At 44.6% G+C, this 63,679-nt stretch overlaps 1 protein-coding gene across 1 annotated transcript; it reads right to left on the bottom strand.

Moving 5' to 3' along the window:
• Positions 1–21,987: 21,987 nt before the first annotated feature.
• fnbp1a (formin binding protein 1a) lies at positions 21,988–62,644 on the bottom strand. Its single transcript, XM_085295799.1, has 18 exons — positions 62,379–62,644; positions 58,963–59,078; positions 58,615–58,665; positions 57,837–57,984; positions 48,240–48,302; positions 48,023–48,118; positions 47,811–47,825; positions 47,599–47,727; positions 47,375–47,521; positions 43,266–43,442; positions 42,979–43,176; positions 42,159–42,173; positions 41,966–42,075; positions 29,512–29,644; positions 26,999–27,144; positions 26,755–26,891; positions 26,061–26,219; positions 21,988–22,967 (listed from the first exon to the last, which is right to left on the bottom strand). Exons 1-18 carry the CDS (start codon positions 62,406–62,408, stop codon positions 22,939–22,941), a joined length of 1,899 nt encoding a protein of 632 aa, XP_085151925.1. The 5' UTR covers positions 62,409–62,644; the 3' UTR covers positions 21,988–22,938.
• Positions 62,645–63,679: the final 1,035 nt, after the last annotated feature.

Raw genomic sequence — 63,679 nt, 5'->3', positions numbered from 1 at the left:
GGACACTGTCTCAGCTGAACTATGGACACGCACACACATACAGTACATATACTGATACTGATAAGCACTCACTGACGCATCACCCTCCCTACCCCGGATCCAACGCCACCTGCAACGCTTACCTCCCCTCTGATGTGGACATCGGGTCAGCTGGAGGCGCAGTCGAAGATGGCAGCGGTTCCAGATCAGATGTACACACTGGAACACTTTCCCATGTTGCTTGTCTGTGTTTATGGTGTGTTGATATCTGTGCATCCATCCATCCATTCGCTTCCGCTTATCCTTTTCAGGGTCACGGGAGCTGGAGCTGGAGCCAATCCCAGCTGTCATAGGGCGAGAGGCGGGGTACACCCCGGACAGGTTGCCAGTCTGTCGCAGGGCTAACACACAACGAGAGACAACCATTCACACTCACATTCACTCGCACATTTACAACAGGCAGCGTTTATCACAGCCGGAGACTTTAATAAGGGAAACCTGAAGAAAGTCTCACCCAAACTCCACCAACACATCCATTTTAACACTCGTGGAGACCGGCTACTCGACCACTGCTACACCTCTTTCTGGGATGCGTACAAAGCCCTCCCCCACGCCCCATTCGGCCAATCAGATCACCGCTCCATCCTGCTCCTGCCCGCCTATAGGCAGAAGCTGAAACAGGAAGCTCCAACCTGGAGGGCGGTGCACTGTTGGACGGACCAATCGGAGTCTACGCTGTGGGACTGTTTTGATCACGCGGACTGGGAAATGTTTCACGTGGCTGCTAGGGACATTGATGAGTACACAGACTCAGTCTGCGGATTTATCAGGAAATGCGTGGAAGATGTCGTCCCATCCAGAACAGTTAAATCCTTCCCAAATCAAAAACCCTGGATTAACGGAGATGTTAATGTTATTCTGTTCCCTTCCAGAGCGTGCAATATTACCCAACAGTACCTTATTGAATATTTGTTTCATCCCCCCATCATACGCTGCTACTCCCTTTATTCTATTGCACAATACTATGTCACTTTCTAGAATCGCCTGCACTGATAGTTAAGTTATCTATTCACCAGGATATAGTTATATATATATATTACTTCGTTAGAGTTATCCGATACTATCTCTTGCACTATCCTACTGTATATTACTGTACACTACTATTCTTATTGTATACATTTTATATCTTATATCTTATTCATCTGTTCCTCTGTCTCTCCTCCTGCTTTGAGCATGTACATGACAAAAGAATTTCCCTCGGGATAAATAAAGTTATTCTTATTCTTATATTACATTTGTAAACAATAAACAAAAATATTCTGCCATTGCTCACAAACAGTTTACAATCGTCCACAAGCAGTATACATCAGACTAAATTCAAATTCAAATTCAAATTTTATTTGTCACACACACACAACCATACACAGTATGACATGGGGGTGAAATGCTTGTAGCTGTACAATGCCCGACCATTAAATGACAGAAGAAAAGTTTTACAATATTTACAGTTTACTACAAAAATTTACAAATTAACTTAGGAATTTACAGTAAAGAATGTGCAAATAGCAGAAGAGATTATAAAGATAAGGATTATAAATTACAGGAATTATAGGATTATAGGAAATGTGTGGTGGTGCATGTGGTGACGTGTGTGAGAGTCCAGTCTTATAGTGACGTGTTTGGGAGAGTCCAGTCCTACACCTGGTTCAGGCCCCAAATAGCCTGGGGGAAGAAGCTCCTCCTCATTCTCTCTGTTTTGGCCTTAAGGGAGCGGAAGCACTTCCCAGACCTCAACAGTGAGAAGAGTCCATTGTTGGGATGGGAGAGATCCATCATAATCTTCCTAGCTTTGGACTTGCACCGCTTGGTGTAGATGGACAGCAGGTCAGGGAGCTCTGATTGAATGATGCGTTCTGCCGAGCACACCACCCTTTGCAGATCTCGTCTGTCCTGCTTGGTGCTGTTCCCAAACCAGGTGCAGATGTTTGACGTCAGGACGCTCTCGATGGTGCAGGAGTAGAAGTTCTTGAGCACCTTCAGTGGCAGATGGAAGTCTCTAAGTCTTCTGAGGAAGAAGAGACGCTGACGGGCTTTCTTAACCAGGGTGTTGATGTGACAGGACCATGACAGGTCCTGAGTGATGTGGACACCCAGGTATCGGAAACTGTCCACTCTCTCCACTGGCGTGCCACTGATGATGAGGGGTTTGTAATTCCTCGCCTGCTTTGTAGTGAAGTCCACGATCAGCTCCTTAGTCTTGCTGATGTTTAGGAGGAAGTTATTCTCCTGGCACCAGGTCTCCAGGTTCCTAATCGCCGTCTCGATGTTGTCGGAGATCAGGCCCACAACAGCAGTGTCGTCAGCAAACTTGACAATGGAGGTGGTGTCGGATGTGGCTACACAGTCATAAGTGTACAGTGAGTACAGCAGGGGGCTTAAAACACAGCCCTGAGGCACTCCAGTGCTGAGTGAGATGGAGGGGGAGACTTGTTTTCCCACCCTCACTGATTGGGGTCTGTCTGTGAGGAAGTTGAGGATCCACTGACACAGTGATGAGCTGAGTCCTAGATCCGTCAACTTGGTGAAAAGCTTAGAGGGAATTATTGTGTTGAATGCTGAACTGTAGTCCACGAACAGCATCCTAACATAATTCCCTCTGCCAGTGTCCAGGTGACTCAGGGATGTGTGGAGCAGGTGAGATATGGCATCGTCTGTGGAACGATTAGTCCGGTAAGCAAACTGAAGTGAGTCGATGGTGGCAGGAAGTGAAGAAGTGATGTGATCTCTCATCAGTCTTTCAAAACACTTCATCACAATTGAAGTCAGTGCTACTGGACAGTAGTCATTGTGGCAAGCGGGCTGTTGTTTCTTTGGAACAGGGACAGTAATGGACTGTTTGAAGCATGTGGGAACCACAGCTTGGGCCAGGGAGAGGTTGAAGATCTCCGTGAACACCGGTGCTAGTTGATCAGCGCAGGCTCTAAGGACCCGGCCAGGGATTGCATCTGGTCCTGCTGCCTTCCTGGTGTTCACCCTCCTGAAGGTGTTCCTCACGGCATGCTCTGTGATGACGAATGCATTTTCTTCACTGGTGCACTCCGAGCGCGCGCAGCCGTTTGTTGTTTTAATTGCTGTGGCGTCGAAGCGAGCATAAAACGTGTTCAGCTCATCAGCCAGTGAAGCTTCTGCATTCATCATTGAAGAAGCTGGTCGTTTATAGTCCGTTATAGTCCGCAGTCCTTTCCACAGGCTCCTAGAGTCGCACTGTCGTAGCTGTGACTCTAGTTTTTCCCCGTAGCTCCGCTTTGCCTTTCGGACCGCGCTGCGCACGTTGTAGGACGCAGCCTTGTATAGGTCCATATTACCGGAGACAAGCCCTTCATTGTAGGCAGCGGTGCGTGATCTCAGAGCGTCGCGGATGTTTTTATCCACCCACGGCTACTATTTACATTTGACACACAAGAACTGGGTAGGTCCTCATCAACTGTAACTTTCAATAATGTCAGAATAAAAGAAGTGTCTAAGAGCTGCATTTGTCACAAAATAAAACAGGTAATAAGACCAGCTACCTATTTAAGCTAACAGTGGAATCGCGGCTTCCATTACAAATGGCGGTATAGTTAGCTTTCTCTCAATCTGTGAAAACACACTCTCTCACAACATTCGTGATCTTTAAACTAAGACAGAAAAAGGTTTCTTGCCTTTATATGTGCATTGCAGTTAGCAACTTGAACTACTAACCTAACACAATCAGTTGTGTTGGGTCTGCAGGCTCTTCCTCGTCTGAGGCAGAGAAACGTTGCACGGCCTATCACACTCACCACTATCTCCCCCTTGTGACAATGCCACGCAATTACATTCTCCATAACTCTAAATGACAGTGCAATACAACCATAAAATCAGGTCTTTTACATCAATATACGTTTTGTTTTTTTTAATTACAATTGTGGGTGTCACATCAACGTAAATGACATTTCTGGGGAAAGAGTGATTTTAACAGAAACATGTTTTATTTCAACATCTATTGGTGAACTAAGTAAGAGCAATCCAGGTGTTTTTTTACATACACAAGTACTGTATTCCTCCTCCTCTTGTTCCAATTCTATCCCTTCTGAATACTGTGTACTCTGGAAAGACAACCACAGACTCAGGAGAAGAACTTCTGAGCCAAGATTCAGAGATATCCAAAATAGAAATATTGGAATTGCTTAGAATATGTTCCAGTTGCTCATGCTTTGGTAACATACTGCGAATGTTAATGTGTCCACATAGAAGCCCCTTTGGTTTATTTTTAGTGTCCCTGATTACTTTAGCCTGATTAAATGTCTTGCAGATCTTTGTTCCTCTGTAACTTTTAATAGCAGGATATCTTGTCCTTTTGTTGACAATGCTATGAGCATTTAATGATGAGAAACCTTTTACCGGAGACTGTAGTTGGGGTACAGCAGGTGGGGGCCCAGGCAGCTGAGATGGAGGCCCAGGCAGCTGAGATGGAGGCCCAGGCAGCCAAGGTGGAGACCCAGGCAGCCGAGGTGGAAGCCCAGGCAGCCGAGATGGAGGCCCAAGCAGCTGAGGTGGTAAGCCAAACAGCAGAAGCGGAGGCCCGGACAACAGGGGCGTAAACACTATTAGTTGCATATGTAGCCTTACTAACTGGGACGGTGGTTGGAGCACAGTTAGTTGAGGTGGAAAGCAATGCAGAGATAGCTGTGCCCATAGGCTAACTAGGCTAATTAGTTGTAGCCAGTCCAAATCACTGATGTTTGAATTAGGTCCAGGATTTAGTTCTATATCACCAGCCAAAAGTAGCATCAGTATAAGTTTCAGAATCTCCAGGGACAATTGTAGTGTATTTAATTGTTCATGTTTACCTGGGGGTGGTCTAGCATGACCAAAATCCAAGAATCTTGTGAACAAAAGATGTTGACTCCATTTGGCTGGAAAAATGGTATAATTATCCAGCTTTCTTGGACATGTCGAACTCCACAGAAGATAAAAATGTATAAAAACAAAAAGACAAGTTGATGTCAAGATCCAGGGGTTTTTAGATGTTTTTTTAGGTGTGTTTTTTGGCAAAAGTACAGGACCTGCCAAGCTGTGTGTCTGCACCCTAGCAGCCATCTTGAATCATTTTTGCCCTCCGATTGGAGTTGAAATCTGCTCGATATTGATTTCTCTTGTTCTGTTTTGCTATATCCATTATTGGGTCTTGTTAAGCACTTTGTGATTTTACAGCTTGAAAGGTGCCATATAAATAAAGTTTTAACTTACTTACTTACAAACAGGGTGAATATCTGGTCCAGTGGTCCACAGCCAGGACATGAGTCCACGTGAATCGAGAGTGCATTAAGGAGTGACTGTGTCTGTTTTTTGTTCCTGCGTTTGTACCGAGGAGTGTTTGGACTGTGACATTCAAGAGCTGGTGTTCTCTCTTGGTGAGGTGAACAACATCTTCAGATTAAATTATAAACTACATCCAAAAGGAAACATTTTCAACCTACCATAGCAGAGTTAGAATTAACCTGTGTTTAGTGTTTGGTTAAACTGTATTGGGGTTTGTTAAGGCTTTGGTTGACATTTGGTAAAAGTGAAAAAGCTAAGTGAGACCGTTCCTTTAAAATAAACACGATGTGTGAAACGCATAAGCTGCTTCACAGGACACATTCACACTTACAGTTACATAAAAATGATTAATTCAGCTGCAGAAAAATGTTTCTTATCAGATTTTAATCCTTAAAATATGTATGAGAACTGCACGAGTTACAGACGGACGGGTTAAGGCACAAACACTATTTCATGATCTTCAGACTGAGGGAAAACCATCAGCAGGAGAAGAACAGATGGAGGAGGAGGAGGAGGAGGAAATGTATTTAAATTAATAATCATCTTCCTCATTGGGTTGTCATGGAAACAACATATCTATCTGCGGGCTCCTGTGTGTTGAAACCTGCTGAGTACCATCTGACACACACGCACGTTGGACAAAGACCAACATTTCTGTGAGAGGGGAGGAAACGAGGCGTTTTTGTGAAACCAGAATCAGAATTTTCATCATATCATTATATCAGCAGTCTTAAGCAGCAGTAATTAATTTGGGAATACCTTGAGATTAAAATCTCTTTTTCAATCTGACCATTAGAGCACACGGTTACAAAATGAAAATTCAATTTGAATTCAATCGAGGATGAAAATTTCTAATGTGAACAGACAAAAAAATAAAACCAATCATAACGAGCAAAGAATCCAAAAATATTTCACTTTTTCTTTTTCAGAACTTACTGAATGATCTTGGAGGAAAGGAGAAAAACATAGCAGATATTTCCCCGACAGGGATGACACAGGTCGACCACCATCACACTGCCCGCTGCATCGGCGTGTCTGAACTGGCTGACTGTCACTTGCTGTTTGATCGAGGTGATGACCTTTGGTTCATTTTCAGAGCAGACGGTTTTCACCCAGCAGTCTCGACTCTCTTAGAGATATTTTCACTCACTGTTTGAAGGCATTAGGACTCTTTCTTGGAGAAGACTGGCGGTGAGTCGTTTAGTTTACTAAAGAAATATCACACATTGGAAGTCATCTGTGGAGAAAATTTCCCCTTCGTTATCCCGTTTTTTGTTTTTTGTTTTTTCACCAGGAAAGCACAAACATCACTCCACTTCCTTCACTTTTCCCTGAATTAAAACCAAACACTCCATAGCCTGTGACATGTAAACTCTGGGCTAGAAATACAGATGGCACCTCTGAAAGCCTGCCAGTTTACAGCACTGACCCATAATGCACTGCACACATCATGATGGCACTCTGCTAGTGGACTTTCGCAGGCATAAACATCCTCCACCTACACCTGAACATGGTGGTTTCTTAGCAGCTGTCTGACCGTAAAGGCCTGATTCACACAGTCTCCTCTGAACATGTAGAGATGTGTCTGCTACTGGAGCTCTGTGTGGCATCTATCTGGGCTCTGATCTGAGCTGCTGTTAACTTGTGATTTCTGAGGCTGGTGATGAATGTATCCTCAGCAGCAGAGGGGACTCTTGGTCTTCCTTTCCTGGGGCATCCGCATGTGAGACAGTTTCATTGTAGAGCTTGATGGTTTCTGCGACTGCACTTCGGGACACATTCGGAGTTTTAGCAGTTTTCCAGACTGGCTGACCTTCAGTTCTTAAAGTAATGATGGGCTGTTGTTTCTCTTTACTTAGCTGATTGGTTCTTGCCATAATATGAATTCTAACAGTTGTCAAATAGGGCTGTCAGCTGTGCACCAACCTGACTTCTGCACAACACAACAGATGGACCCATTAAGAAGGCAAGAAACTCCACCAATGGACCCCGACAGGCACACCTGTGAGGTGAAACCATCTCAGGTGACTATCATGAAGCTCATTGAGAGAAGGCCGAGGATTTGCAGCACTGTCAACAAAGAAAAAGGTGTAATCTAAAATGTAAGACATGTTTAGAGTTATCAATGCTTTCTTTGCTACATAGTTCCATATATCTTGCTTCATATATTTGATGTCTTCAATTTGTATCTACAATGTAGAAAGTAGCAAAAATAAAGAAAAGAAATCAAATGAGAAGGTGTGTCCAAAACTTTGACTTGTAGTGTATACATATACATACTCACATATATTTATATCTAAGCTATCTAAATAATATTTCTTCTACCTTGTGTATGTTTTGTGTATGTGTATGTTAATCACAACAACAGTTGCTCCAAGGTGCTTTATATTGTAAGGTAGACCCTACCTTGGCTGTAGCTCAGGTGGCAGAGCAGATCGGCTACTAATCAGAAGGTCGGTGGTTCGATCCCAGGCTGCCTCCTGGCTGCATGCCAAATAACCTTGGGCAAGATACTAACCCCGTGTTTGCCTACTGGTGGTGGTCAGAGGGCCCGGTGGCGCCAGTGTCCGGCAGCCTCGCCTCTGTCAGTGCGCCCCAGGGCAGCTGTGGCTACAATGTAGCTTGCCATTGCCAGTGTGTGAATGTGAATGGGTGAATGACTGAATGTAGTGTGAAGTGCTTTGGGGTCCTTAGGGACTGAGTAAAGTGCTATACAAATACAGGCCATTTACAATAATACATACAGAGAAAAACCCAACAACACTGATGTAAGAGCCAATTAAAGGTTAATTTTATTGGTACTGGTAAAATGATTAGAGGACAAATATATATGTTTGATGTTAAGAGTATAATTCTAGTTGATTTTAAAATACTGTTTGTTAAATGTATAGAATAGAGAAGTGCAACATTCTAAAGCGCTTTTTAGTATTTTGGGCTTCCGGCGCACTGTAGTTACGTAGTTGAGGAGTTGGATAAGCTGGAAGCGACACAGTTTTTTGACCGAGTCTTGCCATGTAAACTAAAAGTGTCAATAAACATATTGTTTGCAAGAAGGATACTTGGACTTGCTCGCGTTTCAATGCATGTTGCCGGACTGACTCCTAACGGCGGTACAGAAGAGTGAAATAGAGACGGAGTGCCGCCGCTACATAAGTCAAAAAACTAGCTTCACTGACATGTGGAGGATCGGCTGCACGGCGCTCGGACGGAAGGGAGCAGCCTAACGGAAAGTAAGAGGCACTGCTTAAGGATGCTGGCACCAAACCGGATAATTCTTTGGATTATTCTGTAGAAGAAGGTAACAAACTCTCTTATTACTTCGTGCAGTAAGAAGAAAAATACGTTTTTCGGAGGCTTGTTAAGTCTGGTGGAAAACGAAAGTGAAACTTAACTGCGTGCTATCGTCAAACCCGATCTCTTTTTTCTTTCTTTGTCTGTGGGACTGCATGTTGTAAAACAAGATTTGATGCAGTCTATGCGGAGTTTTTGGCATGTTATGAAGATGGTTTACACTATGTCTATTAAAGATTCTAAGCAGAAGACAAATAGTGCATGCTACTTGAGCCAATAAACCCCTGCAACTTATAAGATGGCGGAGGAAAGAGAGGTGGGAAGAACATGCAAGTTAACAGAGAAAGCTTTGGAAGAAAAAGTACACAGATGGATTGCCTTAAGAAGACGAACATTAGGAACAATCACAGGCAAAATAAAGGAGATAAAGATAATGATGAGTGATGCTCAGAACCTTCAAAATGTGAATGAAGTAATGGAAAGTGACTTTGCATTGGCTCTGAATGAGTTTCACGGTCACAATAACCAGGTTAAGAGCCTTTTGTCTGAAGAAGAAAAAATATTTGACCAGGACAATTGGTTTGAGCCCAAAATGACATCTATAAGAGAGTTTATGCAAACAACAAAGAAATGGATCGCAGAGGATCATAAGCATATGATTCCAAATGAAGCTGAGCAGCAGGAGCACATTACAGATGACTTGGAAGAAGCTGTTAACCCAGATGACAGCGCATCACAGGTTGGAGCTAGAAAGGATGCACTTCACAGCTCGCGTGGGTCTCAAGTCAGCCGAGCATCTACAACATCTAGAGTTTCCTCCACTCGTGCTAAACAGGAGGCAGAACACGCAGCCTTGCTGGAACGAGCCGCAGCATTGAAGAAAAGGCAAGAACTTGAGTTGGAGTTGGCCAGGATTAGGCAACATCTTGAGCTGGAAACAGCAAGAGTCAAAGCGGAAAAGGAAGAGTTAGAGTTGGAGACTGCATTAGCGGAAAGTCAAGCAAAATTAAAGGTGCTCAAAGAATATGAAAGATCTGAAGATGGTCTGAGCAGTTATGTGTCAATACAAAGATCGCAAGGTCGAGGAGTTAAAAAGGAAAGAGTTGGCATAATGCTCCCACAACAAGCTGATGTGAGTAGTCACGCTAATTCACAAGTGCAAAACTCACAGGTACCACTACTGTCTCATTCAGTCTCCACTCATGGGCTTAATGCTCACGTTGACAGAAGTGATGATCTATTGTCAGTCATGCAGAAACAGAATGTAATCACTGAGTTACTTGTGAAACAGCAGCAGTTGGCTCAGTTGCCATCAAAGGACATTCCTGTTTTTAAAGGTGATGCACTACAGTATAAGGCCTTCATAAGAGCCTTCGAACATGCAATAGAGCAAAAGACTGATAACGATCAAGATAAGCTGTATTTTTTGGAACAGTTCACTGCTGGCGAACCACAGGAGCTAATTCGCAGTTGTGTACACATGACTCCTAGCAAAGGTTACCGTGAGGCCAGATGGTTGCTACATAAGCACTATGGAGATGAGCTAAGGATCGCAAGCGCATTCATTGAGAAAGCACTCAAATGGCCACAAGTGAAAAATGACGATGCAAAGGCATTAAATGCCTATGCTATGTTCCTGACTGGCTGTCGCAACACCATGGAGGATGTTGAATTTTTGGAAGAGATGGATAATCCAACCAATCTACGCACAGTGATATCCAAGCTGCCCTACAAAACCAGAGAACGTTGGCGCGTAGAAGCATTTGAACTCCAAGAAAAGAGGGGCAAAAGAGCAAGATTTGCAGATTTGGTGAACTTTATAGACCGCCAGGCTAAAATAGCTATGGATCCACTCTTTGGTAATATCCCAGACAACCGTGCAGCGACAAGTGGAAAGACTGACCAAAAGGAAAAATATCCAGCAAAGAAGGAGTTTCGAGGAAGCAGTTTTGCCACCAACATTTCCGCCGAGAACAAAAGACTGCAAAAAACAAACGTTAAAACTGAGAATTCAATCAAGACAGTGAGTGCCTTTGAGAAGCCATGTTTGTATTGTCAGCAGCCTCACACTCTTGCTTCTTGTGGCAAGATTAAGAATCAACCACACAAAGAACGTGTGGATTTCTTAAAGTCAAAGGGACTCTGTTTTGGATGTTTGGTTTATGGGCATCTCAGCAAGTTCTGCAAGCGCAGAATGGAATGTAAAGAGTGTTCACTAAAGCACCCAGACATTCTGCACATGGGGAAAAAAGAAAGTTCTGTGGAAGCAGAAAGGAAGGATGTTACTGATGGTAATGAGGCACCTTGTGCTCAAGTTCCTGTCAGTCAAGAGACTTGTGGGCTTACAGGGGCCGGAGAAGAGGAGTGTGTGCTCTCTATAGTACCAGTCAAGATTAAATCTAAAATGAGTGATAAATATATAGAGACATATGCCTTTTTGGACCCGGGAAGCACGGCAACATTCTGCACGGAAGATCTACAAAGGAAACTGAATGTTAAAGGAAAGCCTACACGGATACTTCTAAGTACCATGAGTCAAGAAAAACCAGGAGAACAGAAACTCATGAGCAGTTTTGTTATATCAGACCTGGAAGTGTGTGGGTTGGAAGATTCCAAGTTCGTTGACTTACCCAAGGTGTTCACTCACACTAGTATACCTGTGAGTAGTGGAAACATACCCAAGCAGTCAGACATCCAGAAGTGGCCTTATCTACATGAAGTGAGGCTACCAGAGATAGAGGCTAATGTAGACCTGCTTATAGGAGCCAACTGTGCAAAAGCAATGGAGCCATGGCGTGTCATTAATGGACAAAATGGAGGTCCTTATGCAGTGAAGACCACCACTGGTTGGGTTGTGAATGGACCCATAAGAAAAGAACTAAATGACTCAGAAAACAAAGAACCACATTTCTCAGTGAGCCGAATCTCCTTAGTAGAAGTTGAGAAGCTACTGGTCCAACAGTATAACATCGATTTTTCAGAACGTAATTATGATGACAAAGAGGAAATGTCACAAGAAGACAAACAGTTTCTACGAGCAGTAGAAAAGACAACGACCTTCGAAAATGGACACTATAACATTGGATTGCCACTTAAGAATGAGAATCTTCAAATGCCAAACAACCATTGTGTTGCGGAGCAGCGGATAGCATGTTTGTTCAGGAAGTTTAAGAAGAATCCTCAGTTTTTTGAAGATTATAAGTGCTTCATGGAAAACATCATCACCAGGGGCTATGCAGTTCCAGTGCCAGACCACCAGTTGAGCCGTGACGACAACAGAGTGTTCTATATACCACACCATGGGGTGTATCACCCGAAGAAGAGAAAGTTACGGGTCGTGTTCGACTGTACGGCTTCATACCAGGATATGTCTCTAAACAAGGAGTTACTGCAGGGACCGGATCTGACTAACACACTGGTGGGTGTTCTTTTAAGATTCCGTGAAGAGCCAGTAGCACTGATGGCAGACATTGAATCAATGTTTTACCAAGTCAATGTACCAGAAAGGGATGCTGATCTTCTTCGTTTTCTCTGGTGGCCAGATGGCAAGCTGGATGAGCCCATGAAGGAATATAGGATGATGGTGCACCTCTTTGGAGCTACTTCCTCACCAAGTGTCGCCTCATATGCGCTAAGAAGAACGGCAGAAGATCACAAGGAAGAAGCATCTCCAGAAGCTGTTCAGACAGTCCTGTGCAACTTCTACGTAGATGACTGTCTTAAAAGTGTAGCTACAGAAGAGGCTGCAGTGAAATTAGTCAGTGATCTTTGTGCTCTGTGTACCAGTGGAGGGTTTACATCAGGGGTGCCCAATCCCAGTCCCCGAGAGCTACCGTCCTGCAGCTTTTAGATGCATCCTTGTTCCCAAACACATGAATCAAATGAATGGCTTGTTATCAGGCCTTTGCCAAACATGATGGCATGCTGAAGAGATCAAACCATTTGATTCAGCTGTGTTGGAGTAGGGATGCATCTAAAAGCTGCAGGATAGTAGCTCTCGAGGACCGGGATTGGGCACCCCTGGTTTACATTAACAAAATGGACAAGTAACAGTAGGAAAGTGTTGATGTCAATTCCTGAAGAACACAGAGCCAACGAGGTGAAAGATCTGGATCTTAGGCATGACACTTTGCCAGTTGAGAGAACTCTAGGTGTACAGTGGAACACAGAAACAGATAACTTCACTTACACTATAAGGTTGCAAGACAAGCCAATGACACGAAGAGGCATTTTGTCAGTCATTAATTCAATTTATGACCCTCTTGGCTTTCTAGCACCAGTCATCTTGCCTGCAAAGCTTTTGTTGAAAGATCTCTGTAAAGAGCAGCATGGTTGGGACAAGGAGATCAATGAAAAGCATGCAAAAATTTGGAAAAAATGGAAAGAAGACATTGTACTCCTCTCCAACTTCCATGTGAGTAGATGCCTAAAGCCTACAGGTTTCGGATGCACTGTTGTTGCGCAGTTGCACCATTTTTCCGATGCTTCAGATTACGCATATGGAACTGTCTCTTACCTGTTGATGGAAAATAGACAAGGCAAGAGACATTGTGCCTTTCTCATTGGGAAATCCAGAGTTTCTCCGCTCAAGCAAGTCACAATTACTAGGCTTGAGCTGACTGCAGCAGTGATTTCAGTGAGGATGGACAGATTACTGCGACAAGAACTTCAAGTTCCTCTGCAACAATCAGTCTTTTGGACGGACAGCACAACTGTGCTTATGTAACCACGGTAACCTCTGACCCCACTTCCGCCAGTCCCTTTATTGTGGCGGGAATGAATCCTGTATAAGTTCCGGGTCAATCAGCTGCATGTCCCTGCTCCTCTGGCTGCTGTTGTCCCTGTGGTTGGCGTACTTGTCAGATCACGACAAATTTTGCACTACAGGCCAGTTGACAGCGTGCAATAACCCGGCCGATTCATTCATCTTTACACTACCTCACACTCGACTCAACGGTGAGTTATTTGTTTGTTTTGTTTTGTCACAATTAATGTACATGCGGAGCCGCGATCGCACATCCTACAATGCCGGTAAGCTAATGCTAGGCTAGCGACAGTAAGTGCAATTACTAGTGTCATCTATTGAATATTGTTGTTTTTGTTTATTCCATTATGGCCTAATGTTGATTTAACGTATCTAGAGTTGAATGAGTGATTTGATTTTTGTAGTTTTGTCCGTTTTGGATGTTTTTTGTTACTTTTCTGATGAAATGCCGAAACGGCCTATGAGATTTTGCATTGAGTTAAATTCCATTTACATTATTGAATCTGTTGCGCAACACCTGTGATTAAATGAGTTTTGTAAATATATTTGATTAACTTTGGATAATATTTATTAGCTTTAACGCTGATATACTTTGATGGGACCCATGAGAATGTCTTTCTATAATAGTATTTAGAATGACATTCATTATAAGAGATGATGGTTTATTGATTGTTGTATGAAACGTGGCATTGATTACTTGACTTTGTTATTTATGGATTTATGTATTTATTTTGTCACAGCAGTAGAATGCTGTTTCATTTTCTTCTGTGAATGATAATTTCTGTTTTTGACCTTGTTTAGGTCAGGTTTTTTTTGTTCTCCCGCGATCAGCCCTGATCAGCGCGAGATGGCGAGCCACCCGACCACCGCTACGTTGCGGTAGGAATTGTGAACCTATGGACTGAATCACAAATTGTTGACAATGACCTATCACAGGTCCATGGAACTAAACTAAACCACATACTGGACTACACCTCATCCCACCTCCTTTTGGAACCTACTAAGCTGTGTTGTATTGTCAACATTATTTTTGTTTGTGATATATATGCATATGTTTTTATTTCTTTTGTACATCCGTCTATACACTTCTCATAACAAACATAATATATATATATTTGAGCTCTACTTTTGTTTCCTGTGTTTTATTCACACCCTCAGGCTCCATAGTCGAATCTTATTCTGATAGCTCATTGTCTATGAGGCTGCAGTCAGGCGCCCTGGTCCTTTAACCGCGTTACACTTAGATACATTGATAGCGAAACATCTCGCTTCAAAACATTTGTTGCAAATAGAGTTTCACTGATTCGAGAAGCAACCAAGCCATCGCAATGGAAGTATGTGACATCGGCAGAAAATCCTGCAGATCAAGCAAGCAGAGGCTTAAAAGCAAAAGATCTGTTGGAAGGAGGTTCATGGAATCACGGGCCGAACTATCTTCTAGATGAAAACGAATGGCCAGAACAGCCAGTGAGAAAGAAGGAAAACCTTCAAAATGATCCAGAAGTCAAGACTTCAGCAACGGTTAATAATACTGACAGTTGAGGAAGGCATGGAACCAATGAAACGTGTGATAGACTACTATTCGGACTGGAATAAACTGAAAAGAGCAGTAGCCTGGATAGTGAAGCTAAGGAAGGTGCTGTGGATGTTAAAAGAAGAAAGAAAACAGTACTCAAAAATAGTCCAGAAAAACGAAAATGATCCTGAAAAGCAAAAGTTAAAGTTGCAAGGGCACATGAGGACATTTAAATCTGCAATGGGACAGAAAGCGCTTGCTTTGGAGGATCTTGAGGCTGCCGAATCAGTAATTGTTCGTTTCAGCCAGAAACAACATCATGGAGAGGAGATCAAAATCCTACAGAAGGGAGGACAGCTCAGTTGTAACAGCCAGCTGTTCAAATTAGACCCAGTTCTTCGGGATGGGATGCTGAGAGTTGGCGGCAGACTCAATAAATCAGGCTTGCCAGAAAATGCTAAACAACCAGCAATTCTTTCTAAACACAGCAAAATCTCTGAAATCATTTTGAGAGACATCCATCAACGAACTGGTCACTGCGGTCGCAATTATGTGCTGGCGCAATTGCGATGCAGATATTGGATTCCTCAAGCCAATTCGGCAATTAGAAAGATAATCAACAAATGTCAAACTTGCCGTAGGATTTCTGGAAGGGTTGGTGAGCAGAAGATGGCAGACTTACCTGAAGACCGTCTTCTACCAGACAAACCTCCGTTTACAAACACTGGTGTCGACTACTTTGGCCCATTTGATGTCAAGCGGGGCCGGGGTACTGTCAAAAGATATGGTGTCATGTTTACCTGCCTCACTCTCAGAGCTGTGCATATTGAAGTTGCAGACAGTCTTGACGCAGACTCCTGTATCAACGCGATTCGACGTTTCATCTGCAGAAGAGGTCAAGTTACCATCATGAGGTCAGATAACGGCACAAACTTTGTGGCAGCGGAAAGGGAGTTGAGGGAAGCCATTCAAAGACTGGATAACGACAAAATAGAAAGAGTCCTACAACCAAAAGGTATAAAGTGGATTTTTAACAGCCCGGCTGCTTCACATCAAGGTGGAGTTTGGGAGAGACAAATTCGAACAGTGCGTCGAATTCTCAGCGCTCTCTTGAAGGAACAAGTGCCAAATGAAGATTGTCTTCATACAATAATGTGTGAGATTGAAAGCATCATTAATGGCAGACCTCTCACAAGCGTCTCAGAAGACATAAATGACGTTGAAGCTTTAACGCCGAGCCATCTGTTGCTGCTTAAGTCACAGCCCCTCATGCCTCCAGGTGTCTTCAACAAAAATGATGCATACACCAGAAAAAGATGGAGACAGGTTCAATATCTAGCAGATTTGTTTTGGACCAGATGGACTCGTGAATATCTTCCACTTCTGCAGGAGCGCCAGAAGTGGCTGAAACCAAGAAGAAACTTCGTGGTCGGAGATCTTGTGCTGCTGGTGGACAGTTCTTCTCCACGCAACTCCTGGCTCATGGGGAGAGTGGTTGAGACGCTGCCAGACTCAAGTGGAACAGTCCGAAGATTGAAAGTAAAAACTAAAAGCAACATCCTGGAAAGACCTGTTAACAAGTTGTGTCTTCTGGAGGAGGCTTCATCCGAGCGATGAAGAGAAAGAATGTTTGTTCATGGACATTACAATTAGGTTGGCTCTTAATGATTAATGTGTAAGTTAGTAATTGTTTAGTTCTCTCGCCTAACCAATTAGGGGCCGGATGATGTAAGAGCCAATAGCTAGGTTTCATTTGATGTAGACGTGACGTCGACGTAAAGCGCGAAATTTGACTGGCGGTCGGAAGTGAAAAAGATAAGCGCAAAATCACAGACAGACAGTACGCAAAATGCCTATGTCCTGTTGTGTTTACGGATGCTCCAGTAGGTCGACCAGAGAAACTGATAAACGGTATTTTAGGGTACCAAAAATAGCCCAACGAAGAGGAGAAAAATGGAAAATTCTAACCGAAAAACGTAGGAAAAAATGGATTTTAAATTTACGTTTACAGTCGGGAGGAGCAGAGTCTGCCAATGCCCGTGTCTGCAGCGACCACTTCGTCAGAGGTAATGTTATGTTTGCAAACGAACTTATTAGCATTAGGTTGTCGTTAAATTCTCGTTTACTTAGTGCTTTTAAGTTAGTAGTCTAATATTGACTTGATTGGGACTATAGGCTGCCCAAGTGCTTTGGATGACGAAGAGTCGGAGGACTGGGCTCCGACGGTCAATCTCGGCTACGAACGAAAACCCAGATCGGAATCAGTTCTCAAACGAGAGAAAAGAATGAAGCTTAAGGCAGAACAGCATCGATGTGCAGAGGCGATTTTGGATATGCAACAGACGGCTGAGAGCCCGGATTTGAGCCTAGTGACAGTCGAGAACAGGCTACTAACCCTGCCATACAATTGCAATGAGCTGCAATCACTTCTCCATCCTCCTTTGCAATTACCCAAGTCTTCAGAGGTGTCTCGTTAGACCGCTGAGAATGGTTTACCTTGAAACAAACAACTGTCACTCTAACGAAGTCCTAAGGATGTGGCATGTTTGTTGACGTTAAAGCCGCTACCGCTAACTGTTAGCGTGTTTAAGATAAAGCAATATAAGAACAAACACTCACCCTTGCAAACACCAAACTGTATCCATCACGGAGACGTTTTGTTCCAAGGTTGTGGACCCACCCGCTGACAAAAAAATTGTACGCCTCCAGACTCTTGAAAGCTTTCATTTGCTGCCTAGTGTAGTAAGAAGTCTGGAGGACCAAGTAGTTGGTGATATCCACAGCCTCGATAGTAGGCAAATCCTTTACTTCTGTGGTGTATTCGGATATTTTCAAAGAATACGGATCACGTCCGATATATTTTTTAACTATCTGTTTATATCTCTCCCGAGAAACGGGGTCTAAAGTTGCACAATAGCTGCTCTCCTGACTCTCCACAGTGTCCTCCATGTTTACTTCCGCCCTCCACTCAAAAATCGCGCTGCCTCCGCACGTCATCAGAACCACGTGACCGCAACCCAACTGTTAAAGGTTAATTTTATTGGTACTGGTAAAATGATTAGAGGACAAATATATATGTTTGATGTTAAGAGTATAATTCTAGTTGATTTTAAAATACTGTTTGTTAAATGTATAGAATAGAGAAGTGCAACATTCTAAAGCGCTTTTTAGTATTTTGGGCTTCCGGCGCACTGTAGTTACGTAGTTGAGGAGTTGGATAAGCTGGAAGCGACACAGTTTTTTGACCGAGTCTTGCCATGTAAACTAAAAGTGTCAATAAACATATTGTTTGCAAGAAGGATACTTGGACTTGCTCGCGTTTCAATGCATGTTGCCGGACTGACTCCTAACGGCGGTACAGAAGAGTGAAATAGGGACGGAGTGCCGCCGCTACAACTGGGAAGGAGAAACTCCCTTTAAACAGGAGAGCCAGAGATTAATAACAAGAGTGATTCAGTGCAGAGAGGTCTATTAACACATAGTGACTGAAGAAACACCCAGTGCATCATGGGAATCCCCCAGCAGCCTACACCTATTGCAGCATAACTAAGGGAGGATTCAGGGTCACCTGGTCCAGCCCTAACTACATGCTTTAGCAAAAAGGAAAGTTTGAAGCCTAATCTTGAAAGTAGAGATAGTGTCTGTCTCCTGAATCCAAACTGGAAGCTGGTTCCACAGAAGAGGGGCCTGAAAACTGAAGGCTCTGCCTCCCATTCTACTTAAATCAGACGGCTCGATCATGACTTTAGCATCTTCAGTGTATCAATGATTTCATTTTAGATTTTATTCACATTGCCTTCTCATCAGTTACCAAAAACATAAAGCTTAGAGATAGGACTTCTTTGAGCAGTCTTGCATAGTATTGTTTGTAGGTATGCTGCGTGTATTTATTTACTCCTGCCCTGCCGTCTACTTTGCTACTGTACAGTGTGAATTTCACATATCTGGGAATAATAAAGACTATCTTATTGTATCAATCATCAGCTGTTGTTGTAATTATTTTATTGATATTGTTTCAGTGAGTCTCTTATGATGGCTGAGTGAAAATACTTCCCCCTGCTGGTTAAAGTCAAGTACTAGACACGAATAAAGACAGTTTTATTCTGATTAATTCTAAAATGATTCTTTTTCAACTCATATTTAAACTCTGAGAAACCCTGATATCAGCATTATTAGTCATTATTCATCATCACTAAGACATGATTGATACTTCTGATTCATCTGATCTGTTTCTTTTTTTAATTTCACCTTAATTTTACTGACCTCTTAACTTGCTGACTTTCATATTGAATAGATAACTAATGGGTTATAGGTTTTTGTGAAGGTGTTCTATTATTGTGTTTCCTGGAAATAAAAATAAACAACTGGCAGTCTGATTGGAAAGCTCTTTTTTTATTGATCATTTCAGTTTGCTGTGTCTGTGCTTCATACCATGGATAGTCAATAACTGATCAGATTTGATTGGCATTTGTTTTATCAGGTCAGCAGATTATTTACTTGCTGCTTCCACCATTCTTGCTCCTCTGGTCTCCATAATGATACAAGTAATGGAAGTTGGCTCGCATGTGCTGGGTTTCCATGGAAACCATCACTCTGCTCCTGTCTACAGATGTGTTAAAACCATGATGGCGAAACATCCCGCTCTGCAGCATTAGCTCCAAAATCTGACGGGATGTCGCTGCAAAGCAAGTCTGGAACACAGAGACGTTTAAATAACCTCAAAACAACAGTCGCCTCAAGGTGCTTTATATTGTAAGGTCGACCCTACAATAATAGACACAGAGAAAAACCCAACAATCATATGACCCCCTATGAGCAAGCACTTTGGTGACAGTGGGAAGGAAAAAAACCTCAGGCAGAACCAGGCTCAGGGAGGGGCGGGGCCATCTGCTGTGATTGGTTGGGGTGAGAGAAGGAAGACAGGATAAAGACATGCTGTGGAAGAGAGACAGAGCAGGGAGTGCAATGCAGAGAGGTCTATTAACACATAGTGACTGAAGAAGAAACACCCAGTGCATCATGGGAATCCCCCAGCAGCCTCCGTCTATTGCAGCATAACTAAGGGAGGATTCAGGGTCACCTGGTCCAGCCCTAACTATATGCTTTAGCAAAAAGGAAAGTTTGAAGCCTAATCTTGAAAGTAGAGATAGTGTCTGTCTCCTGAATCCAAACTGGAAGCTGGTTCCACAGAAGAGGGGCCTGAAAACTGAAGGCTCTCCCTCCCATTCTACTTAAATCAGACGGCTCGATCATGACTTTAGCATCTTCAGTGTATCAATGATTTCATTTTAGATTTTATTCACATTGCCTTCTCATCAGTTACCAAAAACATACCATAATTTTTCCAGGTGAACATTTAAAATGTATTATATAGGGGCTTTATTTCTTTCTGTCTCTGTCTGTTAAACTCAGTATATTTCAGGTTAGATTCTTGGTGTGAAAGTGTAAATAATGTAAGTAGAAGCATATCTAACTGTATCTGCAGCTCACCACGTTAGATAAAAGAAAAACAAAAAAATCAATCAATCAAAATTTATTTATATAGCACATTTTAAAGACCGAAGTACACCAAAGTGCTTTCCAGTAAAATCATGATACAGATTTTAAAAAATCACAATATAAAATATAAATTACAGATATAAATAAAATAAATAAAATATAAAATAATTACATAATCTAAATGCAAAGCCAGATGTAAATTACCCTAGTTAGCCTTGAATGCCAGGTTAAACAAATACGTTTTTAGATGTGATTTAAAAGACTGAATGGAATCTGATACGCGAATATGAAGAGGAAGAATATTCCATAACCTGGGTGCGGCAACGGCAAAGGCACGGCCTCCTCTGGTCTTCAGCCGAGACCTAGGTTGCACTAAGAGCAGTTGGCCCGATGATCTTAGTGCCCTCTGAGGGCTATACAGACAGAGGAGATCAGCTAGGTAGTCAGGTGCCATATTGTTTAGGATTTTATAAGTAAACAATAAAATTTTAAAATCAATTCGATATTTAATAGGAAGGTTGCCGGAGGTTTCTTCCTGTTAAAAGGGAGTTTTTCCTTCCCACTGTCGCCAGAGTGCTTGCTCATAGGGGCTCATATGATTGTTGGGTTTTTCTCTGTATCTACTGTACAATATAAAGCACCTTGAGACGACTTTTGTTGTGATTTGGCGCTGTATAAATAAAACTGAATTGAATTGAATCAAGTTTTAGCGTTATTTTGAAACGAGTATTGTTTATACAGAGTTTGTAATTGCAGAAAAATACTCCATCCGTTTTGGGCAAGTCATTTTTGAGGAGGAAGCTCAGAAAACCCTTTGGTGCTCAACAGGTAAAGAGATGATTCCTTTGAAACTGATCAGTCTCGTTAGTGGGTTTGAATGGAAAGGCTCTGCCTGAAATGGAACAGCATACATTTATCCATCCTTTTGCCACTGACTGTCTATATTTTAAAGCACGGACATGCGATATTGCAAACACAACATGTTTTCACATAAGTTAGATCCAACTTCAGTTCAAAGCAGATTATTACAGCTTCAGTGATTTAAGCTGACAATCCCAGCGCTCCTGTCTGGCTCTCTGAAGGTCCTGACAGCAGCAATCCCACCACAGTTTCTCCAAACTTCCACACTACTCACTGTTTTACTTTGTTAGGTCACGGTCTCCTGTTTAAGGTCAGGTCTTTCCCTGATTACACTCACACATAATTACTGTCCTTTTACATTTCCTGAAGGAAACATTGGATTATAATCTCCTCCTGCACTTTGTATTTGGCTTTAAGGAATCTTCTATAGAACATCTAAAGTCTGTGTCTTTACCTGAGGAACATCGACAGGTTCCAGAGGAAGAAGTGCTGTTAATCAGCTGATTAAAGTACCTGCTGATGTCATTAGATGTAAATCTGTTGATCTGTTGGGTGGTCATGTCACTTACGACTGAGCATACCACAGACGAGTTTTTCCTCTTTTTCCTCTTCTGTCTGATTTAAAAACTTTGCAGGAGAGTCTCAGTGTCCAGGTCAGAGTTTACAGGGGTCAGAGGTCACACACCTCAGAAGCTGACAAGTGTGAGCAGTCTGAATGAAGACAAGTGGCACACTGATTCTGAGTGTACTTTATTTTGAAAGTTTAACATACGGGAAATTGAAAAGAGCATGATCAGCAGACTCACATCTCAATAAAAAAAGAAAAACTAAAACAATAAATAACTGATCAGTATTTCACTATAAAATAAAAAAAAAGGTTCACATTTTACACAGTCAATAACATCATCATCAATGGGTGGGCTAATAGGAGGGGCTGGGTTGTTACTGCCTGTGGTGGGGCTAATATTGGCAGGGCGATAGGGGGCAGGGCTACTCCTGCAGCTACAATTTGTATTTACATGCAGTCGACTTGTCTGTTTAAATGTCACTTTAGAGACCACGCCCACAGTGATTTCACAATAACCGTGGTGACCACAACATAGTCGATCATTCAGCTGATCAATAAAGTCCTCACATGAAGAGTTTGAAGAACAAAGTTCAAATATCAGAAATACATCTTCATCTTTTCCACAAACACAAGTCAGCGTTCAGTTATACATCAGAAATGTTTGGAACGGTGAATCATTTCTTACTACAATCATCTCCTCTGATTTATTAACTGATTGGTTTCTCCTTGATCTCCGATTTGTTTGTGATTGGGTTCTAATTGGTCTCTGACTGGGTTTTCATTGATGTGACTGGTTTCACATGGATCTCAGATGGTTTCTAATTGATCTGACTGGGTTGCATTGGCTCTCCAAATGGTTCTGGATCTGACTGGCTACTCATGGATCTGTGATCCGATTTCCCATTGATCTCTGATTGGTTTCTCATGGATCTTTGATTAGGTTCTGAGGTTTTTGTCTCTCAAAAAAAAAAGAAGAAGAAGAAAGCAGTCTTCCAGCTGACTGGTTGGTTGAGATCCTGAAAAACAACACTGTTCAATGAAAAATTGTTACCAGACCTCCTCTGAGCTCTTACATCACTTCCTGTGGAGAGACGTCTTCACTGGTCGAGTAACTCGCTAGACTAGCCGACTATTCTGCACAAAGCCTATAGGACAGACAGAGAGGGAGAGTGGAGAGAGAGAGAGACAGGTGGACAGGCAGGCAGATACGTTAGAACAGACAGAGTGAGACAGACTGCTGCTGAGAACGTCAGCTAACCCTAACACCACCATTTTATAGCAATAGTAATTAAAGCTGCAAGCAGCGATGGGAGGGCCCTCGCACCCCGCCCCGCTGAGCCATGCTGAAAACCTCCTATACCCACCAGGTGAAAACAGAGAATCCGACATAACCATATGTCACACTGTATATAGCATGCGTGGGAAACACAGACTAAACTTTCACCCAGATTGGATGATGGTTCTATCCTACTGCGTATTTCCTGTTCCCAGTAGCCGAAACTCTAAATATAGCTGACAAATAGCATATCACTGTGTTCAAGCCTAGACTATCATCATGCCTGTGAAGGTTGGGAGAAACTGGAAAACGTATCCTGGAGTTACAGCAGCGTTGTGCTTTGTGGTGAATGATAAAAACCCGGTGTGCTGCCATGACTGCAGCACTTCACAACAACTAAAAAGCTTCACAGTTTAACATCACCAGATCTTTTGATTCCACTCACCAAAGATCCCGTTGATCTGATCAGGGCCCTAGAAGGAGTTTGTTAAAGTACGAGGCCTGAAAATGGCAAACTTCCTGTTGGATTTAGAGTTGTATATATTGATGTTGCACATGAGGCTGCCAAATTTCAGACTCATACATTAAACATAGTGCAGAGACTGCGTGTTTGAAATTTTGCAGGGGGCGCTGCGGAGCCATTTTCCAACAAGTGTTTAGAGCTACAGACCTGGAAAGCGGACTCACATGGACGTGTGTGCCAAATATCACGAGTGTTCAAGCTTTCCAAGGCCCTCAAAAGCTGCTTCCTGTTTCATAGTGAATCGCGATGGCACCAGATCGCTCGGCTCAATGAAACTCACAATTTTCACAGTGAAACATCTTGAAACATGTCTGTAAGTGATAGCAAGTCTGTGCTTCATGGCGAAACACAAAAATTCACCATGCCGCCAGGGTCATGCCCACTGATGAAAGCTCACAGTTTTCAATGTATCCCAAGATCAACTCCTTAACCCAAAGTGCAGAACATGCAGTTTCCTGTTCCCTGTAGATGGCACTGTGACCAGTTTCAAATATGGCAGCTGAAATATGTTCATTTCAACAAACGAAATAGGCCCAGGTCTGTAGTTTAGACTGACCAAATATTAAGGTGAACCGATAAAATCCCCAGGAGGAGTTGGCAAAAGTGCCAGGAAATTGCCAAAATGGCATCTTCAATTCAAAGTTCCTGTTGGGTTTGGGTTTAATTGGCCCGCAGACTTCTTCGATCATCTCAACATGTTACACGTGTGTACCAAATTTCATTCATGCAGCTCAAACCATGTGCTGGTAGTACTATCCAAGGTGAGCCATTCCCGACTCTCTGTATGTCAAACCAATGAACCATGAACATTTTCGCCAGACCTGACGAACATGCAGAATTTCATTTGTTCTTGAGCAAAGACGTGAAATAATAATAAAGGGAGCAGACACTCGGGCCCTGACAGGAGGTGAACTGAAGTTCCTCTGCTGTTTTTTTTCGTCTGAAAATAATCATGTTGATTTAAAAAACAGATTACAGTTTGAACTAAGTTTTTTTTTTTCAGATCATCGATCAAGTGAGAAAATAATCAGCACATGAACCAATAAAGGTGAACTCTGGCAAGTTTATCAACGATAACATGAACATAAAACGCGAAACATAAAAAACGACAAACAGAACGCACTGAATGAATTGTGTAAACTTCAGCTGACTTCTGGTTTAAGGCATCATCTCAATTCATTAATTACTGTTTCAGCCCAACCCTGGATATCAATATAGTAGACGTATAGCACGATAACATCCTCGCCAGTGCTAACTGGCTAACAGTCCTCTCTGATTGGACGTATCACAAAGATCTGTTTACTCGTTAACAGAGAAGTTGCTGGATTCGAACAGAAAAAGGCAAAACATCTCATCCCCTTTTAAATGAGGTAACTATGACAACTGTGCCGGCGTTTGAGCGCAGTCTTCTCAAAGCCACAACAACCCCACAGTCCTCCCTGGAAAAGCTGCAGTCTGATGATCGCTTTCAGTCTGGCTGAATGAGAAAACGACAGTTCGGCCTCCAGCTGCGTCCACACTCGACGCAATTCGCTCATTGTGAATTACAGAAACTTCGGGGCCCCGGGTGACTCCTTAGTCACTTAGTATCAATCAGTCGTGTTCTTCACTCACACTGGTAGTCACTTTATTTCCTGACTGGGAGGTAGGAAAAGTTTATCTTGGGTTTAACTCAAGATTCCAGTCGCTTATTTTGCCTGTAGTCGCTTGAAGTCGTGGAACGTCATTTGCTTTCTGCAGCCTGTTTGCCACGCCACTGCGATCGCTTCTAGTGTGGACGTAGTCTAAGCTAAAGGTGTTGTTAAGAGATCCGCTTTCAGATTATTTGTCACGGCAGTAATAACGTAATATAGACAAACTTTAATAATTCATTCTCACTGACATGCCTCCCTGAGCATCCTCAGGAAATCAACTATTGCAGCAGCTGCCAAGGCTATGCTAAAAGCTAAGGCCTGAGGTTATGGTATGCTAGCAGCTAACTTAGCAGAGAGTTGCAAACTTGAATCCTTAAACATGTCATCGTCTGGAATATTAAAACCGAAGTAACCAAACATTTGAAAAAGTCAACGTAAAAACTGAAATCTACAAATGACACTAATCCAGATTACCGATCCTTTTGTTTTTCTCCGTTTCAGACATTACTGTTCAGACTAAATATCTTTCCAAGTTAGCATTAAATTAGCATTACACAAAGAAAACTGATCATCATCGGTGTCTGATGTGAGCCTCAGAGACACACCTGCCCTGGAGTTGTACAGGTGTGTCACACAGCTCAAGTTTGGCACACAGACAGGCAAAGCACAGCAAGGCAGGCTGCTGTTACCATAGGAACTAGCACGGTGACATTCATGAGTCAAAGGTCTGAGGTCATGTGACCCGACCTGGTGTCAGGTGAGGTAATTTAAAGGTCATTGAGAGGTCATATGTAGGTCATGGCACCTTTGGCGCTGCTGTCCAGGAAGACTTTGATGTAAGAGGTTGGCACATATCCCTCCTCCTCCAGGTTCCTGCGCACTCGGGTCCAGCCGTCACCCTTGTCTTCTTCCACCACAGAAAGTAGCTCCCCCTCCAGCATCGACAGAGTGCCCTCATTCTGACCTGAGGATGATCAACAACATGCTGATACCACAGAGAAACAGAAGTGTTTCACCTGGACCACACCAGAGTGGCTCGCCAATCTCACAACCAATCAGAATGGATCATTGCTTGAAAATTAGATCTGCAAAATACACTTTGACTCTAACGTGGAAATCTGAGTCTATCTGAGGAGATTCATCTATCAACGAAGCTTGTTACAGGGAGATAAATGAACTTTTCTGGAGTTTTGGCGCTGGGCTGTTGGATTTCGGTGATTTATATGAAAACATGTTAAATATGTATTAATTGCATTGCATGTATAACTTGTGTGTATCTGGCTGAGGACGAAGCATGGGCTTTATCCTCAGCCCATTTACCTGTCTGCAGGTGTTTCTGCTGCTCAGTGTTTGTTGCTTCTCTCCCAGCCTGCTTCAGCTGCAACTTTCTTTGTTCTAAGAGGTTTCTAACATCCCAAAGGACTGATTGGGTTTATAGTTTGTGACATTTATGAGATTTTACATGTCATTGTAAAGTGGAACGGCTGATGTTTAAATACCTTGAAATGGGTACAGAGACTTGCAGGTTCCAATACTTGGCAATGGTTCCTCATCGTCGAAGTCATCATCAAACTCTGAACTACGAGACTTAAAGTGAAGCTCAGCGCTGTGATCCTCAGTGTAACTGCCATCGGGACTGAGGAGCGTCAGGCAGAGACACAGAGAGGTGAGGAGAGAGACAGGTATGAAAAAAGGAAATCCCAGTAATGATGTCATTAATGGTCAATCATCGTCAGAAACTACCTCTCTCTGCTGGCTGGGCTGCGGTTGTCCAGCTGTTTGAGGCTGGTGCTGCCTGGTGTAGTTGCCTGGGAATTTAACCCACAGCCTCCGCTCTGTCTCCTGGTGCTGTGATCAGACAGCCTGCTGTCGGCCTCTGACAGCCACACCTGTGCGCACACACAGAAACACAATTTACAAAATGCACACGACATTACTGAAGTGCATTTTGGTGTTTTGCACTCAAGCCACTTTGTAACAGCTTCATTACTTTCCCCACAGTAATCGGGTGGGGCTTCCACAGTTTTGTTGTATATGTACAAGGACAGTTAAGGTCTGTTCTACAAAGCAAACAGACACATTGACACACACTGTGACAGGAAGTTGATCAAACTCAGCCCAGGGTGTGTGCTCAGTACAGAATGGATACGCTTTTCTCTCTTCATTTGTTGTTTCATTTCAATTGAATGAAAGCTCTCCGCCACAGCAATATTTTGATACTCAAGAGTTCAGCTTTGGTTGTTTTCACAGTGATCGACACTATCTGGGAGACTGTCAGTGTGGAAAAAGGAAATCTCTTCAGCAGATGGAAACCAAGTCAGAAGGAGGAAAATCATCTTGAGGAAGGAGGAATCCAGCAAACTGTTATGGAAATATAATTAACAAAGCCTACAGACAACAATGAGCTAACACCTTCTAATAAACACGAGCATGGTTGGGAGAGAGACGCCATGGCGTCCATGCTGACGGCAGTCTCTCTGAGGAGCCAGCCCTGGTTCACATACAGGCAGAAAAAAAGCACTCCACACTGCTTACACCCCTCGACCCTCTCCTCTTACAGGGTCACATAAAGACTCCTCTCAACCAGTCATGGGTTTGAAAAAAGAAGGTGGCTGGAGTCTGTGGTAGCCAGTGCAATCCTCTACACCGTTGCATGCTGGGGGAGCAGGCTGAGGGCCGCAGATGCCAACAGACTCAATAAACTGATTTGTAAGGCCAGTAATGTTTGTGGGGATGGAGCTGGACTCCCTTAAGGTGGTATCAGAGAGGCGAATGTTGTCCAAAATAAAGACAATGTTGGATAATCCGTCCCACCCACTCCATGACATGCTGGTCAGTCACAGGAGCTCGTTCAATGAGAGACTGAGATTACCCATGATGCACCACTGAACGACACAGGAAATCATTCCTGCCTGTGGCCATCTCCCTGTACAACTCCTCCATCTAACACACTGTATATAGCTACACCGTTTTCGCACACACTCCTCTTCTTCTTCTCATTCAGCTATTTATCAATATGTGATATATATATATATATATATATATATATATATATATATATATATATATATATATATATATACACATATGCATGTATATACATTGTATATATTGTGTCTATTTCTTACTTAGTGTAGTGTCTGTCTTTGTTACTGTTAAGCTGGAGCACTGTAACCAAAATCATTTCCCCTAGGAATCAATAAAGTATTCTGATTCTAATTCTGATTCTTTAAGTTTGTGAAGATCATCAAGGTGGGTTCTTCATCTTCTTCCTCCCAGGTCCCCTTTTGGGTTGCTTCTTCTTCAAATATTGATCATCATATGATGTGAAATAGAGTGCTGACGTCACAAGGACCAACCTACAGGACTAAGCCTAGAGCAAGTGGAACAATGTTTTGGATTCACTGTTGACGGCGTGTTTTATTCTTTTTTCAAACCATCAGTCTTCTCTTCCCAAAATCAGTAACATCCCCAAAGAGTGTCCCATCATCACTGATTTGATAAAGGCCCAGCTGGAATGTTTTAGAGCTTCCTTTACAAATCTGTGTTCCTTTGCTTTCCCTCCTCCGGTGCGACTCCCCTTGTCGGACATGATGGCCTGTGTGGCGGGGCGTGGTCTCATCCTGGGGGCTGGCACGGGTGCTGGAGCTGCCTGGACGTCAGCCACTCCCACGCGGTCGAGGGTGGTGGGTGTGGGTGGTGGCGGTGGCCAGGACCCATGCACGAGACGCTGCCACCAGCTCCCTCCATGTGGCCGCCATTTCAGCCACCATTTGGCCCAGCTCCTCCGCCCGGTACCGCGTCTGCCAAGCCCCCATCCCAGGTTCTAGCACCACTGTGAAATATTCACAGTTTCACGCTCTTCAGCATCTTCAGTAATACCGGCCGAAGCTTTCCCGTCACACACACTAACAACAACAGACCGACAAGACCCAGTTCAGACTTTAAGCCGGCGAGGCGTGATTGCTCAGGTGCGTCCCCCTCCCTTGCTGCTGCCCGTCACAGCCTGATTTTGGAAAGAGGTATTTCGCACTGGAGAAGGCCCCTGAAACCCACATCCTGATTTGCTCTGCTTCAGGTTGTGTTACTTTTGTAATGCTTATTGCTGTTTCTGTTGCTGTCGTGGCAAAACTGAGCCTTTTAACTAGCACATCCTCCTCTGGCTTAGTGAGCTTCCTATCGATAGGTTCTTCACCCACTAATCCAATTTCTAAGTCATAAAATAATGTGTGTACGTGCTATGTGTTTACAGAGACCTGGTTCCTCCTCAGCTCCTCCTCCAGCCTTTGCAGGTTCTGCTTCACTTCATCCAGTCGAGGCTCCAAACTGCTGGCATCGCCCATCTGAGGACTTCGTTCATAAACCTCCCTCATCTTCAACAAAGCGTCCCTGAAATGACACAGAACCATTAACACACATGCACACACACGCACAGAGTCCCCCACCAGGACCAACACCCATCTCACTAATGAGACAGCACTTTGGATCAGCTCCAGACCCAGTTAGCTCCACCTCTGGCGCCACTAAAAACATGAAACTGCTGAGGTTCGCTGATCCAGGGAACAGGTTCAGTTGAAACTGTGATATCAAACTCCAAAGAGAGCGTTAACTTACCATCAGTTACCATTGTAACAGACTCTGTGAACTTGACCTGCTCACTGAATCGGATCCACCCAATCATAGGCTGCCATGAACCAGATCAGAGTCCAGTTAAAGATTGGGACAGATACAAAACATAACAGGATCATGGATTCACATGGGATCGGGCTGGATCCAGTTCAGCTCTGGTCATTTCCAGGTCATCCTGTCCAGCTCAGTTCTGTTTCTGGTCACAGCGGATTATTTCGATCTCTGTTCCTGATTTAAACGTCTGACACTGAAGCAGCAAAAGTGTGAGCACTAGAAAGTTTGCTCTACAAAACCTGCGCTGGCAAACAGTAGAGGGGCTGTAATCAATTTCAGATCACATTAATGATTAATTGCACTACTGAACAATTAAAAACTATCTCTTAGGTTTATCTTAGATCTCAGGTTTAAATATCTATCCTTTAAATTAAGGGAGGAGACTACGGAGCGCACACATTCCCAGACCTCTGATGTTGAACTTCTACAACTGTGCCATCAGCAGCGTCCTGACGCATGGATTTCTAGTGTGGTTCCCCAGCTGCACCAAGGCCGACCAGCAAGCACTCCAGCGGGTGGTGAAAGAAGCTGGCAGAATTATTGGAACAATTCTGCCAGAGATTAGTAATATCTTCCCCACTCGCTGTCTGAGGAGGGTGCACAGTATCCTGCGGGACCAACATCACCCTGCACGCCACCTTTTCCACCTGCTGCCCTCAGGGAGAAGGTACAGGTCTATACAGGCCAGAACATCCAGACTGGCCAACAGCCTGTATCCACAGGCTGTGAGGCTCCTGAATTCTGCCCCCCTCCCCTCTCTGCCCCCCTCTCACGGACAATAACCTAATCCAACTTCTTAAATAGCACTGAACTGGTTTGCATTGGTGCATTATATCTTTATTCTCTCTCCCCCCTCTTTCTTAAATAGACAACCATCATATCTCACAGTACAATAATATTGAACGGGTTGCATTGTTGCATTTTGTCATGTTTCTCAGGTCTTTGTCTGAATGTCCTATGAACATTACCTGTCTTGTTCTCGTGTTGTTGCTAAGGATTGTCTCATTGCACTGAAGCCACACTGGGTTAAATATTTACACTTGGGTTTTAAGGGGTATTTGTTTTTTTTTTAACGGGTTGTACAGAAGCCCCAAACGCAATTTCATTGTTCTTTGACAATGACAATAAATAAATAAATACTTGAAATACTTCTGTTTACAGAAAAAAATTAAAACCCACAGATTCCATTAAAGTGTATCTGATCAATTCATGCAGAAAGTTTGTTCTAAGAACATGACAAGACAATTACTCATGAGCACGCAACATTCAACATTTATTGTGCCATCTTAGTCATCTGAGAAACAGAAAAATCAGTGACATAGCTCATCAGGCTCACAATCCATCAAAACTCATAGGTTGCTCCCTGTGAAACAATAAATTTGAACTTGGTCTTGAGCCCAGTTTGGGTGAAGACAGATTGGGTGATTAAGTTTGAATAAATTCTGACCAATACTCTAGAAGCAGTAGCGATTCTTGTGAATTGTGGACAGCTGGTCAACAGAATCCTCACCATGGCATGAACTCATCAGACTTTCAACAGGATGAGATAAAAACTGTTAAAATTAACAACATAAAGTCTGCATTATTGTAATGTATCAACGGGACACTTGCTATATTAGAAAAATTATTCTTTACATTTGCAAAATGTTTAAACTTCATTGTGCTCAGGCACACCTGTTAGCATAAAACATGAAATATTAAAATAGTACAAAACCTTTACTGTTAAGTGACAGTAAAGATCAGTTTATAACATGTAGACATCAAACTCTTGTATTTGTCTTCATTTACAACTGCAACAAATTCTACAGAACCAATTGCTCTGAAAATGAGTACATGCTTCTGAAACATTTGATAATATGAATATTTCAGAAACATCGTTTGAGTCTGCTCAATTGCAAAACAAAGGAAAAACTACTGACTTGCATGAGATAAGCATGTGCAGAGTCCACCATTGTATTGTTGTTCACATAAGTTTCTTAAACCATGAACAATGGAGTGATTGTCTAATCTGGAATGCAAAGTCTGGTCATTTATTGATATACAAAAGTGAAAATGGGAGCTTGCAAGTATAAAAAAAACAAACAGTAAAATAAAAACTGTCCTTAACACTAAGGCAATTGTATGCTGTGAGCATACAATTACAGTTCTGCATGGCTTTCCGCAAGAGTCTGTTTCTTAGACCATGCACAAGTGAGGAGCACTGCCTTCCACCAATGTTCAATAGGATGTTCTGAATGACTTCAAAGGTGTCCTTAAGTTCCGTTGGATAGTCTATGTTGAGGGCAAAAAGAAGGCCCATCGGCATGGAAATGACACTCGAGACATCCCTCAGATTAGACAGGATTACTGCCGCCTCAATGACAACCAACACATCGATGATGTCTTCTTCTTTCACCATCACAATGCCAACCTTCATCCTCTTAGTAAATGTGTCTTCAATACCCGTCAGCTATGAAAGGGTTCAAAGACAAAAAAATAATATACACAATTACAAATACACAATAGAAGAAGAGCCATACTGATGCTTTGGATGATGCTGATTGGCTTTGGGTAACACTTATTAGTTGTTAAAAAATTTTCAGAATGAGATATGCACCACCATGTTACAAATCCATTTCTTGCTTTAAACAAAGACCATGTTCATAAATAACAGAGCATGTCTTCAATTGCAGAATGCAAACAAAAATGTAAATTTAAATTTACTTATTCGAAATATTGGCTGTGCTCTGAGCCAAATGTGACTGAGAATACATGAAATGTGCAAACTGGAGCTAAACTACAGGATCAGAATGTGGCTCCACAGACAATGCTTCTTTAATCAGTAAGAGTTTATTTTTTCCCCTTATATTAACAGCATGAAAAAAGAGCACATAGACATGGATGGACAGGTTGCATAACTGGCACTGAATATCAGCATCCACCTTTACCCAGCTGTCCAATGACTTTGACTCTCAGTAACCTTTAATTGCTTACCCAGTTTACACAGTCTCTTTTCCAGGGTCCAGGACATTTCACCAAAGTATTGCCCCCCACAGCTGTAGCAGCCACTGCAACCCCTTAAATATCCTAATATCTCTGGCATTACAATATACAATGTGAGAAATCAAACACAAAGCAGAACAGTACAGCAGCGAAATGTCAAAGACCCTGGTGAAGACATGAATAAACACAAGAAACTAAGAATATAAATGCTAGTTTGTCAGTTAGTTTCTCTGAAACCCAGACCAAATCCAATGTCACAGATCTCATAATAACACATTTGGTGAGGAAAAGCATACATGTAAAAATTAATCGCTAGATTCATCAATTAGGAAAATCATCGCTTTGCCCAGCCCTAGTGGGGAGTACAGGCAGAATTTTTTTTAAATGCTTTGAGACTCAAATTTAAGCAAACCATCATCTGAGGCCCATTAGAGAAAACACAAACACACAAAAGCAAATAAACAAAAAGATGCACTTTACCTGCCGTTCAGTGAACAATAAGCTCTGTCTTGAAATATTTTAAAGTAGAATGAGTGTAAAAACAACTCTTATGTGATGTAAAACTTTAGTAAATGTGGGATGTAAAAGAACACTGATTAAAAGTAACAATTTTCTTATTCCTCAGATGTTTACCTTGATGAGCAATATACTGCCTCAAAGTTACACAACAGGCTTTTTACATTAAAGCCAGCAAGTCCATTACATACTCCTTCTGTGACCACATGATCTCTTAAATTAACCTGTAAGGCTTTTTTAGATCTGAAATACTGTCCACATTCTGTGTATGTGCAGGGAAGTGGACAGCAATTTCCACAGAAAAGTGCAAAGTTTGCAAGTCCACCTCATTTAAATGACAAAAACAGATGTGATCATCTAGACCTGTGAAAATAAAGTACCCTGACACTAAAATCGTTATATCATTTGTTCTACAGAGCTATTAAATTACAATATAATCTGTGGTGTTTCCAGTATGAAAAAACCCCCACAAAAGGTAACTTACCATTTGACTCCATTGGCAAGAACAAATGCCCGGCATCAAGTTTGGCTTCACAGATCTAAAATAAGTAAAATAAAAATATATGTTATAATTGTATTGTTGTTGCCATTTATGCTGTTTGCTAATTTTCTGACATATAAACAATGTTAGTTTTGTTACAATACGGGGAATGCAGTTAAATTAAAAGTTAAATTATGCAAACAAACAAAAAATCAGAAACAACCCAAGGGACTTCCAAAAATCAGTGTCTCTGATGCCAATTATTTTATCACTACAACTCTTTTAGTATGGAAACTCACACAATTTGGTCAAACTGATCACAAGAGTTCAAAAGTAAGTTAAAATGGAGCTGTTGTTAAGCATTAAGCATTTCAGGGTAAGAAATAACTGCACAATATAATTACTGCAAGAAATAAACACACTGGAGGACTATCTGATAAAAAAACTAATATAATGCTGGTCTGTAGATCATATTGTAACGATGGTTAAGTGTTATTGTACAGTGAGATGTTGGTGATCTCTGCACACTGTTGTTGTTCCTTTAAGATTCATGTTTGGTTGTGGTGTACAGGAAGGGGTGGGTGGGACCTGGTTGTTCTGTGTGTGTGCCAGGCTGAAGAGAGGTGGAGTTCGAGAGCGCTTCCCCCTGAGTTAACAACCCGCTGGCTTATGTGCCAAATAAACGGACAAACTGAGACCCCAACCGTCTGGTTCTTGTGAAGGCTACATTGGTGTCAGAAGTGAAGAAAGAAAAAAGAACCCCAGAACGCCCGACACCCTGTTGCTGGCGACGCTTGCCGTTACGAGACGAGGATGTTGCCGGGCAAGATTAAGAAGGAGACGGAGGAGAGGGAGGTTCGTCCGCGCTCGCCCGCCCATGGAGTGAGGGAAACGGCGCTGCGGCTGTCTGCCGAGGCTGGATTTTCTCCAGGTTTGACTAGGCTCGGGAACTGTTCGCACAGCGGCCGCGATTCCGGCGGGAAGGAGTCGACCTCGCTTGGCGCGCCGTCACGTGATGTAAACAAACATGGCGGCGCCCAGCAAGCTGCAGCGAATATAAAAACGCCTAAGTTCAGCGGCAAGACGCCATGGGAAGTGTTTATCGCACAGTTCGAGCTGTTAGCTGTCGCAGCTGGCTGGTCTGAGGAACATAAAGCTCTCCAACTGGCTTTGTGCCTGTGTGAGGATGCAGCTGCATGCCTGCTGCTGCTGACCGAGGAGCAGAGGGGAGATTATAATGCTCTGGTCGGAGCACTTCAGAGGCGCTTCGGGCAGTATAACCAACCAGTGCTGCTGAGGTCGGAGTTCCACAACAGACGCAGATTGCCAGGCGAGCCCCTCCGCATTTTGGCCCATGAAATCGAGTGCCTTTGCCGGAGGGCGTATGACAGCATGCCACCATCAGTGCAAGCGGAGTTAGCTCGGGACCAGTTCCTGCAGGCCCTGAGCCCTAAAGAGCTCCGTATGCAAACTCAGCTTGCTCGGCCAGCCACACTCAGTGCAGCCCTGGAGCTAGCGTTGGAGAGGGAGATGCTTGCAGGATCCTCTGGGGGCGCTGATGACGCACACGTGGTGAGGGCTGTGTCAGCACCTGTGGAACAGATGGAGACGCCAGCGGGCTTGTGCAGTTTGGTACAGGCGGCTTCGCTGCAGTCGCCTTCCCCTCGGGCTGGCCCACACCGCCGACCACAGAGCTGCTGGGGATGTGGACAACCCGGACACCTCATCAGGCAGTGCCCCAAGCTTGCAGCGGTTCAGGGAAACGCCCACGGGCCCGTGTAGGCGGGAGTACACGGGCCTGGGAGAACGACCGCCACCTCCACCCGGTGCGGCCATCGCTGTGGGCTGGACCCAGGTTGGCGGCTTTTGCCATGTTCCAGTGACGATCGCGGGGGTGTCCTGTATGGCCCTGCTGGACACGGGGTCCAATGCAACGCTGGTCCGACCCGATATTGTCCCAACCGGAGCTGCTGTGCAACCGACTAATGTGCAACTTAAGACTGTGACCGGTGATCTGGCCCCAATGAGAGGGAGGGGAGTGTTCCAGTTCAAGGTGGGGGACCTCGGTGTGTCTTATGCTGCCTGGGTGGCTGACGTGCAGGACGCCTGCATCCTTGGGCTGGATTTTTTACGAGCCATTGGCGGTGTACTGGACTTAGGCAAAGGCTTCCTCGTAACCCCTGATGGGAAGAAGGTGCCGCTTATTCCTCCCCCGGTCTGCACAGCATCTGCCGCGGCGTCCACCTCCACCGCAGAGACCGCTGCAGACCCGCCAGCAGAACAGCGAGCGGAGGAGGAGGAGGAGAGGCTCTTAGCAGTGAGGAGTATCTGGTCAAAGAACTGTGAGGGGCTGACTCCACAGCAGCAAGAGAGTCTATGGCAGGTACTAAAAGAGTTTAGTGACATTTTTGCCCTGAAAGAAAGTGATGTTGGCTTGACACACTTGGTAGAGCACGTCATTGAGACCGGGGATGCCCAGCCTATTAAAGTGCGCCCACGCCGCCTGCCCCTGGCTCATCAGGAGGCTGCGGACAGAGAGTTGTGTGAAATGATGAAGGCGGGCATCATAGAGCCATCTGATAGCCCGTGGGCCTCCGCGGTGGTGATGGTGCCTAAGAAAAAAAGTCCTAGGATGCGTTTCTGTGTGGACTACAGACCACTCAACAAAGTGACGAAGGACTCTTACCCCCTTCCCAGGATTGATGAGTCTCTCGACTTAGTAGCCGGGTCCTCCTGGTTCTCCACCCTGGACCTGCGGAGTGGCTACTGGCAGGTGCCACTGTCCCCGGAATCCAGACCGAAGACAGCCTTCTGCACTAACAGGGGACTATGGCAGTTCAAAGTCCTGAGCTTTGGTCTTTGCAATGCTCCTGCGACCTTCGAGAGGCTTATGGACAGTGTGCTGGCTGGCGTCCCACGGCAACGGTGTCTGGTTTACCTGGATGATCTTCTAGTGCACGGGAGCTCCTTTGATGCTGCCCTGGATGCCCTGAGACAAGTGTTGGAGAGGGTGGCAGCTGCAGGCCTGAAGCTGCACCCCGACAAGTGCCACTTCATGAGGAGGGAGGTGGAGTTTCTGGGCCACAAGCTGGGTCGTGAGGGCATCAGCACGTTGGAGGAAAAAATTCACACCATTACCGAGTGGCCCACACCAGCAGACCAGAAACAGCTCAAAAGCTTCCTAGGACTGGCGTCTTATTACAGGAGGTTTGTGAAGGGCTTTTCCTCCATAGCCGCACCACTCTTCCACCTGCTGCAGAAGGACCGTGACTTCATCTGGACCCGGGACTGTCAGCAGGCGTTCGACACCCTCCGCAAATCGCTGACAGAGTCCCCAGTCCTCGCCCCCCCTGACCCCGCCCTGCCTTTTGTCCTGGACACTGACGCAAGTAATGTGGGGCTGGGAGCGGTGTTGTCGCAGGTTGGGCCGGAAGGGGAGAAGGTGGTGGCGTACTTCAGCCGGGTCCTGAACAGGAGTGAGCGGCGCTACTGTGTCACACGACGAGAGCTGTTGGCTGTGGTGGCGGGGGTGAGACACTTTAAGTACTACCTGTGCGGCACAGCATTTGTTATCAGAACTGATCATGCTGCCCTTCAGTGGCTGATGTCTTTCAGGGAGCCAGAGGGACAGGTGGCTCGCTGGCTGGAGGAGCTCCAAGCCTTCAATTTCACTGTGGAGCACAGAGCAGGGACGCACCATTCTAACGCAGACGCCCTCTCTCGTCGCCCATGTGCTGCAGCTGGCTGCCGTTACTGTGAGAAGCGAGAGGAAATAGAGCGGGAACTCACGACAATAGATGGAGCAGCACAGCTCGCCTGCAGGGCTCTTCTGATGGTGGATGCAGCGGAGTGGAGGGCACGGCAGGAACAAGACATGGACCTGCTGCCGGTCCTGCAGTGGCTGGAGAAGGGGGAGCAACCCCTTTGGGATGAGGTCACTGGGTTTTCCATCTGTACCAGGGGGCTATGGGCCAAGTTTGCAGCTCTCAGGCTGAAGGAGGGGGTGTTGGAGCGTGCCTGGAAGGATCCTGCCACGGGGGAGGAGAGGTGGCAGGTTGTGGTGCCAAGGTCGCTGAGGTCAGCTGTGCTGGAAGCCTGCCATGGGAGCACTGGCTCCGGCCACTTTGGGGTCTCCAAGACTCTCCGCCGCCTCCGCCAGGGCTATTACTGGGGTCAACAGCGGAGGGACGTGGAGGACTTTTGCCGCAGCTGTGATGCATGTTCCTCACACAAAGGGCCACAGGACCAGTCCCGGGCTCAGCTTCAGCAGCAACCAGCAGGAGCCCCAATGGAGCGAGTAGCTGTGGACGTCATGGGCCCATTTCCTCGCACAGACAGAGGAAACCGCTATGTTCTTGTGGCCATGGACTATTTTACCAAGTGGCCGGAAGCATACGCCATCCCAGATCAGGAGGCTGAGACGGTCGCTGATGTATTAGTGGAGGGGATGTTCAGCCGCTTTGGAACAGCAGAGACCCTCCACAGTGACCAGGGGCGTAACTTTGAGTCCAAGGTATTTGCTGCCATGTGTGAACGCCTTGGGACTAAGAAAACCCGCACCACCCCACTTCACCCCCAAAGCGATGGGCTGGTGGAAAGGTTTAACAGGACGCTGGCCCAGCAGCTAGCCATCCTTACCTCAGAACACCAACGGGACTGGGATTACCATCTTCCCCTTACCCTCATGGCCTACAGGTCGGCAGTACAGGACTCCACCCAATGTACGCCTGCCCTGCTCATGTTAGGGAGAGAGCTGAGAACTCCTGCAGAGTTGGCTTTTGGGAAGCCCCCGGACGCGCCAGAGGCACCACCGGGCCGGGACTACGCAAGGAAGCTGCAGGACCGGCTGGATTCTGCACATTCCTACGCCCGAGAGCAGCTGGCGAAGGCAGGCCTGCGCCAAAAGAGGAATTACGACATCACCACTAAGGGGAGGCACTTCCATGCTGGGGAGCTGGTGTGGGTCTACAGCCCAAAGAGGAAGAAGGGACGGTGTCCTAAACTGGATAGCAGCTGGGTGGGGCCTTGCAGCGTCCTAGAGCGAGTAGGGGAGGTTGTTTACAGGGTGCAGTTGCCTCCTAGGGGGAGGATAGTAGCGCTGCACAGAGACCGGATGGCCCCCTACAGAGGGCAGTCCCTCCCCTCCTTTCCAGAGGGACGTGTACAGAGCGTCCGTGACCCTGCTCAGAGGGACCCCCGACCGGGGCTGCGTTCCCCTCCCTCGGACTCTCCACCCCAAAGCCCCGAAGCTCCGCGTCCACCTCAGGGGCTCAGGAGGTCAAGGAGGGAACGTAGGCTACCACCCCGCCTCAGAGACTGTGTCGTTCCCTCGGGGACGAGGAACTTATTGCTGGGGGGGCAGTGTAACGATGGTTAAGTGTTATTGTACAGTGACATGTTGGTGATCTCTGCACACTGTTGTTGTTCCTTTAAAATTCATGTTTGGTTGTGGTGTACAGGAAGGGGTGGGTGGGACCTGGTTGTTCTGTGTGTGTGCCAGGCTGAAGAGAGGTGGAGTTCGAGAGCGCTTCCCCCTGAGTTAACAACCCGCTGGCTTATGTGCCAAATAAATGGACAAACTGAGACCCCAACCGTCTGGTTCTTGTGAACGTTACAATATTTTGTCTCAGTCCTCAATGCACTTTCACAGCTTAGCATGCAGCAGTAAATAACAACTTAAGTGATTACATAGGAGTAAACAGATAACAACAAGCACAGGAGTCCTGCCAAATAGTTCTTTTTGAACCCAGCCAGTTATTGGAAATATTGCCAAAATGAACTTCCACCAAAATACAACAGCCTGTGAACTTCAAAGAAATTTACAAGTACAGAGACAATGTGAAATAAGCTATATTAATTAGCTGAGTTAGCTTGCTAATATCGCAACAGTGGTTGAGTGTACAACCTTAAAGCTAGCGGCACAATACTTTTGATTTGGTCAGTGCTACCCATAAAAAGGCCATATTTCAGTTTATTAGGTTAAGTTTGGTCATGACACACAAGCTGGACCTTGTCGGCTAAAGTTATATTAGCTAAAGCAAAGATTTTGGTAAAAGAAAAAAACACACATCATGCCATAGATTCAAAACATGTTCCAACTTTTGTAGCTCTCTTTCCTTGTAATTATAACCAATGTTACTCACCTTGAAAGCAGATTCCAAAGAAGACGATTAGAAAATGTCCAAGTAAAGTGAGCATGTCGTTAACCGCCAATTCTCCATGATGCACCTCGATAGCAGTCACATGAGGCAGTTTTGAATCCTGCTGTGCTCAACTTCCCCATATTGTCAAGTTCACATAAGTTGCTGATTTAGCTGGACATGAGTTTTCGAGTCAGCTTTTTTTGGTGTAATTGGGACGTTTTTAACTTGTAATTTTGTGCTATAACAACAACTTCAGTCATCTATCATCAAACTGATATAGAATAATATGTTACAATAACAAACATCTAGAATTACATTTTACAGTGTAATCAAACCTCTGTAACTTTGCTCTGCTTCACTTCAGCAGCATCAGGTCATGTTCACATGTTGATTCATGGTTTTCTGCTGTTTTTGTTCTACTGCAGAATATTGGTTATCTGCTATAAAAAGCCAGGCCAGGAAAATCTGCTTCACGTTTTTCTGTTTTATCCTCAGTGACACAAAGAGATCTGCTGTGATGTTCACACCTCTGATAAAGTCTCACAAGTTTTTTTTATAGATCTAAAAAATATGGAGGTGTGGCACCCCGAGTATTTTGAGCATCAAGAACAAGTCTGAGATGCGTTCCTTGTGTGTTCATGTACAGCGCCCCCCCCATATCATCTTTTTTGCTATTTGTTGTGACACTAGTTTGCATCATAGCACAGAGGGAAAAGCTCATTTGCTCCCACCTGATGTGATGTTTAGGTGGGAGCAAATGGGGCGATATTTAGGTTCGCCAGTAGGTGGCAGTGGCGGTTCAAACGGGTGACTGGCAAAATTATCCCTCACAAAAGTAACGCAGGCCAGTTTTTGTAATGGAAGCCGTCAATAACACTGAACTGTTTTGCTGTGTTTCAGGTGATAGCAATATACAAGCACTACATATATTTATGTAAAGTTTGGAGTGTAATTCTTGTTTTATATGGTAAGTGAATAAGAGAGTTGTTTCAAGTTATTCGTGGGTAACGCAAATAACGTTTGTGCGCTAGCTAAGTCACCACCTCATACTGTGACTTGTACTGTAAGAGTGCTGCTGTGATGTGGTGCTGTGTAAATAACACTGAGTTGAACAGAAAATGGAATCAGATCAGTGTGTGTGTCTGTGTGTGCGCGGTGTCTGTGTGTGTGTCCGTGTCTGTGTGTGCGGTGTCTGTGTGTGTGTGTGTGTCCGTGTCTGTGTGCGCGGTGTCTGTGTGTGGGTGTGGGTGTCTCTGTGTGTGTGTGTCTGTGTGTGTGTCTGTGTGTGCGCAGTGTCTGTCCGTGTGTGTGGGTGTCTGTGTGTCTGTGTGTGCGCGGTGTCTGTGTGTGTGTGTGTCTCTGTGTGCGCGGTGTCTGTGTGTGTGTCTGTGTGTCTCTGTATGCGCGGTGTCTGTGTGTGTGTGTGTGTCTGTGTGTGCGCGGTGTCTGTCCATGTGTGTGGGTGTCTGTGTGTGTGTGTGTCTGTGTGTGCGTGTCTATCCGTGTGTATGGGTGTCTGTGTGTGTGTCTGTGTGCGTGTCTGTCTGTGTGTGAGTGTGAGTCTGTGTGTGTGTCTGTGTGTGCGTGTCTGTGTGTGTCTGTGTGTGTGTGTCTGTGTGTGTGTCTGTGTGTGCGTGTCTGTGTGTGTGTGTCTGTGTGTGCGTGTCTGTGTGTGTCTGTGTGTGTGTCTGTGTGCGTGTCTGTGTGTGTGTGTCTGTGTGTGCGTGTCTGTGTGTGTCTGTGTGTGTGTCTGTGTGCGTGTCTGTGTGTGTGTCTGTGTGTGCGTGTCTGTGTGTGTGTCTGTGTGTGTGTGTCTGTGTGTGTGTCTGTGTGTGCGTGTCTGTGTGTGTGTCTGTGTGTGTGTGTCTGTGTGTGTCTGTGTGTGCGTGTCTGTGTGTGTGTCACCTCTGCTCGCGCTCTCTCTGTATCTCCTGGTTGATGTTAATGATGCGGCCCTGAAGTTTCTTGCGTCTCTGTTCAGGAGGAAGATGGCTGCAGTCGGCCGGACTCGAGCCCTGCAGCATCAACACACTCGTTAAACATCAGTAAGTCGAAGGCTCAAACACACCTGGACGTCTCTGACAGGTGAGATACTGACCAGTTTGAGTGACAGCTGTCCGGTCAAAGAGGCGAGCAGAAAGAAAGACAACAGATGTCATCATGAATGTTCCAGGCGACTATGTGTGCGTGCACAACAGCTTGCACTGCAGCAGTTAGTGTAGGAAACAGTACGTAGTAGACAGTGCCTAACACAATTATTAGTCATAAAAACTCAAACAATTTAGAAATTTGTGATCAATGTGTTTGAAACTATTTTTTATTTTTTTAGAGAAATTGAATCAGTGTTTTAAAGCTGCTAGGGGCGACCGTGGCTCAGGGGGTTGGGAAGCGCATCTGTAACCGGAAGGTTGCCGGTTCGATCCCCGGGCTCTCTGTCCTGGTCGCTGTGTCCTTGGGCAAGACATGTTACCCTACCGTCTACTGGAGTTGGCCAGAGGGGCCGATGGCGCGATATGGCAGCCTCGCTTCTGTCAGCCTGCCCCAGGGCAGCTGTGGCTACAACCGTAGCTGCCTCCACCAGTGAGTGAATGAATAGTGGCATTGTAAAGCGCTTTGGGTGCCTTGAAAAGTGCTATATAAATCCAATCCATTATTATTATTTGGCAATCAAATAAACATCTGAGTGTCATTTGGTTTCTTCATCAATTATAAACATAATAATGATGATGATTATAATATTGTAGCATTAAAATATCACGTAGATTAAAGTGCATGCTGCTGGATTAACCATCACAGAGACATAAATATGACTTTAGTTTGTGGTGTAAACCTCACAGCAGCTTGACTCCAATATGTGTTATAGTATTTAAGATATAACGTAGTATTTCATGTAGTACAGTATGCAGTACATCTTGTACCCCTCTCTTGAGGCTGCGCAGACACTGCTTCCTGGTTCTGTAGCCAGAGGTCATGAGGTCATTCAGCCGCTGTGTGATTGGTTCTCGGGTGGCTGTGGCTGTGGGTGGGGACTGGGGACTGTTGGCCATGCCCCCGGGTGAAGGAGAGGTTGGGGGTGGGGGTGGAGGCTGGCGGGGGGAGGACAGGAGGGTCAGCAACTGAAAGGAGAGAAAAGGACCTGAGTACAGCCAGGTGATTCCTCCAGGTGTGTCTCATCTGCACCTTGTGTGTGTGTGTGCGCGTATACCTTGGTTTTTCGGATGAAGGGCCACAGCTTTCTGCTTTGTCTCCGCTCCTCTGTCCGGTTGTCGAGGTAACTGGATTCAGAGATGCTCCGCCTCATGGTGGCGCTGTAGTCTTCAAATTCGACATCACCCGGGGGGTCGAATCCTGATTTATACACCTCCACCACCTGACGGGTGTCCTGAAAGGACATTCACCACATAACATCAGCTAACCTTTGACCTTTACATCCCATATTGGCGTGTTTATGAAGGCACATTTTGGAGTTCCTTCATTAGAAACATATCTGCAGATGCACACCCTCCCGCACCTCAGTTAGAAGGTTAAAGGTCAAAGTTCATGACAGCAGAGTAAGGAAGCTGGACTTTTGTCAAAGCCGGGAAGGCTCCTAAAGACCGCTGCCTAAGCAAAACCCTGTAGTGATCCCGTACATGTCAGGAGTATCGGAGCAGCTGAGACACACTTTTTCTAAACACGACGTCTCTGTGATTTAAACACTCAAAACACGCTGCGCCAAAAACTGGTCGACCCCAAGGATCATGGTGCACGCTGTTAAGTGCAGGAGGATTGCCAGGATTTATACATCGGGGAAACCAAACAACCTCTGGTGGAGAGGATGGCACAACACCGAGGAGCCACCTCGTCAGGCCTGGACTCTGCAGTCTGTTTACACCTACAGGCCAGTGGACACTCTTTCAAGGATGAGGATGTAACATCCTGGACAGGGAGGAACGCTGGTTTGAGGGCAGAGTCAAGGAGGCCATTTACGTGAAAAGGGAAAGACCAGGGCTAATGCGCACGCAGCGACCGGCAGTGAGTGAGAGCTTGGCATCCTAAGTTTTTACGTTTTTAAGTTCTTATCGTTTCTTTTTGTTTCTATCGCTGGCATGTGTTTTGGTTGAAGGAAGTGACAGTTTTCTTACAAAGTGACGCTCCACAACAGTGAGAACGTCATGGATTCTTTTTTCTTCATTGTGGTTGGATTTCTACTGTGCTGGCTTGTTTCCGATGATGTGGGCGAGGCCGTGAGTCAGCTGAGGATTGTTTGCTCCCGCGACGAGCTGTTACAACTTAACTTACCGTATGATGGTAAGGACCTCACCTCATGTATGCCGGATTTTATACATAGAGACTCTAACAGAACGAGTGAGAAGAGGAAAAGAGGGAGACGTGGAGGTGTTAAATTGCGTCTGAGGAGACAACAGGTCAGTCTGTTTCCCCTGCCGTCTGTTATCCTTGGAAATGTTCAGTCTCTTAGGAACAAGCTGGATGAACTCCAGGGAAACGTCAGGTTCCAGAAAGACTTCAGGGACAGCTGAGTGATGGTTTTTTCCGAGACATGGCCGACGGAGCTGGAGCTGGACCAGGACCAGGACGCCGATTTTTCAGTTGACGGTTTTGGAGCTCCCTTTCGCCGGGATCGGGATGCACGGGTAACAAGGAAATCTCAAGGAGGGGGAGTATGCTTGTATGTGAACAAACGTTACTGTAGCGCTGTGACTGTTAGAGAGTGTATTTGTACACCAGATGTTGAACTTTTATCCGTGTCGCTGCGCCCTTTTTATCTCCCTCGTGAGTTTCCACAACTTTTTATTACCATAGCTTACATTCAGGACTCACCCCGCCTCCACCTGCAGCATCATCTCAGACGTAGTGCAGAAGCTGCAGGCGCTCTCTCCTGACGCCCAAACTTTATAATGGGGGACTTTAACCATGTCTCTCTTGAATCAACTTTGGGCAATCTGTATCAATATGTATCCTGTCCTACCAGACGGGATAAAATGTTGGACCTTTGTTACGGATCGGTGAAGAATGCTTATAAATCCCTCCCGCTTCCTCCTCTGGGATCTTCTGACCATAACTGTGTGCATCTCAGTCTTAAAACGAGAGAAGACAAAGACTAAGGATGTTGACATATGGTCAGAAGAATCTGTGCTTACAGATTGGGAAGTTTTTATTCAGTCTTGTGGAGATGATCTCGACGCTTTGGTGGATGTTACTAGCTCTTATGCAATATTTTGTAAAGACATGATTATACCCCGTAAGCGCGTTAAAGTCTATGCTAACAATAAGCCGTGGGTCACTAAAAGCGTCAAATCCTGTTTAAGGAAAAAGAGACAGGCCTTTAAAGAGGGGGCTGTTACTGCTTTTCAGACAGCCACCAAGGACCTGAAAATCGAGCTCTTGAAAGCAAAACAGAACTACAAAAACCTTCTTGAAAGCAAATGTGCTGCAAAAAATTTTGGGTCTGCCTGGACTTGTATGAAAACCATAGCAGGGTTCCAAAATCCCCAGAGCAGCAGTCAGATCATCTTAGATGGTTTTAATTCAGACAGAGATTTGCAAACGCTTTAAACATGTTTTATGCTCGTTTTAGTTCTTCTGATTTCAGCGAGGATATTTCTGAACTGAAACAGAAACTGAGAGATACTCAGCACTTTATCATTGAACTCAGCGATGTTAAAAAGGCCTTTCATACTGTCAATGTGAACAAGAGCCAGGGTCCTGATAATATTAGTGGCCGCCTAATTAAATCTTGTGCTGATAAACTCAGTCCTATATTTCAGGTTATTTTGAATAAATCCTTGCAAACACAACATGTGCCCTCTCTTTGGAAAGAAGCAGTCGTGGTTCCTGTCCCTAAATCTAGTCGTCCAACAATTCTAAACGACTTCAGGCCTGTTGCCTCACTTCAGTTGTCATGAAAGTCTTTGAAAAAATCATCAGAAATGTGATTATGAAAGAGACTGAACATCAGCTGGATCCAATGCAGTTTGCATATAGGCCCAACAGAGGAGTGGAGGACGCACTTTTGACTTCACTAAATCTGATTCTTAAACATGTACAGAGTAAAGGGACTTTTGCAAGACTTCTTTTCATTGACTTTTCTTCGGCTTTTAATACAAAACAGCCCCATATTTTAATTAAAAGACTTTTAGATCAGTTTCGTTCTTTTATTTTGTCCTTTTGTTTGGTGGCATGGTTCAGTCAGACCTCTGTCACAGAGAAAAACTCTCTGAATCAGATAGTGAGATGGTCCAGTCGTCTGATAGGTGAGCCACAGTCTTGTTTAGCCTCCCTGTACTCCAAGCAGGTACAGAGGATGGCTTTATCAATCCTTAAAAATGGTTCCCATCCTCTAAGGGGTGAATTTCAGCTTCTTTCCTCAGGACGGAGGTTTCTATTTCCGAGATGCAGGACAAAGCGTTATAAAAATAGCTTTGTCCCCGTTGCTGTCACTGAATTAAATAAGAACTGTTTTTGATTCGAAATATTAAATTACTATATATGTGCTACAGGGAGGTTTATATCTTTATTAGGTATGTTTGTTTTTGAAGGGATGCCAAATGCTATCATTTTGTCTGTAAAGCAAATTTACCTTGCCTATGGGTATAAATAAAGTTACCTTGACCTTGATCTCTGTATCCAGGAGGGGGCCTAAGGGTACATCTGTCACCATCTTACAATGCTGTGATTGCAGCCATTCCCCAACTCTCTGTGAATGGTAAATGATCATAAACTGACCTCACAGCCCATTGTTCATTCAGTGCTGCTAGTGTCAGTCATTGTGCAAATGTCCTGTTTATAAGGTTGAAACCTGCAGTCAGCTGAGACTGAAGACGTCATCTGATGATGATGAAACATTTCTCTCACTGAACAGAACCAGATGGACAGAATCAGCCTTTTGAGATTGAACAAGTGTGGCTGTTTGGAAGGAGAAAGCCTCTCCTCTAAGAAGAGCGTGGCAGAATTGGGTTAGGATTGCAAAGCTGCATCAGAACAAAGCACAGGACTTCTGGAACAGACAAAACCAGAGTGGAAGTCGGAGAACCCAGAGACACGTGCAAACTCAGCACACAACCTGGCCAGATGGTGGCGTTAGATATTCCCTTTCCACCCGCCATGCTCGCTGGCGTGTTTCTTGTGAGTTTACTCATCTAACCAAATTCAGTCTGAAGGGTCGATGGACTCAAGGACATCAACACGGTCACATCGGAACTTCTAGGGAGAAAACTAGATATCCAGATGTGCACATGGAAATAACCTTCAGGGCAAATTAGCCTAATCTAAATCAGGTGTTTGGTTCTGTGGGCAAAGTCCCGGGACTCTCACCTTTCTTGGCTGTATGCTTTCAGCAGCTTCCATCATGGCGTCCAGACAGCGGCTCACAACAGGAAGAACTTTTCTCTCAGCCTCGGCCAACGAACGCATCGCCTCCCCAATCCTCTCGATCCGCCGCTCCTCCATGTCCTGGATACGCTGCAGGGCAGAGGCACATGCCTGAGTACACATCGCCACACTCACTGATGACATCACTGCATAACAGGAAGTCCTACCTGGTAAATTACTGGTACCAGTGTGTGGTAGTGCTGGTGCTGATCCTGGTTAAACTGGTTTAAACTTGTCACGTAGTCTTTCCTGGACTCCTCAGCAGCTTGTTGTTTCTGCTGAGCTGTCTGACGAGCCTGAAAACAGAGAAAACTTTCACACCGACGATTGCCAACAGGAGACGACTCAAAATATGCTTATCAGTGAAGAAGAGACGCACCTTCAGCGAGCAGCGCTGTGATGGACGGACAGACAGAGAGAGACACAGGCAGACAGACAGGACTAAGTATGATGTTAGGGATTAAAATGGACCACAATCAGCTGTTTTATTCAACCCCTGGGTCATAGTTGATAAATAACGTCCAATCATATCACTGCAGGGGTGCTCAAGCTTCGCCCACACTCCCCCTGACAAGAGCTTAGTGTTCTGACCTTCTCTCCATCCGTTTTATTGTCCAGGTCGATTTTGTCGGAGACGTGCTGAGCTCGCTCCGCCTCCTTACAGTCACGTTCGAACCGCCGCTTACTCTGAAAAATAAGTAAAAAAAACCAACAAACAAACAAAAATAAACAGTCCGAACAAGTTTCCGCTTCTACAGAGTTTGGGGTGGGGACAGTGTGTTGGTGGGCAGGGGCAAAGGTCACTTACAGACTCCAGCTGTTTCCAGGAGCTCTCAATGTGCTGCTGTGCACGGCGGCCATCTTGGAAATGCTGCGACAATAAAACAGACTGGTCAGACTGGTCGAACCGGTTGAACTGACGAAATCACACTGAGAATAACTGGGTCTGCACTACAAAGCAAATTAAGCACACCCAGTTTGTTTCTCTGTGGCCTGTAGTGATGGAATTTCCGGCTCTTTTTAGAGAACTGGCTGTTTCGGTTCGACTCACTAAAAAGAGCCGGCTCTTTCAGCTCCGAACCAGCTCTTCAGGTTGTTTTGTTGCTTTAATTAATTTATTATTAACAATAATATTTATATATGTTTATATATAAATATATGCGGTGGCCCCTAGAGACAAAACATGCACAAACTCCAAAACACATTTCTAGCATGAACTGAACTTCCAAAACAGAGCTACTAGATCAGTTAAATTACACAATTGAAAGCACGAAAGCATATGTGTATTGTTTATGTATTTATACACAAGCATTCATATATAGTCAAATAATTAAAAAAAAAAAAAATCATTTACCTGTTACTACCACACACCAAATCCGGTCGTTGGTACTTGCTGGCTTGTGTAGCCACTAGGTAACAAAAGCTCAACACTGCCCCCTAGCATCCTGGAGCACTTCTGTTGTCTTTTGTACGTGCTTCAGAGTTTGTATGTGTTTTTACGTGTTTTGGAGTTTTTAAGTGTTTTTACGTGTTTTGGAGTTCGTACGTGATTTGAAGTTTGTATGTGCTTTGTCTGTAGGGGCCACCGTAAATCTCCATCCATCCTCATCCGCTTTATCCGAGGCCGGGTCGCGGGGGCAGCAGCCTAAGCCAAGAGGCCCAGACCTCCCTCTCCCCAGCCACCTCCTCCAGCTTATCCGGGGGAACACCAAGACGTTCCCAGGCCAGCTGAGAGATATAATCTCTCCAGCGTGTCCTGGGTCTGCCCCGGGGCCTCCTCCCGGTGGGACATGCCTGGAACACCTCACCCAGGAGGCGCCCAGGGGGCATCCTTGTCAGATGCCCGAACCACCTCAGCTGGCTCCTTTCGATGTGGAGCAGCAGCTGCTCTACTCTGAGCCCCTCCCGGATGGCCGAACTTCTCACCCTATCTCTAAGGGAGAGGCCAGCCACCCTTCGGAGGAAGCTCATTTCTGCCGCTTGTATCCGCGATCTCGTTCTTTCGGTCACTACCCACAGCTTGTGGCCATAGGTGAGGGTAGGGACGTAGATGGACCGGTAAATTGAGAGCTTCGCTTTTACACTCAGCTCCCTCTTCACCACGCGAACAAGACCCTGAGATACTTGAACTCCTCCACTTGGGGCAGGAACTCATCCCCGACCCGGAGTAGGCACTCCACCCTTTTCCGGCTGAGAACCATGGCCTCAGATTTGGAGGTGCTGATCCTCATTCCCGCTGCTTCACACTCGGCTGCGAACTGTTCCAGTGCGAGCTTTTATACTTTTATTTATTCACTCCACATAAAATGTAATAAATAAATCATATAATACAAAAAACAACTATTCACAGTTCAACTTTTAACTATTTAAATTTTCAGCTTTTTCCTTTTACAAATTTAAAGTGAAACAACACAAAACACTGCAAACCACAACACAATTAAATATAAATTAAAATATGAAAACAAAAAGAAGATGCACATTCTCTGTCATATGGACCTGCATGAATAAACTTTCTGAATCCTTTATCATCTGCAACTGAAAATAGTTGTGGATGATTACTATACCTTTCTAATGTGACGTTGTTGTCCCTGGTAGTGATGTGCGGATCGATCCTGAAATATCGATTCCTCCGATACCAAACATTTATCTTCTAGAATCGATTCTCACATTAAAATATCGATATTTTAGTAATTTAGGGTAAATTTGTAGTTTATCATTAACAGAAACACAGTGGAAAGAAATTATAAAATTCAGATTGTCTACATTCAAAGGAACTACTTCCTCTTCCGCCTTTCATAGTCATGTGCGAAATACGGCTGTATAAAAGTCTCGCAGCCCCTTGGCGTGCGCACTCACAACAATGGCTGAGCGTAATTGGAGTCATATGCGGACGTATTTTACCTCCACAAACAGCTGAGACGTGGTTTGCAATACATGTGGCAAAAAAGTGAGGTGTTGTGGCCATACTTGCCAACCTTGAGACCTTAGAATTAGGGAGACATTCAAAATGCATTTTACAGGGTTTATTTATCGGGTAAAATATGTTAAATGTCACCGTTATTATTGGCCGGCCCGGAAACAGCGGGGGTGTCCAAATTCAGAGGCTGCTTCCACCTGAGGACCGGCTTTCGCGGTCTAAAGAAAGCCGGGTAGTACGTCACGAGCTCCCTTGGTGGAGTGAAACTGCCGTCTGCTCCTTGCTATCTAAAATATAACCGGGCGCTGGCATAAACTCTCGACCATCTCACACTTTGTTTAATTAATTTTCTGTTTGACCTTTATTCAGCTGTGTGAAAACCCCGGAGGAACCCTCCCAAGGGATTAATAAAGTTTAATTTAATTTAATCTAATCTAATAACTTTAATCTCAGCCAAACCGATTTACTCACGAACAAATAAAACACTGAAAAAGCCAAACAATAACATTTTGAAGTTATCAAAGTGACTTATATATCATGTTTAACCCGAGTAATGAAAGACCGTGGGGGTTTGTAAACGATGTGTAGGTCGGCTCAGATATTTGAAGTTTACACAGCTACATTCTCACCTGAAAATATGTTAAAAGTTTTCTTGCGAGTGATATTAAAACTAAGTCGCTGCCGCCATTGTTGGAAACTGGAATTGGCTGGGCCGCGCTATGAATTCTGCAATATGGTTTTTCAATTTTGTTGTCCGGGTGGAAAATCGGCAGGGTTGGCATGTATGTTGTGGCAACATCACTAACCCTGTCAAACACCTCAGAGTAAATCATATCACAGAATATGACGAGCGTATGTTGAGGTGAACTGAAGAGGAGGAGAGGGACAGGTGCTGCCAGGGCGAGACAGACGTCTCTCACGGAGTCCTTTACTGCTGCAGGCAGGCAAGGTGTTCAAAATGCGCACAACTTCAGTTTTTTTATTTCTATGTGATGAACTCTGCATTATTAAGTGATAAGAACAAGTAATCTGATGTCCTGTAATCATTATGATGCTATAATTTGAGATACAATAAATAAAATAAGTTTTTGTACAAAGTATCGGTATTGGATCAGTATTGTCGATACCACCCTGAATATTACTTGGTATCGGATCGGAAAGGAAATCAGTGGTATCGCACATCACTAGTCCCTGGCTCTCTTTCTCTCTCTCTCCCTCCCGCTCTGTTCCTGTGCTACTGAGTGTAACTACCGCCCCTCCCCCCTCTACCCAGCGTAAAGCACAAGGCTTGCGTGTGGAGTGAAGCGGAAAAAAGTGCGAGAGAGAGGGTAAGAGAAAGGAAAAAAAAAAAAACCCACGGCTCGCGATAAGGAGCCGGCTCGCGCCGTTCACGTCAAAGACCCGGCTCTAAGAGCCATTTCGTTTGCGACCGACCCATCACTAGTGGCCTGGACTCAGGCTGGCAGTGGGATAAACAGTGACACGAAGCGGTCTGCTGCTAAGTTAACCACGGTTTGTTGATCTAGCTACTAGGGGTGCAACGATACTCGTATCGATATTGAACCGTTCGATACAGTGCTTTCGGTTCGGTACGCAATCGAACAATACAATTTTTTAAATTTATTAAATCAACTTTTTTTCTGACGATGCTGTCTGTGTTGAGAGCTCAGTGGATCTGCGTTCGACTACTCCGCCTAGGCTGTACTGTCGAGCGCAGATCCACTGAGCACAGCGCAAGCTAGCAAGACAGAAGCTAAGCTCGTTGCAACATGGCAAATTGAACCTCCCCCACCCTCATTCAGATCTGGCCTTTGGAACTATTTTGGTCTTCATGTGAAGTATGACCCCGTCCAGCCCCACGCACGGGGCGATCCGCGGTAGCTCGTTAACGGAGATTTGCCGTGTTGTGGCGTTAACGTCATTTCAGATTTACGCTGACAGCACTAGTGGGAACACAACGAATATGACTGCACATTTACACCGACATCATCCTAGTGCAAAGACAAGTGGAAGCAGACAAAAACAACAAGCACGCACGCTACAAACTTTACCCGAGTCATTTAGACAGCCGTTAGCACATGATTCTCCTTATGGGGACCTGATATGTTTAATATGCTGCTGAGAATATAGCCCAGAAGAAGCGCGTAGTATAGCTTTTATTTTGAAAGAGCCATTTCTCTGTAATAAACTCTCTTTTCCAAAGATGAGTGATTTCTCCATCAGATAGATTTATTATTTTATCCCTTTGTTGTTTCAGCAACATTAAATTTAAAAACTGAACGCTTGAGTTAAAATATATATTTATAATTTTAATAAATAGCAAATTAAAAAAGCATGAACATTTTTTTGTATCGAAAAAATATCGAACCGTGAATTTTGTGTATCGTTGCACCCCTACTAGCTACAGGAGTGTTCACTTGAAAGGGGCGGTGTTTGTAGCATCTGACCAATCACAAACATCGAACATGTTTACACAGCAGCGCATAAAACACAATATAAACTGCAGTAAATCAGGTGTGTGTGTGTGTGTGGAGGTGCTGCCACTTGGCGTTGACTCTCTCTGCTGTAGAGTGTCACTCTCTGTTCCAACACACAGTGGTGTTTTTGTGTCACCAATTTAATTAAAAACTTATAGATAACTCCTTATTTCACAGTGTAATCTTCACGTCCTTGATCTGAAGCACACTCTTTGTTGATTAACTCGCTAAATGCATCCACAGCATTCCCTCACTGTGTCTGCAGGGTTTTGCTAGCTTAGCTCAGTGGTTCCCAAACTTTTTTTGCTAGGCCTCCCTTCGTTTTACAAGAAAAATGTTCGCGCCCCCTCTTTGCTTCAATGCTTTGTTTTAATGCATGCCTCTGTAGTGCTCACCCACATTTGCGTCTAAAAACAAACAACGTATTTAGGAGCACGTGTGAGAATAAAAACTAAGACAGCATTAAGCCTACACAGCCTCCAATTTTAAACAAGAACACTGATAATACAGCAGTAGTGAAGATGACGCTGTCATAGTTTAACATGGAGCCGTGGCCCATCTGCAAAAAGCAAAGAGTGAGCTCAGGTGGAGTGAAAGTTTTGTTTCCTAGCGTCCAAAACAGCAGCTGTTCCTGTAATCACCATTAAAACCTTTACTGGGAAAAAGCTGACAGAAGTCCTTCATCAGCACCTGATCAACAAACTTCAAACATGAAAAAGAAAAATCTCTGTAGCTGCTCCATCCACCACCATTTGCTTTGTTTAAATCGAATAGCACCAAATCACAACAGTTGTCTCAAGGCGCTCAAAGCAGTCTTAGGATGGTCTATAAGACACATTGATGGTTTGGAGAAAGTACTGAAGTTAAATTGGAAAGATCAATTGGCAAAGAAGAGTATAAATAAAAATGGAGAGTCCTCTTCACACACTGAGGTCAGTTATGGTGTTCCACAGGGTTCAGTGCTAGGACCAATTCTGTTTACATTATACATGCTTCCTTTAGGCAGTATCATTAGAAGACATAGCATACATTTACACTGCTATGCTGATGACACCCAGCTCTATCTATCCATGGTGGGGCGATCGTGGCTCAAGAGTTTGGCGTTCGTCTTGTAATCGGAGGGTTGCCGGTTCGAGCCCCAGCTTGGACAGTCTCGGTCGTTGTGTCCTTGGGCAAGACGCTTCACCCGTTGCCTACTGGTGGTGGTCGGAGGGCCCGGTGGCACCAGTGTCCGGCAGCCTCGCCTCTGTCAGTGCGCCCCAGGGTGGCTGTGGCTACAATGTAGCTGCCAGCACCAGTGTGTGAATGTGTGGATGACTGGATGTGTAAAGCGCTTTACTAGTCCCTAAGGACCCCAAAGCGCTTTATACAAATACAGGCCATTTACCATTTACCATGAAGCCAGATAACACAAAGCAATGAGTTAAACTGCAGGAATGTCTTAAAGACCTGGGGTCTGTTCTTCGTACCGCGCTAAGTGAGTTAGCTGGATTTGATTGTTGACGATTTCGCGTGATCCTGGATCGTTCGGTTCTCCGAAGCTCATCCGGGACTTGCTGCCATAGCAACAGAGCCGTAAGCGTAAACCTGCTCGGGAGCAGGCTTACTTTATGTAAACAAGATTAGATCGCGGCCACTCAGGTATGTCCGCTTCATTTATACGAAAACAACAGCGATATTTTACCACTGTTTCACCATAAATAAATATTATCAATGTAACTAAAGATAATGCAGCACTTGATCCTTTTATTGATGTCACACAGATACATACAGGTCATTTCGTAAAAAAAGGGAAATGTACTATTAATCATTCTATTACATGTATTTGATTATTTCAGATGTAATTCATATTTTAGAGTAGTAATAGTAAATCACTTCATGTAATCAAGATGAGAGACCACGGCTATGAAAGCGAAGGTGGATTTGGGAAGTCTGTCGCAGCCATGTCCTGTCCGTATACGCGAGCAGCCCATTGCAGAAGGTGCAAGATTGATAAGGAGAGTTTTCAGAATCCAGCGTATATTGCGGGATAGACAGGATCCTTTAGCTCAGCGCGACAGTGTGCTCATAGAGAGATATCGATTTTCCCGTGAGGGTATTATTTACTTAACCAACTTGTTGACGAGGGGGTGCAGGACCACCACCTGTCTTTTTTTGCTCTGCCCTTTTCTTGGTTGCTGTTATAAACAAACAAACAGATTATTTCAGGGTCTCTTTTCAAGAGACTAAAAGCAATATAAGTGATAAATATTACCATTCTGTAGAATATTCTTATATTTCACTTTTACTTGTTCCCATGTTCTAGTGGGTCCTGTCGTGGCTCTAATGTGAAAGAGGATATAATGTAATATAATATAATAAATTTACCCTACCGCCTACTGGTGTTGGCCAGAGGGGCCGATGGCGCGATATGGCAGCTTGACTTCTGTCAGTCTGCCCCAGGGCAGCTGTGGCTACAACCGTAGCTGCCTCCACCAGTGTGTGAATGTGAGAGTGAATGAATAGTGGTATTGTAAAGCGCTTTGGATGCCTTGAAAAGCGCTATATAAATCCAATCCATTATTATTATTATTATTAAATTACTTACGAGTTTAATTTGTCAGCAACTTTCTGCCAGCCCTCTCTCCTTGCTTTTGCAGCCTTTGCAGTGTTCCCTTGCGTTTTAATTAAACTCTGAAACTCCTGAAATCCCTCAATCAAGAGTTCTTGCTCTGCTGCGGAAAAATACTTTTTGCCAACCAATCAAAGGGTTGCCGATCAATGTTTCTACTATCGATGCGTAGCCCCTGTTAAGCCACCCAGTGATCTCACATTACTTCATCCAGCTATACTAATCGTCAACAACAGGTGTGTTCGGAGAACCGGGATAGTGAGCTCAAAGTTAGCGCGATGATTTGATCTTGGATGTAGTAAGCGAGGTATGAAGAACGGACCCCTGGATGGCCGCTAACTTTCTGCTTCTTAATTCAGATCAAACTGAGGTTATTGTACTCGGCCCTGAATAACGCTAGAAATGTGTTTTGGGGTTTGTACGTGCTTTGTCTCTAGGGGCCACCACATATATTTATATATAAGCATATATAGATAAAACCACTTTTTTTACATTAGTAATTCCTTTTGTGCATAATTTTATATTATTGTTAATAATAAATTAATTAAAGCAACAAAACAACCTGAAGAGCCAGTTTGGAGCCGAAAGAGCTGGTTCTCTAAAAAGAGCCAGAAATCCCATGACTATTGTACTCGGCCCTGAAAACCTTAGAAATATGGTATCTAACCAGATTCTTACTCTGGATGGCATTACCTTGGCCTCCAGTAACGCTGTGAGGAACCTTGGAGTCATTTTTGACCAGGACATGTCCTTCAATGCACATATTAAACAAATATGTAAGACTGCTTTCTTCCATTTGCAGTTAATCCAAAATGCTGCTGTGTGTTGTTTATTCGTGATCTCTGAATTTGCATATGCCAATTCACCTGTCCAGGGGCTCGGATGTGATTGGTGGACGGAAGGATCAGCCTGGTGTAACTGGCTCCTGCTGCAGACGTATCCAATAAAGGACAATGGGGTTGGGGGGTGGAAAGTGTTACGTGCACTTTCCCCAGGAAGAGGAAGTCCAGCTTATTAGTCTGTGCCTAATGTCTTTTATTTTAAAGAGAACTTCATAAATCAGCTATGTTAGTGTGACTAAGTTACTATGGTAACTTCATCTTTAATTTAGGGGTGAGAATTTAACGCGTTAATTGCGATTAATTAATTTGAAAAAAATAAGACATTTAATTGCACTTTGCCTTCCAAGGGGAACTTTTGTCAATGCACGATTTGCTGGTATACCGATTACACTGATGCACACAGAAGAAGGAAGTGCGTTGCTAGGACTGACATGCAGTTTAAATGTTTTTTTCCATAAATTAAAAGAGCTTGACTTTATAATATTCATGTCCATATCTATTAATTCATTCTGTCGCCCATTAAAACCCTTTAAATAAAAAAAAAACATTTGTGTTTTGGGTCAAATGTTCTTGTGCAATTAAATGTGATTAATCGAGATTAATTAATTACAAAGCCTCTAATTAATTAGATAATTTTTTTTAATCGAGTCCCACTCCTACATCTGTGTTATTGGCATTGTCGCACATTTAAGTACCATCAGGGTGAGAGAGGGTTAAGGACGAGTTTCTGACCAGGAAGTGACATAAGTTTGGCCCACATGTGGCACATCTGCAGCTCTCGGAATGACGGGACTATGTCAGAGCATGCCTCAGCCATGCTCACCACACGTTGCCAAATGTGGGGTGATGTGTGGGCTCCATGTGGCAGAGCAGCTGGGAGCTGGGTAACTGAGCCGATGTGTCTGATGTTCAGCTTTGGGCAGCACGCTTCCTTCAAACCGCCACATTCTGCTGAGCAGCAGAGAGGGCGGGCTTATGACACGATACCTGGAACTTGGATGTCAGAACTCACAATGTCACTAGCAATGCATCGCAATAACTTTGGTGCATAAAAACACGGTCGGGCACGTTCACGGACAGAGCATCATCACTGCTCTGTGTACGGCTTAGGAGGCAACATACATCCTGCAGAGCCACAGTGTGGACGTGGCCAACCCTGGTGACCATGGGCCTGATTCCAGTCCAGACTGCAATAATCAAACAGTAAATCAGTCACTGAATACCAGTGTCAATATTTCCCTCAGACACATTGTTGGTTTGAAGAAATCATCCTCATCATCAGCTCTCACTTTGACTTAAAGTAAATCAAAGTGAATCAAATTTTACTTCCTAGAGTTTATTTCTATTTTAGTTTGTTTGAACCTTCTGATGAAAATCACAGACACAGGTAACATGATCATCAACATGTATACACACGCTGCAGTGGGTAGAGTGATGTGGAAGCTGCTTCACTGTGTACTGTACCACTGTGACAATAAACCCACTGGACTTGACGAGTGTGTGTGTGTGTGTGTGTGTGTGTGTGTGTGTGTGTGTGTGTGTGTGCGTGCGCACTCACAGACTTCCTCTCAGTCTTCAGCTCCTGAGTGTATCGTGTCAGCTCGCAGACAATTTGTGCGTTCAGGTTTTCAGCAAGATCTTCTCTCTGGATGGCGAGTTCGTTCAGCTGCTGCAGAGTCGCCGCAAACGCCACAAACCAGGTGTACCTGAAACAACCAGTCGGCTGGCCAGCTCAGCTCACACACACTTCACAGGAAGCACATTTTCACCTCACGGTCAAAGCGCGCGGCCGTAGTTTGATGGTGCATGCGCGTCACTCTCCACCGGAACTCAAACCTGACCCAGACCGAGCACTGCACCCGTGTCCAGCTGACAACCATTTCCTCAGAGTTGCAGGTGCCGACTTTAACCTCGAGTCTGTCAATGTGAGGTGGAGGTCGGTGCCTGATGATGCCAGCAGAACTAACAAGCAGAGATGCGGCGACCACAGAACCCTCCAATCTATGGCTACCACCCTCTGCAGGCAGGGGACACCTCCGCCCCTTGCCTGTGCCTACAAATTTCTGAAGAGGTTCTGAAGAGACTCCGGGAGTGAGTCCATTTACTGTAGGCAGTATGGGCCGATCGACCACTCCTCAGGGAGCACGCTCAGCAAAGTGCAAGTGTTTTCATTGCAAGCAGAAACATCTGAACCAGCATTTTCTGATCAAAACTGCGATTTCACACAACGCGATCGTGTATTTGCCAAAGCTGCGGTTTTCTGCAGCGTTCCTGACTGACCCGTACTACGAAGTTTGACTCGTGGGTGAACTCGGTACAAACAGGTAAAGACTCACCTGCTCTCATCTTCTCTGTTCCTCTTGGGGTGGTACTTCTTCGACAAACTTCTGGAGACACACAGGTGAGACACACAGGTAGTACAGACTTTTGGGGTTTTATTGAAATGAGACATTAAGGTAACACTCAGGTAATCAGTTTTACACACACATCATCTGCACTGTGAGTAAATCCAGATACTAATGATAAACTGACTGATCAGGTATTGTTATTTATTTGAAGGAGTTTAAAGAGTTGTCTCCAAACCTCCTCACAGTTTGACTTTAACAAATGTGACAAACTAAATTCAGGTTTTCCAGGAGTTTTACATGGTCGTGATGGTTCAGGTCTTGGTTTAAGGACTATACCTGATCTGTTTGGCGTAGCTCAGCTCAATGTCGGCGCGCTCTTTTACAAACTTAGTGTATCTCTCCAGGAAGTCGATCCCCCAGCTCGTGTGTTTCTCCAAGTTATCAAACTGATCCTGAAACAGCAGACTGATGTTAGTGTGACCTTTGACCTCTGACACTCACCTGAAGCACAGCATAAATAACAATTTACTCGCTGGACCCACGTCCTCATTTTATGTTTGACAGCGTTTTAGTAGGTAAAGGTGATGCTTGGGCATGAGCTGAGCTGCGGTTTGGGGAAGGCTTTGAGGCGGACTGGCGACGGCTCCCGGGCCCGGCAGATCCCCACGTACTGAACAGAAGTGAAGAAGTTACAGAATTGAAAAGGGGAGGAGCACGTAAACGAGAATGACAGCTTGCAGAACTGGGGGAACCTGTACAGATGAGGACCGGAAGGAGCATATTTGGAGGCGTGGTCCCACTCCTGAAATTTCGATACATAATCTCCAACAAGTAGTGTTGTGAGTTTGGTCTCACAGGCCCTCAAAGAAATGGGAAAAACAAACATGGACCATCAAATCTGAACTTCCTGATCCTGTGAGCTCACACACAACGGTCATGTCCAAATTCATGGGCTGCATCCTCCCGAGGCCGCATTTGTAGGCCGATTACGTCACAGCGACGCGCCGAAGGCTGTCCAAATTCGTAGACTCCTCCGAATGCAGCCGACTAATGCGTCCTCCTTTTCCCCGAATTTGAAGGATGGGTCGGGTGTAGGGGTGGGTTTTTATAATCGATTCATCGATTAAAATCGATTCTGGCTTGGATAACGTAAAATCGATTCATTAAAATCCTGAATCGATTTTTTAATATAAATTTATTTTGCCCAAAATGCCAGAATCTCAGGTGACATCTCACAAAATTTCAAGAACCACCAAACAGTTAAGACAGTAAATGAGAGAAGGTACACGAATTCTGCACATAGCCTTAAACACACAGCGCGACCCGCGGATCAGAATCAGTTAGATGTCGCCTTTCTCACGGTCGGGGCTGAAAGCCGACAGCTCGCTGATTCTGATGTGTCGGCGGGTCGGCGCTTTGTGTTCACGCCCTTTATGCGCTGATTCTAAAGCTGTTAGTTTGATGTCTCTCCAAACAATATTGACCGAACCAGCAGCAAAAGAAGATCCAAACTACGCTTCACATAAACATCGTCATGAATTCACTCTGACTTTTACTGTTTTGCTTCCACCGTGATGCACAGCTCTCTCTCTCTCTCTGTACTTCAAGATCAGTTTCCCTTTCTTCATTATTCGCTTGCTTGTTACGCACCAGTCTACTGTTGTTTACAGGCTGTCGGCTGCTGTTTTTTTCCCTTTTACATTTTCCGAAAAGAAAACCTCATTTCTGCTGTTCAATACTGAACAAATTTAAACTTTTTAAAATTATTCAAAATGCAAAACGCCGTGTCTCTAATAAAACCGCTGTAACTTCAGAGGTAATGTTCATATGTTGATTAATAATTTTCTTTCGTTTTTGATATATTTTTATAAAATCCCAGGCCAGGAAAACCACTTTCATGTTTTTCTGCGTTTTATCTTCAGCTACTTTGACACAAAAGCATCTGCTGTGACGCTCACACCTGTGATAAAGTCTTGCGTGTGTCAGCTTCCTTTTTATTGATACAAAAATATGTAAATGTACTGATCTGAATTATAATATTTCTGACTGTCAAAATTTCCCAGATTTAAATCGAATCGATTTGGGACCTTGTGAATTGGAATTGAATCGATTCTAGAAATCAGTGACGATACCCAGCCCTAGTCGGGTGTGTCCTTTGTGACCTACCATATCCCAGAATTCATAGCGCGGCCCAGCCAAAGTTTCCAACAATGGCGGCCGCTACTAAGTTTTAAAATTACTCTTATTAATCTTTCTGGGTCACAAAATAAACTTTTAACATATTTTCAGGCGAGAAAGTAGCTGTGTAAACATCAAATATCTGCTCGGTTTATCAAGATATCGCATATTTGCAAAAGCGCTTCGACGTTTTCGGAGACGTCTGTTACCCATCAGCTCCATAGCGAGCCGGGAGCTCGAGGGTCACTGAAGCCGCCGAGAACGTCACAACTCCCGGCACATCATTTTCAGATCACCGCGGACCTTCGCTACTCAGGTTAAACGTGATATATAAGTCACTTAGACAACCTAAAAATGTTATTGTTGGTCTTTTTTCAGTGTTTTATTTGTTCATGAGTAAATCAGTTTGGCTGAGATTAAAGTTATTAGATTAGATTAGATAAAACTTTATTAATCCCCCGGGTGGGTTCCTCCTTGGTTTTTACACAGCTGACTAAACGTCAAAAAGAAATCTGATTAAACAGAAGTATGAGATGGTCGAGAATTTACACCAGTGTCCTGTTATATTTTAGATAGCAAGAAGCAGACGGCCGAGTTTATTAAACTCCACAGAGACAGCGGTGACGCTAATCAGAAGGCTAGACCGTCCAATTTCCCCAGCCGTTTACTTCCGGCCTACCCGACCTTCTGAGGACCCGGCCCACGTAGACCGCGAAGGCCGGGTCCTCAGGAGGATGCAGCCCATGAATTTGGACACGACCAACGCCTTTATCCTGTCTTCCTTCTCTCACCCCAACCAATCACAGCAGATGGCCCCGCCCCTCTCTGAGCCTGGTTCTGCCAGAGGTTTCTTCCTGTTAAAAGGGAGGCTTTTCTTCCCACTGTCGCCAAAGTGCTGCTCATAGGGGGTCATATGATTGTTGGGCTTTTCTCTGTATGTATTATTGTAGGGTCTACTGTACAATATAAAGCACCTTGAGGCGACTGCTGTTGTGATTTGGTGCTGTGTAAATAAAACTGAACTGAACTGAGGCCACTTTATAAAACAGAAGGTCAGTCGGCTGCTTCTGGTGCAGCAGGAGGGGAGGCAGAACACCTGTCAGCAGGTTAGGTTCACAGATGCTGTTACCATGGTAACTCACTAGCAGAATCTGCTCCAAGGATCAGGACCGGACCCTCTCTAGAGTCTAGACTGTGTGTGTGTGTACTATGTTTACATATCTTTGTGAGGGCCAACAGTCACGGGGACAAAGCACCCGTCCCCACGAGTTTGAAGACATTTTTGAGACTGAAGATGTGGTTTTAGCGTCAGAGTTATGTTTAGGGTGGGAAGCAGCTGGGAAAGCATTATGTCAATTAGATGTCCTCACTATGATATAAAAACGTGTGTGTAAGAGTCGCGTGCTGCACCATCATGGAGGTTGTAGCTCGCGCTTCTGTCGTCATTCATCGTGTTGCTATGGCAGAGCAGACAGAAGAACGAGGCTGCGCGCGCGCGCACACACACACAAACACACACACACACGGTTACAGGTTACCGGTGCGAAGCTCTCAGGTGCGGCTCGTGCACATACCCACAGCTCGGTGCCCCAGTTGCAGCTCATGGTTCTTCCTCTGGTCCTTCCTCGCGCTCTTCGTCTCGGTACCGGTGATCAGCTGCTGCAGCCCACGGCACGCATCCTCCACCTCACCGACCTACACACACGGAGCTCCGTCAGTCTCACCTCCACCTGTATGTCTCTGCTGCATCTGAGCAAGCAAAGAACGCGGTCACGCGCAGCACGTCCCCGGAGCACCCTTTGTCATCAGTGAGGAGATGCTCAGATTGCGAGAGTTGTGCGCATGCGTAGTAGCAGGCCCACCCTGCCTCTGCACAAAGCAAAGCGTGACGAAATTACCTGCAGCTGACGTTACATGTTCATGGTGATATTTGATCAGCAGGGGCGCTCTTCTTACAATAACTAAACTATACTTCCTGTTTGATGACGTCATGTCTTCCTTTTAGAGAAGAGGTTATTTTTTGCAACACATGAGGTCAGACTGCAGGATTTCCAAAATAAGTTTATAACTCTCAAAACCCAATGGAAACAACACACACACACATGATCAAATCACATGCTGGGTTTGCAGAATGAAGAATTATTTAATACAGTTTTATTTATATAGCGCCAAATCACAACAACAATCCCTCAAGGCACTTTATATTGTAAGGTAGACCCTACAATAATACATAGAGAGAAAAACCCAACAATCATATGACCCCCTATGAGCAGCACTTTGGCGAAAGCGGGAAGGAAAAACTTCCTTTTAACAGGAAGAAACCTCCGGCAGAACCAGGCTAAGGGAGGGGCGGGGCCATCTGCTGTGATTGGTTGGGGTGAGAGAAGGAAGACAGGATAAAGACATGCTGTGGAAGAGAGCAGAGAGATCTATTAAACAGTGTTGGGAAGGTTACTTTTAACATGTACTCCACTATAAATTGCAGATTACATGGCCCAAAATGTATTTTGTAACATATTCCATTACGTTACTCAATAAGAGTAATGTATTCTGAATACTTTGGATTACTTGATATATTATCATGCTTTTTACAACTACATGAATGTACTTTTGCTGTGTAATTTATTACTATTACTTAGAGTTGGATGTCTCGAGACCACTTTTACGTGGTCTTGGTCTTAGTCTCGTCTTGGTCTCGCTGTCTTGTAGTGATGTGTCGGTCGCGAACGAAACGGCTCTTAGAGCCGGCTCGTTGAAGTGAACGACGCGAGCCGGCTCCTTACTGGGAGCCGTGGTTTTTGTCTCTCCCCCCCCCCCCTCCCCTTTCTCTCTCTCTCTCTCTCTCGCTCCTTTTTTCCCGCTTCACTCTGCACGC

This window comes from Mchenga conophoros, linkage group LG12 (genome assembly GCF_057382185.1).
Source record: "Mchenga conophoros isolate Kocher_MC1m ecotype Shallow Benthic linkage group LG12, M_conophoros_male_GT1.1, whole genome shotgun sequence".
In the NCBI taxonomy this organism is placed as follows: domain Eukaryota; kingdom Metazoa; phylum Chordata; class Actinopteri; order Cichliformes; family Cichlidae; genus Mchenga; species Mchenga conophoros.
Note: the sequence above shows the minus strand (reverse complement) of the source record. Positions and strands in the feature narration are given on the sequence as shown.

What these genes read in the sequence shown, in the direction of transcription:
- fnbp1a (XM_085295799.1), bottom strand. Translation starts at nt 62,408, where the DNA reads ATGAGCTGCAACTGGGGCACCGAGCTGTGG. An exon ending in ACTGGGGCACCGAGCTGTGG is followed by an intron (nt 59,079 to 62,378) that starts GTATGTGCACGA and finishes CTGCTGTTTCAG; the next exon opens with GATCAGTTTGATAACTTGGA. An exon ending in CCTGGACAGCAGCGCCAAAG is followed by an intron (nt 22,968 to 26,060) that starts GTGCCATGACCT and finishes TCTGTCCTATAG; the next exon opens with GCTTTGTGCAGAATAGTCGG.